A 72089-nucleotide genomic window follows, 5' to 3' on the forward strand; every position below is an offset into this window, starting at 1 on the left:
TGGGCGACAATCTCTAAGGCATACCCCTAGAAAGAGATAGGTAGTGAAGCACGACTCATCATAGAACGGACCATGTCTAACAAGGTTCGATTACGCCTTTCTGCTACACCATTCAACTGCGGTGTCCTAGGTGGCGTCAATTGTGAAACTATTCCACACTCTTTGAGATAGTCGTGGAATTCAATACTTAGGTACTCTCCTCCTCGATCGGATCGAAGCATCTTGATTTTCCTGCCCAACTGATTCTCCACTTCATGTTTGAATTCTTTGAACTTTTCAAACGTTTCTGACTTTTGCTTGATTAAGTAAATATACCCATATCTACTATAATTATTAGTGAAAGTCACATACAAGCGGTTCGCATCCTTTATGGTGGATCTAAAGGGTCCACATACATCAGTATGTATGAGGTCCAATAAACCCTCACCCCTTTCACATGTACTAGTGAAGGGTGACTTGGTCATATTTCCAAGTAAACAAGACTCGCATGTGTCATCTTCCCTAAGGTCGAATGACTCCAACACTCCATCCTTTTGGAGTTGGGCTATGCGCTTCTTGTTGACATGTCCAAGACGACAATGCCACAAGGATGCTTTATCCATACTATTGGAAGAATCCATGCATAAAACATCATTTCCTAGGTTATCTACAATCATAATAGTTTCATAAATTCCATTACATGGTATTTCTTCAAAATATAAGACACCATTTAGATAAGCACAAATAGAACCATTCTCATTATTAAAAGAAAATCTAAATCCTTGTCTAAACAAACCATGAAACGAAATGATGTTTCTTGCCATTTCTGGTGAATAGCAACAATTATTCAAATCTAAACATAAACCATTACTAAGCACTAAAGAATACACTCCAATCTTGGTCACAGGCGACGATCTTCTGTTCCCCATGATTAGATTTATTCTTCCAAGCTCCACATCCCTATTTATTCTTAGTCCCTTCAATTCAGAACAAATATGGTAACCACACCCGGTATCAAGAACCCAAGAAATATCATGAGGTGAATCATTAGATTTAATTGTATAAATACCTGCGAAAGATGGCTTGATCTTTCCTTCCTTGATAGCTTGCAGGTATTCTGGACAGCTTCTCTTCCAATGCCCTATTTTGTGGCAATGGTGGCACTCTGCCTCTTTGGGTTAGGGTTAGGCTTAGCGGGATCAACTTTAGTCCCACTAGAAGAGGAACCATCTCGGGACTTTCCCTTGTGGTGGCTCTTAGACGGAGCCTTCCTCTCCTTGCCTCTTCCTTGCCCAATGGCCAAAACAGGAGCAGCGGGTGGATTGGGAGTGGGTGCAAACAGACTTGTCCTTGAGGTTGCTCTCAGCAACCCTAAGGAGACCTTGGAGCTTACTTAGGGTGACCTCTTCCTTGTTCATGTGGTAGGTCATCCTAAATTGGTTGTAACATGGAAGCAAGGAATGAAGCACCATGTTGATTGCCAAGTCTTCCCCAAAGTCAACAGTCAACTTGCGAAGACGATTGACATACCTTTGCATCTTTTGCAGGTGCACGGTTAAAGATTCTCCATGACCCATCTTAGCGGAGATCATGTTACTGAAGATCTCATAACATTCCTGCCTCCCGTTTTGATGGTATTTCTCCAATAAGTCTTGGTGCATTTCGTACGGATACATGTCCTCATAGGACTTTTGGAATTCGGAGTTCATTGTGGCTATCATGATGCAATGAACCTTCGTTGCATCACGTTCATGAGTCTCAAAAGCAGTCATTTCAGACAGAGTAGCGATTTCTGGGTTGATCTTCTCGAGCTTTTCATCAAGGACATACTCCTTGTCCTCGTAGCAAGCAATTGTGCGAATGTATCTTATCCATTCGCTAAAGTTCGTTCCATCGAAAGTCACCTTTTGGCAAAGGCTCATCAATGTGAATGAACTCGCAGCAACGTTGTTTGTGTTTGACATCTACAAATAGAAAGGAAAAAGATAGATTAGAATTTGAATGCCTAATTATCACCCAACATGAAAAATTAGGGCTAGGATCCAACAACATTATTTACATGTTAAAAAAGGGATGCCGTAATCCAACATGCAAACAATTTGAAGGTAAGTGAATGACGATTCACTAATTCTCAACCATGAAAACCTAACTTTAAGTTCTAAATTTATTGAGAATTCCTAGGTTTCGATGAGATTCATTGAACTTTTCAATGGCATGTTTAAATCTTGATATGCCCCTCTCGTTTGTGACTGGGATACCGAGGATCACAAAGTGGGTGTGAATAACCATGCAAATGTACATAGTGCCTTCATTGAACAATCACCTATTCGATGTGCCGGTAAACCACACACGCTCCATCGAACTATGATAAACAATAAATCACCCTTTACCACCTTTGCTTAGAACCAATTAGTGTGCCGGTAAACCACGCACGCTCCACTAACTTCTTAGCAAGGGTGCAAAGTGTAATTTCATGGGATTGCATCAATTCACTTTTCCTAAAGTAACTAGGATTGGGAATTTTGAAAAACATGTAGTTACTTTGTATTCTTATATTATACTTTTAATGAGAAAATGAGGTTGCCCTATCCTACCCGTTCGGCTAACGACCCTCCACCAGTCAAGCAAGCGGTGGGTGTGAGTGTACACCCATTAAGCGCCATTTTATAGGCAGGAACCTTATACCCACCTTATAGACTGGCTTCATGAATGAGGCCTACTAACGGTAAGACTAGCATTTAATTATATATATATATATTTGTTAAGCTTGTAATAATATAATAGTATAGGGTGTATTTTAAACATTTCAAAATACTAGGGTTTTAATTAAAATTTTCAAAATTTAATACCATTTAAATTAAATTTTTTTAAATATTAAAACTCTTGATTTAATAATTATCTTAAATTAAATTATTAATTTCAAATTATCAAATCATAAGGGATGCTTTATCCATACTATTGGAAGAATCCATGCATAAAACATCATTTCCTAGGTTATCTACAATCATAATAGTTTCATAAATTCCATTACATGGTATTTCTTCAAAATATAAGACACCATTTAGATAAGCACAAATAGAACCATTCTCATTATTAAAAGAAAATCTAAATCCTTGTCTAAACAAACCATGAAACGAAATGATGTTTCTTGCCATTTCTGGTGAATAGCAACAATTATTCAAATCTAAACATAAACCATTACTAAGCACTAAAGAATACACTCAAATCTTGGTCACAGGCGACGATTTTCTGTTCCCCATGATTAGATTTATTCTTCCAAGCTCCATATTCCTATTTATTCTTAGTCCCTGCAATTCAGAACAAATATGGTAACCACACCCGGTATCAAGAACCCAAGAAATATAATGAGGTGAATCATTAGATTTAATTGTATAAATACCTGCGAAAGATGGCTTGATCTTTCCTTCCTTGATAGCTTGCAGGTATTCTGGACAGCTTCTCTTCCAATGCCCTATTTTGTGGCAATGGTGGCACTCTGCCTCTTTGGGTTAGGGTTAGGATTAGCGGGATCAACTTTGGTCCCACTAGAAGAGGAACCATCTCGGGACTTTACCTTGTGGTGGCTCTTAGACGGAGCCTTCCTCTTCTTGCCTCTTCCTTGCCCAATGGCCAAAACAGGAGCAGCGGGTGGATTGGGAGTGGGTGCAAACAGAATTGTCCTTGAGGTTGCTCTCAGCAACCCTAAGGAGACCTTGGAGCTTACTTAGGGTGACCTCTTCCTTGTTCATGTGGTAGGTCATCCTAAATTGGTTGTAACATGGAGGCAAGGAATGAAGCACCATGTTGATTGCCAAGTCTTCCCCAAAGTCAACAGTCAACTTGCGAAGACGATCGACATACCTTTGCATCTTTTGCAGGCGCATGGTTAAAGATTCTCCATGACCCATCTTAGCGGAGATCATGTTAGTGAAGATCTCATAACATTCCTACCTCGCGTTTTGATGGTATCTCTCCAAAAAGTCTTGGTGCATTTCATACGGATACATGTCCTCATAGGACTTTTGGAATTCGGAGTTCATTGTGGCTATCATGATGCAATGAACCTTCGTTGCATCACGTTCATGAGTCTCAAAAGCAGTCATTTCAGACAGAGTAGCGATTTCTGGGTTGATCTTCTCGAGCTTTTCATCAAGGACATACTCCTTGTCCTCGTAGCAAGCAATTGTGCGAATGTATCTTATCCATTCGCTAAAGTTCGTTCCATCGAAAGTCACCTTTTGGCAAAGGCTCATCAATGTGAATGAACTCGCAGCAACGTTGTTTGTGTTTGACATCTACAAATAGAAAGGAAAAAGATTGATTAGAATTTGAATCCCTAATTATCACCCAACATGAAAAATTAGGGCTAGGATCCAACAACATTATTTACATGTTAAAAAAGGGATGCCGTAATCCAACATGCAAACAATTTGAAGGTAAGTGAATGACGATTCACTAATTCTCAACCATGAAAACCTAACTTTAAGTTCTAAATGTATTGAGAATTCCTAGGTTTCGATGAGATTCATTGAACTTTTCAATGGCATGTTTAAATCTCGATATGCCCCTCTCGTTTGTGACTGGGATACCGAGGATCACAAAGTGGGTGTGAATAACCATGCAAATGTACATGGTGCCTTCATTGTAACAATCACCTATTCGATGTGCCGGTAAACCACACACGCTCCATCGAACTATGATAAACAATAAATCACCCTTTACCACCTTTGCTTAGAACCAATTAGTGTGCCGATAAACCACGCACGCTCCACTAACTTCTTAGCAAGGGTGCAAAGTGTAATTTCATGGGATTGCATCAATTCACTTTTCCTAAAGTAACTAGGATTGGGAATTTTGAAAAACATGTAGTTACTTTGTATTCTTATATTATACTTTTAATGAGAAGATGAGGTTGCCCTATCCTACCCGTTCGGCTAACGACCCTCCACCAGTCAAGCAAGCGGTGGGTGTGAGTGTACACCCATTAAGCGCCATTTTATAGGCAGGAACCTTATACCCACCTTATAGACTGGCTTCGTGAATGAGGCCTACTAACGGTAAGACTAGCATTTAATTATATATATATATATATATATATATATATATATATATATATATATATTTGTTAAGCTTGTAATAATATAATAGTATAGGGTGTATTTTAAACATTTCAAAATACTAGGGTTTTAATTAAAATTTTCAAAATTTAATACCATTTAAATTAAGTTTTTTTAAATATTAAAACTCTTGATTTAATAATTATCTTAAATTAAATTATTAATTTCAAATTATCAAATCATAAGGGATTATCTAAATCATATGGATAATTACCATTTAAACATTTAAGTTATCCTAATCCCTTAAATCCCTCTATAAATTTCGAAAATAGGGATGGGATAATTCATGATCTTTAATTACCATATTTAAATATTAAAGGATAATTACAAGATATGGGATTATCCAAATCCCTAAAATTTATGATCTTATCTTGGGAAGGAGGCTAATCTCGAAATCTAAGGGTTTGCAAACCCTAGATTTCGAAATCTTGGATTAAAGGAAAGGATTCAAAAAACCTTTCTACAATTTTCGCAAATTAGGGTTAGGAAACCCTAATCTCGAAATTTTCATGCCTCCTAGGGTTTATTGGCTATAAACCCTAATTTGTCAAGTTCATACAATTGTAAGATGCTAATTGAAAACAATTCAACTAATGGCTCTTAAACCACTGTTGGGTTTTATACAAACAATCCTATGTGTGAATGCAACCCTAGATTTGGATCTATGTTTTGCTATTAGATACACAACAGTATGAACACAAGAATAAAACCCTAAATTACAATGCTATTTTAGAAATTAATATACAAGGTTAGATTACATACCTCTTGTTGTTATATTGCAATAACAACTTAAATCTTCAAACCCTTAGTCTTGAAAGCAAGCACCACAAGTGTAGTGCCTCTAATGGCTCACAAACACCACAAGCAATTGGAGAGGCTTTAGAGAGAGAAGGGAAGAGGTGGGAATTCGTCCTTGGGACCTCTTAGGAGCATGTACACGAATTTTCAAGGCCTAGGGGTCTTTATATAGGGTTTAGATTAGGGTTTCAGTCCTTATCCTTATCCAGTTGCTTGCCCATCAAACAACCACAAGATAAGCCTTGAAAAACCCTTATCTCTTGGACCTTGGACGATTTTAAGGATATCCTTATCCTTGAATTCGTCCATCCTTTAACAAGGATAATTATTGCCCTATCTTGCAACTATCTTACAATTACAATTCAGCCCCTCTAGTTTAATTAATTACACTTGATCACGAAATTAATTCCTAATTAATTATTGACCAATATTAATTAAACAAATATGATTTTTCCTTTAATATATTATTCTTATAACATATTAATAAATCATAATAACCTCTCTCTCTCTCTATTTAATTTCTCCAGTCAAGTTGCTTTGGTGAAGGCAACCCAAAATGACCATGCACAACCGGGTCAAGTACTTACCAAATATGGTTACGGGCTTAGACACTAATCGAACACAATATGCAGTAACTCCAATGGTTCTATTACCTTAGTGTTGATTATTGAAGGATGGCTCTGCCGACTCTGTTTTCCCATTTCACACGCTGCACATAGATGTTCTTTATCGAATTTCAGAACTGACAGCCCTCGAACATGATCACCTAAAACTAATTTGTTGATGTCCTTGAAGTTTAGGTGTGAGAGTCTTCTGTGCCACAACCAGCTTTTTTCGGAGTGTTCCTTTGAGAGTAAGCAAATTGTTGGTTTACCTTTTATCGGATTGAGGTTAAGTGGATACATTTCTCCTTTTCGGTTGGATCTTAATAGAACGTTGCTTGATTTCTTCTCGATAATTTCTGAGCCTTCATCGTCGAAAGAAACTTTTAACCCTGTACCAACCACCAGCTGTGATACACTGATGAGATTATGTTGGAGCCCTTCAACGTATGCTACCTTCCTTATGGAGAATTCGCCATTAGTGATCATTCCATAGCCTTTAATAGTTCCAAACGAGTTGTTGCCATACTTTACAATGCCGCCATCTTTGAGAGAGCGAAACTCCCTTAGTTCCTCCTTCCTTCCTGTCATGTGATGCGAGCAGCCACTGTCAATGTACCATTCTTCGTCAAACTGCTCGTCACGTATAACCTGCAAAAAGTTAAGCAGATTTAGGAACCCAAAGTTTCTTGGGTCCTTGTGAGCCTTTTACAGGACATGGTATAGTTAGAGAAATATCAACCATATATGTGTGTTTAATTAAAGTGGTTTCATCGTTTCTTTTGATGGTGAAAACTTTAATTTTTGTTGACTTAGGAGTACTAGGGCTTTTGACAAAAGGACTGGGATTTAGGGATTTGGAATTAGGAGAGACGTTAGGTTCTTGGTTTTTGTGATTGGTCTTGAAGGTTAGAGGACCGAAACTTTTCTTTCAGTTGGAGTTGGACGAGGGACCGAAACTTCTCTTTCGGTTGGAGTTGGATGAGGGACCGAAACTCTCCTTTCGGTTGGAGTTGGATGAGGGACCGACAATTCTCTTTCGGTTGTAGTTGGAAGATGAAACGAAACTACCCTTTCGGTTGTTCTAGGATGTAGGACCGAAACTCTCCTTTTGGTTGTAGTTGGAAGATGAACCGAAACTACCCTTTAGGTTGTTCAAGGATGTAGGACCGAAACTCTCATTTCGGTTGTAGTTGGAAGATGAACCGAAACTACCCTTTCGGTTGTTCAAGGATGTAGGACCGAAACTCTCCTTTCGCTTGCTATCGTAACTGTGCTTCTGGTTCTTTGAGTTTTCTTCCAATTTAGACTTCCTTTCAATCCTTACAAAATCAGGATTCTGAGAGTTCCAGAATCGCTTTCTTTCGGAGAAATTCTTCTTGTATCTTACGTTTCATTGATGCTTTCGATCAGTGACCTGTTTTGGATTTCTATGAATGTCAACCTTTCTTTTAGAGGCATGAGCACAACATTCACTCTTTGTTGAAGAGGTATCACTCGTGGTTTGCATCGGTTCATCCACAGATGGTTTAGTTCCACTTGTGCTCGGAACATCGTACTTTGTAGGCTCATTTAGTGGTTCAGGTATATATCTACCTTTCACTCTCCATGAGGTTTTCTGGGAAAGACCCTTCGTCTCATCTGCATTGTCGATAGGAGCTGACCAAAAGAACTCATCACATCCACCATCATTGTCTTCTTCTACCATCGCAGTTAATTCTGCAGTTTGTTGTGGAGAGACTCCTGGCACAGTGTAGACTTGATTTGGGGTAGTGTGAACCTTTTGGTACACAACAACTTTAGCTTTGAGAACTTTGGACTTGTCGGTAGAGGAACGAGTGAACTCAACAGAATTTTCAGAAATAAGATTCTTATTGGTTTTTGGTTCATTATTGGCTAATTCAGAACAGTCTACCAAATCTTCTACAGAAATTTCACTCATATCATCATCCTCATTAAGTTCAGACGTATTTTCAACATCAATTTTGTTTTCTGAACTTAAGTTGGCATTCAATAAGTAAAATTTTTGTATAGTTTACGCTCTCAATTTCAATCTATCATTTTCATCTAGTAGATTTTTGAGCATGTCCTTGTGGTCTTTGGACTTTATATAAGATTCAATTTTCTCCAGACCTATCTTATATGCTGGGGATACTTCGTCAGAGGACACAACACTTTCACAGTTGTATGCTTCTGTATCGATTTCATCCTCCTTTAATTCAAGGAAAGGTAAAATCATACGATGAATTTTCTTCCCTATTTGACAATCAAGATGCAACTGAGTAATGTTAAAATAAAGCCTCTTAGCAATTAAACAAAAAACGTTTCTCTGTTTGAGAAGTTTAAGATTGTCTCTTTGCAACTAAATAGAATCATCTTTAGATCTAATTAATTCGTTTTCCTTTTGCTCGATCCACATTCTTCATTCCTCACTCTTTGATGAAATCCTGCTGATTTGATCAGTTAAGTTAGAATTCGTGACACGAGTTTGGGTGAGACTGCTACTTATGCTAGAGAATTTTGACTTCAAATTATTTAATTCCTTTTCATAATTATTAGCCGGTATTTTTAGAGAAGCAATAATATCTTGTACCTTTTTGATCAACTCATCGCATTCATTGATCTGAGCACTGACAGGATTGGCAGCGAAACATCTGTCCTCTCGCTCTCTTTCTTCTTCAACTCCCCCATCAGTTGTGTATCCTCTCATTTGGGACACACCCTCGGTCACTGCAAAGCATCTTCCCACTGACTGTTCTACTTTTTCCATCATTGCGTTTCCGTGAGTTGGTTTCCTAACTTCATCATCCTCCGAATCTGTAGACCAGACTTCCACACCTCCAAACTCATCACTGTTGGTTGAACCCTGCACAATCAAGGCATTCATAGTATAGTTATTAAAAGCAGACTTTCTTTTCTTTATCTCCTCCAATCTTCTTAGGAGGCTCGCTTCCTCATCATATTCGCCTGTCTTCTCTACTTTCTTTCGCAGCATGCAGTCTTTGGCAAAATGATTTTTGCCTCCACAGTAATGACAATCAAATCCTGAGTCGCCTCCAATTTTAGCTTCCTTCTTTGACTCTTCGGATTTTGATCCCACCTTCGGTTCCTCCTTGACCCGTTCGGCGCTATAACTTCCCTACCAATTTCGGTTTTTGTTGGCTGGGAATTTCTTCTTGATGAATTTTATGGGGTTTGACACCATCATTGCATATTCTTCGCCGGTTAGATCAAAATCAGCAAGATCTAATTGCTCTTCTTCTTCAATCGAACTTTTTCCTTTGGAGACAAGATCTAGAGAACCAAGACCCGAAACTACATTTGTTTCCTTCGATAAGGCATTCTCATGGGATTTTAAAATACCCACAAGTTTTGCCAAAGAGTATGACTTGAACTGTTCATGAGCTTTGACAGTTGACACAACGGCCATCCATTCAGGTCTGAGACCATTCATGAAAGTGACCTTTTGTTCAATCACCTTTCTTTCAATACCATGCTTTATCATCTTGCTCAAAAGATGATTGAAACGATCGAAGGTTTGAATAAGCTTTTCTTCATGCTTTTGCTTAAAATCACCAAACTCTGATAACAGGAGGGTTTGAATAGAGTGTTCCAGATCTTCGTTTGTGGAATACAATTCCTTCAATCTATCCCAGATCTCCTTGGCCGTAGCAAAGGAACTTACCAAACGAAATGTATCCGATTGCAATGCAAACCTTATCATCCTTAGAGCTTTGATGTTGCACTGAAACTTCTCTTTTTCATCCTGCGGAATGTCTTTGACGTCATTAACAAGCTGATTGTATTCTTTCTGCGTTTTAACAATCTTTGACGTGCTAGAATGAGCGAATGGGCCTGAAGTGATTGCTTCCCAGATTAGATATCCATTATCCTCCGATCCAATCACGTAGTCTTCAAAATGATGCGTCCAGACTTCATAGTCTTGCGTATACAAGATCGATATTCTTGTTGTAGACCCTATGCTGTTTGAGATATTTATCAGATTGGTTTGAGAATCGTCCATAGACATTGTGAATACTTTTGATTGAAAACCTGTAAAAGATCAGACTTGTAATTTTTCGATTAGGGTTAGATTAACAATTAATGAGATACGCCAATAAGGAATGACGGCTCAATAAATATCAATCAATGCGGAATAAAAACCCTATGAACTTCTTCGACAGAAGATGTGTGTATAGATTACATAGTCTCCTGCTATGATACCAGTTGATGAGTTCAAAACTCTTAGATCGTTTAGATCTTTCACAAGAATGATAAAAGAATTCAAACAGTTTAAGAACAAATTAAGAACGAACACAGAACATAATCAAATATTAGCTTATGATTCAAAACTGAGTCATGCCTCAGCAGAGCTCGGTGAAGAACTTCCGCTGTAGAGGCGAGCTAGGGTTTACAAGCTATGAAAACGAAAACAATAAAAGTGCTCTTTTCTAAGTCTGCATGCATGCATCTTATATACTAAACCCTAATAGAAGATAATGCACGGCTGGACAGGCCCAATACCGGCGTTTAATCTAGGCTATGGACCGAGCCCATGACGCAATCCACTAGACTCAACAATACTAGTTAGCATAACATACCTTTTGATGGAGCTTGAAGTCTTGGTGTATTTTCCTGAAAGAGCTTAGCCTCAATAGTGTGGAAGCCTCAAGTGGAATCACAGCACATCATCGACAAATGATGAACTTGAGAGAGAATTCCATGCACACAAAAGACACCATGAACTGCAAGAAGATACAAGTGGCGATTTTGGGCAATGAAGTATCTATTTATATGTGGGATTTCTAGGGTCATGGATATAACCCAAATCCATACCCATGGGTTTTATGATCCATGGTTCATGTAGCCCAACTCTTTATGTATCCATACATAAACTTGGTCCAACATGGATCATAAGCCCAACACATATAAATATAACTAATTATAATAATTAGTCCCCATAGATTTAATTAGTCTTTTTTGACCACTAAATTAATTCCAAATTAATTCTTGATCAATACTAATTAAAACATATGATTTCATATTAATATATTATAACTTATAATATATTAATAAACCATAAATAACCTTCTCTCAAAAGTCCATCCTAACAAATTGTCCTGATGATATGCAACCCAAATGGACCATGCTACTCTCGGGTCGAATACATACCAATAATAGTTATGGGCTTAGACACCTAATCCAACATATACTTTTAGGAGTACGAAGTCTCCCACCTGAAACTCAAGCTCGGATCGTTGCGTATCTGCATAACTCTTCTGGCGACTCTGAGTTGTCAACTACCTCTGTCTGACCTGCTGTATCTACTCAGTCGTCTGAAGCACTATCTCAATGCTACCCAACACACGCTGCCCTACCTCTCCCCAGCAAATGGGAGTCTGACATCTCCTCCCTTACAACAACTCGAAAGGAGGCATACCAATACTCGAATGGTGGCTGTTGTTATAGGAAAACTCAGCCAACGACAAGTACATGCCCCAACTTCCTCCGAAGTCCAACACACATGCTCGAAGCATGTCCTCGAGCATCTGAATCATCCGATCACTCTGTCCGTCCATCTATGGGTGGTAGGCGGTATTGAAATGCAGCCTCGTACCCAACTCCTCGTGGAACTTCTTCCAGAACCTGGAAGTGAAATGTACATCTCGATATGACACAATCGAGATCGGCAGTCCATGCCGCGATACCACCTCTCTCACATACAAATCTGCCAGCCTCTCAGCGGAAGAGCTCTCACTGATAGCAAGAAAATGAGCGCTCTTCATCAGCCGTTCGACTATCACCCAAATTGCATCGACACACCTTGTGGTGCTCGTCAATTTGGTGATAAAATCCATAGAAATATGTTCCCACTTCCACTGGGGAATCTAGTGTGGCTGCAACTTGCCATGCGGATGTTGGTGCGCGGCCTTAACCCTGCGACAGGTCAAACACCCCTCAACGAACCACATAACATCCCTCTTCATACAGGGCCACCAATAGTCTCTCTTCAGATCCAAATATATCTTAGTGGCCCCGGGATGGATCGAGAACCTCAATCTATGCGCCTCCTCCAACAATATGGTATGTACCCCACCTGCAAACGACACCTAAATCCGATCCTGAAAGGTCATTAGGCCTCGACTATCGGTAACGAACTTAGACACCTGCCCAATCACCCGCTCCCTCTTGCGGTTCTCTGGTTTCACGACTTCCACCTGGGCCTCCTAAATGGTGTCCAACACTAGAGTCATCACCGTCAACCTCATACAAACATCTCGAATCGGGGCACTCTCTCCCCTACGGCTCAGAGCATCAGCTAAAACATTATCTTTGCCCGGGTGGTACAGGATCTCACAATCGTAATCCTTTACCACATCCAACCATCTCCTCTGGCGCATATTCAGGTTGGGATGATCCATCGAATACTTCAAACTTTTGTGGTCCATGAATATGGTACACCGAACCCCATACAAATAGTGATGCCAGATCATGAGGGCGAACACCACTGCCCCCAACTCCAGTTCGTGGGTGGGATACCTCATCTCATGAGGCTTCAGCTGCCTCGATGCATACGCTATCACATGCCCTCTCTGCATAAGCACCGCACCTAACCCCGATATCGATGCGTCGCAGTACACCACAAAATCCTCCGTTCCCTCTGGAAGGGATAAGACCGGGGATTCGCACAATCTCTGTCGAAGAGTCTCAAATGAGGTCTGCTGCTCCGGACCCTACGAAAAAGCAACGCCCTTCCGGGTCAACCTGGTGAGAGGCATGGAAATCTTGGAGAAATCCTTGATAAATCTCTGATAGTAGCCGACCAACCGCAGAAAACTCCTGATCTCGGTGGGGGATCTCAGCACCTCCCAACTCATCACAACCTCAATCTTGCCGGATCGACCAATATCCCATTCTAGTTAACGAGATGCCCCAAGAACTAGACCTCCCATAACCAGAACTCGCACTTGGAGAATTTGGCATAGAGTCTCTCCGATCTCAAAACTCTGAGAATCTCTCTCAGATGCTCCTAATGCTGCTCTCTAGATCTCGAATACACCAGAATATCATCGATGAATACAATCACCGACCTATCCAACATCGGTATGCATACCCTGTTCATGAGATCCATGAACGCTGATGGTGCATTGGTGAGCCCAAAAGGCATCACCACAAACTCGTAGTGCCCATAACGAGTCCTAAACGTTCACTTCTGGATATCCTCTTCCCACACCCTCTTCTGGTGATATCCAGACCTCAAATCTATCTTGGAGAACCAAGATGCTCCCTGCAACTCATCGAACAGATCATCAATCCTCGGTAGTGGATAACGGTTCTTGACCATCAACTTGTTCAACTCCCGGTAATCAATGCACATCCAGTGTGAACCATCCTTTTTCTTGACAAAAAGGATCGGCGCTTCCCAAGGTGAGCTAGTCGGCCTGATAAATCCTTTCCCCAACAGCTCCTGAAGCTGTAAGAATAACTCCTGCATCTCTGGTGACGCAAGGCGATAGGCGCCGCTCCCGGAACCAAATCGATGCGAAAATCCACTTTCCTCTCGGGAGGCACACCCAAAAACTCCTCGGGGAAAACATCCGAGAACTCACGCGCTATCGGCACATCACTAACCGAACTCGGCCCCTCTGCGGCCACTCATGAATCCATCACATAAGCCATAAACCCGCTACAACCCTGCTGTAGGCTCCGCCTCGCTCTAACAGCCGAACAAAATGCTGACCCAGAACGGGTACCCTCGCCGTACACCATAAGTACTCCCCCACTAGGGTCTCGTATCGTCACCAACTGTCGCTCGCAGTCTATAACAGCCCCAAATCGGCTCAACCAATCCATGTCCAATATGACACACACGTCTCCCATCGCAATCGGGACCAGATCTATCAGGAACTCAACACTGAAGATCTCGAGTACACACCCTCGAATCACATACGTAGCATACACCGCTCGCTCGTCAGCTATGGAAACTCGTAGAGGTTGACTCAACGCCTCCTGCTGGATACTGATGTGTTGACTAAACGCTAAAGACACAAATGACCGACTCACACTCGAGTCAAATAGCACCAAAGCAGGTACATAACTCACAAGAAAAGTACCTACGCATATCATAATATAAACATGATATCTCAAACTCAGCATAAGTAAATGAAAGAATACATACCAGCCACGACATCGGGCGCTGCGCGGACCTCCTCCGCTGTCAACTGGAAGGCTCTCCCGTGAGCCTTCAGCGCCTCGGCCTTCACCAACCAAACCTTATTAGCTCACACGACATCAGGGGAAGATCCCTGCGGTGCTCCCTGTGCTGTCCCCCGCCATTGCGGACACTCGGCCTTCCGGTGTCCGGTTTGGTTCCAATGAAAGCAAACCATGAACCCCTTGGGGCAATCCTTGGCTATCTGCCCCTCCTTGCCACATTTGTAGCAAGCACCTAATCGACAAACCCCATCATGTCCCTTTCCTCACTTCCCACAAGTGCGGCCCTTCTGGCCTCCAGATCTCGAATCGGCGGACTTTGCCCGCTTGGCTGCCGGCTGAGACAATGCCGGCCGCCGATCCTTCCCCTGAGACTCGACCTCCTCCCGAGCTTGAGTCTCCAGCTCAATCTCCCTCTTCCAGGCATTTTCCTGGAGCTCAACAAATGTCTAGTTTGACGAGTTCGCCACGAACTCCCTGATATCCCTCCTCAAAATGCTCAAGTACCGACTCATGCGTGCCTGCTCATACGACACGTGCTCAGGGCAAAACAACGCCCTCTCATGGAACATCCGTGTGATCACAGTCACTGACTCCGTGCCCTACTTGAGGGACAAAAACTCATGTGCCAACCGTTCCCTCTCCACCGGGGAACATACCCGTCTCTGAACATGTTGGTGAACCTCTCCCAGGTCACCTCCGAAATCTCTGCAAGAGTGAAGTAAATAAAAGAATACATACCAGCCACGACATCGGGCGCTGCGCGGACCTCCTCCGCTGTCAACTGGAAGGCTCTCCCGTGAGCCTTCGGCGCCTCGGCCTTCACCGACCTAACCTTAGTAGCTCGCACGATAGCAGGGGCAGATCCCTGCGGTGCTCCCTGTGCTGTCCCCCGCCATTGCGGACACTCGGCCTTCCAGTGTCCGGTTTGGTTGCAATGAAAGCAAACCATGAACTCCTTGGGAAAATCCTTGGCTATATGCCCCTCCTTGCCACATTTGTAGCAATCACCTAATCGACAAACCCCATCATGTCCCTTTCCTCACTTCCCACAAGTGCGACCCTTCTAGCCTTTTTCTTTACCATTTGGTCAACCGAGTTGACTATGGCCGATCCCTTTCCATTGGGAAGAGAAGACTTTTCTGGACTTATAATGTTACCATTGTCAATGTCCATGGAAGTTTGGGAAGTCGATCTTCCAATCAAATTTGCTTTACCAGTGCTCCAAAGCATTGATGATTCAGCAGCATCAAACAAATTGGTAAGATCATTAAGGGTCATGTCATGGTCTGTCAGATAGTAGTCCTTAAAGAACTCACTATATGACTCAGGAAGTGATTGAAGAACCTAGTTAACAACCAACTTCCTCAAGGCTTTGACACCCAACTCTCCCAGCCTATCTATATATGACTTCATCTCCAAGATGTGAGCATACACAGATTTTGCTTGCCAATAGGGCTTAAGTGACCTTGAACTTGTGGGTTAGGGAGAATAATTGGATGAGGTGGATGAAGTTAAGTATGATTTCCATGATCCAACCATGGGACATCATCTTCATTAGGAAAGCTTGTTTCAAGAGATTTGGGAAGATCATGGTTGTCTGAACCAGACATCTACAATGAGAGAAATTCAAGTTAGTTGATTTAAGTCCTTAATATAACACCCAATATGAAATATTAAGGCTAGGACCCAACACAATATTTTATAACTTGGAAGAGGGATGTCGTAATCCAAGCTATAAAATATTTGAAGGTAGGTAAATGACGATTTACTAATTTCCACCACGAAAAACAAAAAGGAATTTTAGGTCTTAAGTGAATTGAAACGCCTAGATCCTTTGAGATTCATTGAACTATTCAGTGGCATGTTTAAATCTCGATTGTTCCCTCTCAAGTTTGTGACTAGGATGCCGAGGATCACAAACAAGGTGTGAATAACCATGCAAATTGACTTGGTACCCTTAATTTTTATCACCTAATTGATGTGCCGGTTAACCATACGTCGACAGAGATTTCGAAGGCGCATACGACTGATCCAGACACATCGACAAAAAATACCATTTCATCAGACATCGAATAGAAGAAGGACTACTCGTGGCAAAGAGGGTATCATCGGATGAGAACACGACAGATCCCCTCATGAAGGGACTGGGCAGGGTTAAGCATCTCCAGCATGCAAGGCGCATACGGCTGAAGGATGATATTAGTTTTAGTAGTTAGATAGCTTTGAAATGTGTAAAGTGTACTTGACATTTGATGATGAATAAAAGTTGTATTTATTTATGAGTAAAGTGTTGTTATCCTTTGTCAATTATTTACTATCATTTCATTTTTCATGTTTTGACTTCCAGAATAATTATGTTATGTTATTTCATATTATTCAAATTCTCCACAGTCGGTCATATGTTGGAAATAGATATGAATCAAAACTGTCATGGGTTGGCTTGTAGAGGTCTAAGATGTTGGACATAAGTGGTGCTACAACACTTATGAGTGCTCATAAGTTTTGAGTATTGGATTCAATCCACACTCATTAGTATCACTTCATGGAATTTATCTCGAGTGATCGTGAGACGGTAATATCATATAAGTCTTCAAACCTAGAGATATGACTTGTTGCCTATGAGTTGGTCATACATTGATTGTACAAAAACGCATTGGTAACTCGGTGTTATAAAACGTGCCTTTGTGTATGATTCAACAAGAAGTAGAACAAGCATATGAGTCGAAGTTTATCTATTCCATCTAGGATTAGAAGCAATATCTGGGCCCCTCGATGATTTTGTGTTGACCCATGTACCGGTCCCGGTCAGAACTAAGTTGATGTGTTCAATTAAGTTCTATGTCAAACAAATCGGAAATAGAGAAACAAACTGCTGGACAATAAGTAAGACATTGTTCCATGTATTTGTCCGGCTGATATATAGAACAGAGGGTTATATGATCACTTATCTTAAATGGCGTATCATCATCATCTCAATTCTGCGTGACCTTGAAAGAGCTACGATTGCCGATCGGTTCCTGAAGTCATTCTTGCAGTTATAGTTATTATACTTATCAAACCAGTAGACTGTTGGATTAGGTGTCTAAGTTCATAACTATTTATGGAATGTACTTGACCCGATTTGCATGGTCCATTTGGGATGTATGGCATCATGCATTTGGATAGACTAAAATGAGAGAAATAACACTTAAGGTTTATTAATATATTATAAGTTCTAATATATTAATAATATTATTTAATTAGTATTGATCAAGAATTAATTTGGAATTAATTAAGTGATCAAAAGGAGACTAATTAAATATATGGGTTGATTGTGTAAATCATCCATACTTATATAGTGGGCTAATGCTTCATGGATTATCAAGTTGGGATAAAACCCATAGGATGCTCCATGGAGGCTCCGTAGTGTTTAGAGAACCCATGGGTCATGGAAATGAAAAGTCATGACATTAGGGTTTAAATGGTGTGACCCTAATTGTAACACACTATATAAGCTCCACGTTCTTCACCAAAATTGGCCACTAAGATATACAAGTGAGGGCTAGCCGATTTCTAAGTGTTCTTCATTTCTCTCTTAGTTATTCCAAGTGCATTTGGTGTTGTGTGAGACATTTGAGGTATCACACTTGAGGTGCTAGGCTCACAAGGTTTTCAAGGAATCCAATCTACTACAAGATATGTTTTCATGCTTACTTTTATGTTTAAAAGCTCCCCATATATGCTAGATAGGATATAAACCTTGGAAAAACAAATTTTCCATGTATCATAGATAAAACATAGATCCAAGGTTTCTAGGGTTGCATGTACACCATAAGAGTGTTAGAATGCTCAAAACCCTACATAAAATGCATGCGTGATTGCCTAGCTTTGGTTGCCATTTTTCAATCTCTTTCACCCTTTACTCTTTTCTCTAGCTAATTTTAACCCTCCAAAGTCCTAATATCATCCCCGACACCCGAAGCAAGTCCCGAAGCTCCGAAGTTCTTGAGAAAATCATATTTTCAAGTCGAAACTATGCCCGCATAAGGCCGGTTTTCAACTAAAATTCCCCGTTATCATCAAAGAAAGTCATTTTTAGACACAAAGTGTTGGTCAAATTACTATTTTAACCTCTGATTATTTCATGGTGAGTTCAATATATAGGAACAATTGTATGTTATGTGTTTTTTCCGTGTTATTATTTCGTGCTGTTATGGTAGCAAAGTTGTACCTTTGGACACGTGATCAGTGAAAGGACTTAGATTCACAGTGACATTGGTATGTAGCCTCTAGTCGTGTAGAGCATGTCCCACAAGAGAATGACTTATACCGCTATGGAATTGGCAGAAGGTTAGATAGGGCTAAAATTCTGAAATCTACCAAAATTTTTAATCAGAAAATGTATGTCTTCTGTGCCGTTTGGGCCGAAGATTTATTGATGTATATCAAGTATTGAAATTGTTATGTCTTATTGATTGTGTATCTTTGAATGAAATTATGGATTGATATGGAAAGCTTGTCACATGATTCACATATGCCTTTGTTGTTCCTTGTTCCTCTTTGCTTCCGCCATATTGAACTGTGTGTGTGTGTGTGTGTATATATATATATATATATATATATGGCATAACGTTATATTGTATCTATGATTGAACTCACTAAACGTCACCACTTACCCCTCTCAGTGTTTAACAATCCCATGTAATAAGCATCTAATATAGTCATATACTGTTGGAAGATTTAGAATAGTTTATACTTTTACTTTTGTACTTGGGTTTACGTTTGTATAAAAGCTTTAATATACTGGGTAGTTATGTAATATACTAAAACTTAGTCGGTTTGTATCCAGTCTTTTGTAATCAAATTATCAATGTCAAATATTATTTTTGAATATGCATGTAGCATGTTTTGGAGTAACTTGGAGTAACAATGTATTTAGTATGAAATTTTATGGTCTTTAAGAAACGTTATGACAATTAGATTTTATAGTGTATGTGTTCCTATCCATGTGAATTTGTCAAAACCATAATCACAAGACAAGGTTAGTGACAAAACATTGCATTAATAGTAATAATTTTACATGGTTACATTACATGGTATCAAAGTAATACAAACATAATGTATAAAGTGCAGCAAGGTACTTAAGCTATCTTCATCAGCAGCTCCAGGGGATGTACCTGTCTAATTGCTGACCTGAGATTACAAGTTATTTGAAAAGCGAGTATCAGCATTTTTACAAATGCTGGTGAGTTCATAAGCATTTAGTGACATTTCATTCAAATAATTTAATAAAGTAATAGTTTAAGAGGTTTCAGTGTATTAGAGTCTTTTCCAGAAAATCGTATATTTTCTTTAAATAAAGCAGCCTTCTACCAAGACTGGTTAGTGATGAGTGGTAAAAAGTAGTTTTCCCTAAGTTGCTATCATTATCAAAATACTGAATTTCAATATTGAGGAAAGAAAACGACATCAGGGAATATCATATGCCTCAGCAGTGAGGACTGCTGACTAAGGCAAGAAACCATAGACTCCAGGAAGTTATCAATCGAATGATACGCCTGGTACAGTCTAACAAGTGGAGACACAGACCCCAGAAGGTACCAAATGCAAGGTACAACTAGTAAGGTCCAATGCAGTGAATACAAACCACATACAATTTCAAATGAAAGATACGTCTGGCAAGGTCTAAAACAGTAAACATAGTGATTACAGTGAATTCTGCGAATACAGTGGATACAGACCCCAGATAGCATCAGATGAAGGATACGTCTCTTAGGGTCAAAACAGAGTGACTCTGAAAATGAGTTACCAGCATACATTGTAAATTGCCGGAGAAATACCGTTACCTTAAGGCCATGAATTATAAGGTAACTTGGGATACTCGTAACCATACTAGCCGACACTAGAGTACCAGACGCCCTACAAGCGTCTATATAATGTGACATTTGTCACCCCTTGGCTTGGTGAGCCGTGGACTGTAGCTAGCAGTCAGGGTGCGGGGGTGTCAATCCCGTATAGGCCTATACACACAATGTCCACTCTCCCTACAGGAGACTCTGGTTACCAACTAGACGACGGAGAAGGCTGTGTCCTGAAGATGCATCCCAAATAGTGGGTTTCTAATGAAAGTGTTGAACTAGAGGTAGAGACTCTTAACTGAATTGACTGAAGTAACCCGTATGTCTAAGCTTGTATACATAGTATATAACTAATGAATCAAACGACCTTCGGATGGATATCCGATCCCACCAGACCACATCTCAACGAAGAAAAGGAAATAGGGCGGACAACCTTCCTAAGTCTTTCAACCATTATTTATAGGCGTCTACACAAGCACAGACATACATCTAACTATGCTTGAGTGGGTATCAAGTAAAAGTGATTCTCGTGAAGTAGGAGTGTCTAACAAGTGAAGTAAGAGTGGTCGCAAGTGAAGTATAAGTGTCGAATAAGTATAAGCGCATCGCGAAGTGGAGATGACCACAAGTGAAGTAAGAGTGTATCAAGTATAAGTGAAGTAAAGTCGATCTCAAGTATAAGCGCATCGCGAAGTGGAGATGACAACAAGTGAAGTAAGAGCGTATCAAGTATAAGTGAAGTAGACTCGTATCACTAAGTAAGAGGGTGAATAAGTATAAGAGTCATCAGGTATAAGTGACTTCAGGTATAAGCGAAAGCATTACAGAGTAGGAGTATAAAATAAGTATAGGCGAAGCAGCAGTAACTAACGATTAAAAGTATTCATGAAAACCTTTGAAAACTTTATTACTCAGGAAAATCGCATTTGTATTATTGGATAAAATAGGTGTGAAAACCTTTAGAAATCTTTGGGAATCTTTTATAAGTCAGTTTGAAAATGAATCTTTGATAAGCTATAAAAGTAAGAACTTGAACAATTTAAAAACCCTTTTTGAAAACCATTTACAGTGTCCTACTCGGTAAAACAGTGTACAGTGGTAAAATCTTGTGCATGCGGGTTATCAATCACATGTGATTGACATGATAACTGGCATGTTTAACTTGTAATCCCTCCTATGAAAACATTTAAAAGCATTTAAAAGGTTCATTCAGGGGTATGAACTCACCTGGTGTAAGTAGGTCCGACGGAAGTGCCGTTTGGGCGTTCGGTGTCACGCAAGGACTTGAACACACACTATGACCTATTTAACATATCATAACATATGTTCACATACAATTAGCATATAATATACTAATTAAACAATTATACACACTCAAAGGAGCGGAAAACACTTTTGGTTGAGTGTTTGGGGTCCCGGGTAGCGTTTAAGGGTGCTAAGGGTCTCCTATCAGTTGTGGAACTTTGCTAAACTCAAATATCAAGTGTGTGAATGGGTTTAAAGCATTAACATGGACCAATATTGGAGTTTACGGCCCAACCTAAGGGAGTTTATGGCCGTAAACTCCCAAGGTCATATTCCTTGGTGTTTTATGCTTCTAGCTTGCTCATTGATTTATTCTAAGCACTTTTCCCAAAAGGCATGAGTGGATTTGAGGCTCCTAAGGGCACGTTATAGGAGTTTACGGCCTAGGAACTCTCCCAAGGGAGTTTACGTCCATAAACTCTCACCCTTAGTGATTTGTGAAGTTTAAAGTCCCTATTGTCTTTCTAGAATTTTCTTATGAAGTTTGATGCTATTTTGGGTGATTAAAACCAACATTTGAGGGGGTTTTGGGGAGTTTATGGCCTAGATAAATGCTTGGGCCGTAAACTCCAAGTAATCCCTCATTTCCTTGAGTTTAAGTCCTTAAATCCCCTCCTAGTATTTTATGGTAAGTGTATAAGGCCATTTGGGGGACAAAACAATTATTTTGGGCATGTTTAAGGGTGTTTACGACCTTGACCCTTGTCTGGGCCGTAAAGTCCTTTCATTAAATCATTTTGAAGTGTTTCAAGGGTCTAAACTCAAGAGGATAAGTCCCTAAATTATGTAATAAGCCCTAGGATGAGTTTGGGAGTGTTTTGGGGCACTTTTGACATGATTTTGAGGAGTTTACGGCCTAAGCTTGTGCTTGGGCTGTAAACTCTCCTTTGTCCTCTAAATCCATGAGTTTTTATGTTAAAACACCCCTAGCCTAATTCCCTTAATAGTTTCTAAGCTTATGGTCAAGATTAAAGGCATGTTTGGCACCATTTTAGGGGTTTACGGCCCTAGAATGTTCCTGGGCCGTAAACTCCTTATACCATGCCTTCTTGGATGATTTTTGGGCTATAAACATAAATCAATACGTTTAGAATACGCTAGGGTAAGTAGACTTACAATTTGGAAGCGTTTGGTTGCGGATTCAGGGCGAAAACGGGTCTAGAGAGAGATTTTAGAGAGAGAGAGAGAGTGTAAAAAGTCTCCAATGGAATCCACTCACCCTTATATGGGTTTCACAGTCGGGGCTCAGTGGAATTTTACCCGATACTGCCGTTAAACGGGGCTTTTGGTCGCACCCACTTTAGTGGTCGTAATAATAAAACTTGACATTTTCCCCAAATAAGTGGAAATGTGTGTCCTGTGTTTTTATTTCCTTTTATCACGACTTAACGGCATGTTAAAGGTAATTAAATGGAAATGCTTATTAAATTGACGCCCTCTAACTAACGGAACTTTTATATAGTGTAATATTCCGTTAACGGTAACGGGGAAATGTAACGGGACAACTTGGGTTGTCACATCATCCCCCCGTTAGAGGGAATTTCGTCCCGAAATTCAGGTCTAGGCAAGGAAGTAGGTATGAATGGCCAAGTAGAGGTAAGGGAGTACTTCCTATACGGTTGCCCTCGCATTCCCAAGTGATTTCTAGTCTATGTTTGTCATTCTCACAGACCTTCACATACGGGATGCGCATTCCGTCTAGTGTAGCTAGCGGGTTCCGACTGGTGTATCTATGAAGTCAGGGTTCTCGATGGATTCTATCAAGATAAGTGAGGCACGAAGAGTGTTGTCGGGAAATCACATATCAAGTCTAAGAAGTGGATCGATCGGGTGTGAATCTTGTGGCATATCCGAAGGTAGTAGCGTCCTGAAATGGGTTGGACCATGTCTCCATGAATATTCTTGGATGGTCCTACGCTCTCGGAAGGGTAGAGCCTTTCAGTACTTAGAACATAGTGTACTTCTATGGCAAGATCATCACTGGCGTGATCTGCATTCCGAAGTTCCTAACGTTCTCTCTCGTACTGGTAGTGTAGTCCTTCGGGTTGGTTCTTAGGAATCTCAAGTGGTCTTCAGTTTCGTGTTTTCTGCCAACTGGCTGATAGAGACTTCCTAGATCGTCAAGTGGGTTGCGCGACTATGGTCATCGGTTTGCTATAGAGTGTCTATCCCAAGCTTGTGCAAAATGGACCTGCACTAACGACGCTTGAGATACGGAAACCCTGAGAATCGGGGGGATAGGGTTTCACCAGACGAGTTTTGGACTACTTCGGGAGGTGGTTCTACTATCTCTACGTGAGATAGTATTCGTGGAACACCTATTAGTCCAAGGAATCTCTAAGACTGTGATTTATTCTAGCATGGAAAGTGCATGCTCCTACATAATCCCTCGACTAACACCAAAGCTGGTGTCGAGTCCATAATCTCTTCGGGATCAGGGTTACGAGGCTTAACGCAACCACGTTCGCACTTTACCAAGTATTCTTGGCTGCGAAGGTTATCCTGTGGTTCTCGGTATCCTAGTGTTTACTTCGGAGAATGAAGTCTATCGTCTATAGGGCGACGACGATTTCCTCCTTGCGAAAGGGTGAAGGAGGATAGGCACTACCTGCCTATAACTGGGTGGACGAGGTGCATGAGTAGTGCGAGCATCTACTGTAACTACTCTCCCGAAGGTTCTGAGTTTTCTCGGTCTAGGTCAAATCTAGTGGGTACAGGGTCTTCATCACTCGGGACTTTACTAGTTCATCCCGCAGTGGTTCTCTTGACTCCAGCTCCTATGTTATGAAATAGGGTGAAAGCGTTTTGCGAAGAGGTTCATGGTAGAGCTCATGCTTGGCTTAACCGCCAATACTTAATGGATGCCAACAGTATACCTGGTTATAGTGGTCAACCTCATGAGTTCTATTCTCTAGGTTCACGAACCTGATGTGCGAGGTGAGAAGGGTCTCTCGGAGGAATCTACGGAGTATGCTTCGGTTGGTTGTCGTCTTCTAGAGTATCTGCAGTGCCTTTCGCTTCGGTGTTCATCCGACTACGAGGGGTCGGTCGACGGCGCGCGGTATCCTCACTTAGGTACTTCGGATGGTTTGAGATAAGAGGGACGATTGACGGATCGCATTAGGTTTGTTTATCTGTGTTAGGTTCAGGTTCGGAAGAACCTTTATTTGCCGATATGGCTATGGAGAAAGCTCACAGCACTAAGAATGTACACATGGTTGCACGAAGTCAAACCATGATCAATAGAGTCGTCGAAGTTGGCACACTTCGACATGATATAAAGTGAAGATCGATAGAGTCATGTGCCGAACAGGCACACAAGTTCTAGGCGTCTCGGGGTTTCGTCCTATGTATCACTACCGCGGATACTTGGACCGATTAGAATCGACGCGGAACCATAGAGAGTTCTAAGTGCTTCCGAATAGAGTATCTTTTCTTGAATGGATTCTCACAAGGCATTTCTATAATCGCCTCACATATACTAGTCAAGTATATTTAAGGTGGGGAGGACTGTTGACTGAGCAACCCCGCCCTAAATCCACAACCAAACGAGGAACAGGAAATGAGGCGGCATTCGCTCACTCTAGGTCTGTCCATCTTAAATATACATGGCCGTAACGTATATGTTTAGCCATTATAGTTTTACCTAATGAATTTAAATTTTATAACAGTGCTGTGACTTTCGCCTTACTGGAAAGAATTTATATTTGAATTAGTCTTTTATTGTTCTTAGTTTAGTCATCCAAGATCGAGAAACGTACCAAAATCTAACGAGTTTCCTTGCTGTTTCTCCCTAAGCAGTAGTGTCAGGCTCCTTCTGTGTCTTTGTCTTTCTCTTCTGTTGGGCAGTCCCTCTTAAAGTGTCCCATTTTACCACATAGGTGGAAAACTGTACTGGTAGCCACATTGGTGGTTGATGTAATGAGCTCAACCGGGGTTCTGCAGACGCGAGCAGTATGCCCCAGCAGGTGGCACCTAGCACAATAGAGTTCCCGACAGGCACCAGGATGATGGTAGCTGCACTTGCTGCAGTGGGGAAGGTCTCCTAGGTATGGTCTTCTTGAGGTCGAGAGGGAAGGATTGACAGGTGGATAGACTGCCTCAACTCGTTTCCCTTCGGAAGGTCCTGGAGCCGAGGTACTTCCCTCCTCTATCTTGAGTTTTCTCTGTAGTGGGTTCAGTGGAGGTTCTCGGGTGGCTAAGTGTGGAAGTGTTGGTTGTTGCTGTCCATTGCTAGGATTGGAAATCCCGACAGGGCCCTTGCTAACATTGGCGTTGTTAGCATTCAGGTGAGCCATGACAGCTGCTACGGCTGCTGAGACTGCAGCTTGGAACGTAGCTTCATCGAATAAGAGGGCAGATTTCTTGCTTGCGGACTGGTTACGCTTCTTCGGTGGCATGGTTTTTCCTACACGGAAAGGAATACAAGGTAATGAGAGACGATGGTTAACCCTGGACATTTCTGTCCTGAACGTATTAGGCATAAACTTTTCCCGTGCCTCGGGTACTGGTTGTCTGAGTGTCGACCTACATCCCTATGATGTAGTCCTGGAAATCAAGGTAAGAGTATGAGTATCGGAAAAAGGCCATAAGATGCGAGTCGTTCCTACTAAGTTACCTTTATACTGGGAAAGGTTTCACTCTCTGGCCTGGAGAGAATTGAGAACGGTTCGGAACGAAATCGTGGAAAGGGAGGCTCACAAGGGCAGATAGCTAAAATTCTCTCAATAGAGATGCGAGAATCCGCCTTAATCGTGTATCTGGCAACGGGAAACGACGATTTACCTAACACATAGCGTGAGTAGTGTAACCACTAACTCACTAAATTGCATTATTTTAAGGGTGAATTATCGTGACGAACACGAGGAAAAGACAATTCTCGGGTTCCATGTGCTAGCTCCCTCGGTCTGCCTCGTATCTTTGACTGGAATGGGCTTTGGCTTCCTTCGGGTAGTTTCCTAGGGTTCTCTTCTTGCATGGACATATCGAATTTCTACTCCGCCTTCCTTCTGACTCTAGCTGTGGGTGTCATCACTTCATGATGGATGACTGGGAATCTCCGAAGTTTAGGCGAATCTCTCACCACTGTCCCTAAAATAATATGGGCACTTGGTGCATTCAATAGTCATCAACCCAGTTCATTTATTTCCGGATAGGAAATACTCTCAATGAATCTCCTCGGGGTCGGAATCAACTCTTCTGTCAAGCACTGAAGTGGGTAGGGTTTTCTATAGGTTTCGCACGAGAATGGAAATGTCTAAAGAATCCTAAGGGATTATTAACATTTCACTGTATGATCCATATCGAGTCCTGCTACGATTACACAGGGTATACAAATCATATATAGCATAGATCCGATAGGCCTTCGAATATGTGATATTACTCCAGAACCACATCCCAACGAGGAAAAGGAAACATAGCGAAACCACACATTCTTAGCCTATGGGATCCTTATTATATAAAATCTTGGAAGTATACCCTCTGTAGTTGTAGGTATATCAATAGGGATCTTTCTAGTTATTCACGCAAGGTTGCTTATGTTTCCTAAAACACCCATCTGGTATTTTAACTCTTGTTTGTTTTCTTATCTTCTCAATTTCATTATGGGATTTGTGTAGATCTTTTAGCGTTCTAGAATACTCCCATAGTATTTTAACTTTATGTTTGGCTCTAGAATTCCTATTTGGTAAGTTTCAGACCTGCTGCACACCACTATCACTCCCGAGCACACGTTCATCGCATCTAGGATAAATGAAGTTGATCAGGTTACATTTATCCCAACTTACGATTACATAACTGCCCAGGTTTGACTGTAGTGCTCAACATCCGAAGACTTTTATTATTGTTCTTCTTGTGATACTTTTGTTTGAGTGTTTAGATTCTGGATGTTATTATACTTTGGTAAAATACGGTTATATTTTAAAGTATAATTCTTGGTCAGAGTGTTTTATCCCATTGTATTTATAGGCTGTATATCTTTTATGAATTGATATACTTAGCTCACTATAAACTATGCTCTGATACCAATCTGTCACACCCCAAAACCGGAACGGCGGAAACGTTCTGGGGTGGATGACATCATGTCAAGTATCACAACACATGCATATAGTAATCAAAGTACAACAAAACATTGCATTAATAGTAATAATTTTACATGGTTACATTACATGGTATCAAAGTAATACAAACATAATATATAAAGTGCAGCAAGGTACTTAAGCTATCTTCATCAGCAGCTCCAGGGGATGTACCTGTCTAATTGCTGACCTGAGATTACAAGTTATTTGAAAAGCGAGTATCAGCATTTTTACAAATGCTGGTGAGTTCGTAAGCATTTAGTGACATTTCATTCAAATAACTTAATAAAGTAATAGTTTAAGAGGTTTCAGTGTATTAGAGTCTTTTCCAGAAAATCCTATATTTTCTTTAAATAAAGCAGCCTTCTACCAAGACTGGTCAGTGATGAGTGGTAAAAAGTAGTTTACCCTAAGTTGCTATCATTATCAAAATACTGAATTTGAATATTGAGGAAAGAAAACGACATCAGGGAATATCATATGCCTCAGCAGTGAGGACTGCTGACTAAGGCAAGAAACCATAGACTCCGGGAAGTTATCAATCGAATGATACGCCTGGTACAGTCTAACAAGTGGAGACACAGACCCCAGAAGGTACCAAATGCAAGGTACAACTAGTAAGGTCCAATGCAGTGAATACAGACCACATACAATATCAAATGAAAGATACGTCTGGCAAGGTCTAAAATAGTGAACACAGTGAATACAGTGAATTCTGCGAATACAGTGGATACAGACCCCAGATAGCATCAGATGAAGGATACGTCTCTTAGGGTCAAAACAGAGTGACTCTGAAAATGAGTTACCAGCATACATTGTAAATTGCCGGAGAAATACCGTTACCTTAAGGCCATGAATTATAAGGTAACTTGGGATACTCGTAACCATACTAGCCGACACTAGAGTACCAGACGCCCTACAAGCGTCTATATAATGTGACATTTGTCACCTCTTGGCTTGGTGAGCCGTGGACTGTAGCTAGCAGTCAGGGTGCGGGGGTGTCAATCCCGTATAGGCCTATACACACAATGTCCGCTCTCCCTACAGGAGACTCTGGTTACCAACTAGACGACGGAGAAGGCTGTGTCCTGAAGATGCATCCCAAATAGTGGGTTTCTAATGAAAGTGTTGAACTAGAGGTAGAGACTCTTAACTGAATTGACTGAAGTAACCCGTATGTCTAAGCTTGTATACATAGTATATAACTAATGAATCAAACGACCTTCGGATGGATATCCGATCCCACCAGACCACATCTCAACGAAGAAAAGGAAATAGGGCGGACAACCTTCCTAAGTCTTTCAACCATTATTTATAGGCGTCTACACAAGCACAGACATACATCTAACTATGCTTGAGTGGGTATCAAGTAAAAGTGATTCTCGTGAAGTAGGAGTGTCTAACAAGTGAAGTAAGAGTGGTCGCAAGTGAAGTATAAGTGTCGAATAAGTATAAGCGCATCGCGAAGTGGAGATGACCACAAGTGAAGTAAGAGCGTATCAAGTATAAGTGAAGTAAAGTCGATCTCAAGTATAAGCGCATCGCGAAGTGGAGATGACAACAAGTGAAGTAAGAGCGTATCAAGTATAAGTGAAGTAGACTCGTATCACTAAGTAAGAGGGTGAATAAGTATAAGCGTCATCAGGTATAAGTGACTTCAGGTATAAGCGAAAGCATTACAGAGTAGGAGTATAAAATAAGTATAGGCGAAGCAGCAATAACTAACGATTAAAAGTATTCATGAAAACCTTTGAAAACTTTATTACTCAGGAAAATCGCATTTGTATTATTGGATAAAATAGGTGTGAAAACCTTTAGAAATCTTTGGGAATCTTTTATAAGTCAGTTTGAAAATGAATCTTTGATAAGCTATAAAAGTAAGAACTTGAACAATTTAAAAACCCTTTTTGAAAACCATTTACAGTGTCCTACTCGGTAAAACAGTGTACAGTGGTAAAATCTTGTGCATGCGGGTTATCAATCACATGTGATTGACATGATAACTGGCATGTTTAACTTGTAATCCCTCCTATGAAAACATTTAAAAGCATTTAAAAGGTTCATTCAGGGGTATGAACTCACCTGGTGTAAGTAGGTCCGACGGAAGTGCCGTTTGGGCGTTCGGTGTCACGCAAGGACTTGAACACACACCATCTCCTATTTAACATATGATAACATATGTTCACATACAATTAGCATATAATATACTAATTAAACAATTATACACACTCAAAGGAGCGGAAAACACTTTTGGTTGAGTGTTTGGGGTCCCGGGTAGCGTTTAAGGGTGCTAAGGGTCTCCTATCAGTTGTGGAACTTTGCTAAACTCAAATATCAAGTGTGTGAATGGGTTTACAGCATTAACATGGACCAATATTGGGGTTTACGGCCCAACCTAAGGGAGTTTATGGCCGTAAACTCCCAAGGTCATATTCCTTGGTGTTTTATGCTTCTAGCTTGCTCATTGATTTATTCTAAGCACTTTTCCCAAAAGGCATGAGTGGATTTGAGGCTCCTAAGGGCACTTTATAGGAGTTTACGGCCTAGGAACTCTCCCAAGGGAGTTTACATCCGTAAACTCTCACCCTTAGTGATTTGTGAAGTTTAAAGTCCCTATTGTCTTTCTAGAATTTTCTTATGAAGTTTGATGCTATTTTGGGTGATTAAAACCAACATTTGAGGGGGTTTTGGGGAGTTTACGGCCTAGATAAATGCTTGGGCCGTAAAATCCAAGTAATCCCTCATTTTCTTGAGTTTAAGTCCTTAAATCCCCTCCTAGTATTTTATGGTAAGTGTATAAGGCCATTTGGGGGACAAAACAATTATTTTGGGCATGTTTAAGGGTGTTTACGGCCTTGACCCTTGTCTGGGCCGTAAAGTCCTTTCATTAAATCATTTTGAAGTGTTTCAAGGGTCTAAACTCAAGAGGATAAGTCCCTAAATTATGTAATAAGCCCTAGGATGAGTTTGGGAGTGTTTTGGGGCACTTTTGACATGATTTTGAGGAGTTTACGGCCTAAGCTTGTGCTTGGGCTGTAAACTCTCCTTTGTCCTCTAAATCCATGAGTTTTTATGTTAAAACACCCCTAGCCTAATTCCCTTAATAGTTTCTAAGCTTATGGTCAAGATTAAAGGCATGTTTGGCACCATTTTAGGGGTTTACGGCCCTAGAATGTTCCTGGGCCGTAAACTCCTTATACCATGCCTTCTTGGATGATTTTTGGGCTATAAACATAAATCAATACGTTTAGAATATGCTAGGGTAAGTAGACTTACAATTTGGAAGCGTTTGGTTGCGGATTCAGGGCGAAAACGAGTCTAGAGAGAGAGTTTAGAGAGAGAGAGAGTGTAAAAAGTCTCCAATGGAATCCACTCACCCTTATATGGGTTTCACAGTCGGGGCTCAGTGGAATTTTACCCGATACTGCCGTTAAACGGGGCTTTTGGTCGCACCCGCTTTAGTGGTCGTAATAATAAAACTTGACATTTTCCCCAAATAAATGGAAATGTGTGTCCTGTGTTTTTATTTCCTTTTATCACGACTTAACGGCATGTTAAAGGTAATCAAATGGAAATGCTTATTAAATTGACGCCGTCTAACTAACGGAACTTTTATATAGTGGAATATTCCGTTAACGGTAACGGGGAAATGTAACGGGACAACTTGGGTTGTCACAATAGAGCTCACATGCATAGTCAACTTTTAACTGGAATGGGCATAGAAACAAGAATATGTCTACATGAAAGGTTACAAACCTTAAGTCGTGTGCTAGTGATAAACAACAGGTTTTATTCTTGAATAGTTCTTGAAAATTTTCAAAACCTTTAAGACTCGCACTGACCTCTTGACATATAAGATTCTCTTGTCAAGAGTCATTCCTTGACAAAACAAATATTCAAGAGTTAGTGCAGATACTTATCAAGATAATCACTTCACACACTTGGTCTTAGTTGGTCTTTGTTTTATCCAAAACATCACAACTTACCAATTTCAAATGTACAAGAGTAAGAAAACATTTTACTCTACATTTGACAAGTGTTATAAAACTTCTTAATATTATATCACTCAAGTTACAATCTTGGAGTATCACTCTAAGACTCAATTTTGGAACGAAGTATGATTTATCTTTTTGATTTAACCAATTCAACAATTCACAATTCCTCTTCTTAGTCAAACAAATGCACTAAGATGTCCTTAGAGAATCAATTGTGATATGGTTTCATAATCACTAAGACATTCATAAAACAAGATACTTAAGTACTCTCCTATCTTTTCAGATTGGAGAAACTTTTATCTTTCTGCCTAATTTGATTATTCTAATTCGTTCTGCCATACATTCAAACTTTTCGAATGTTTCATAATTACACTTAAACTTGTAAATATAACCATATTCACTAAACTTTAGTAAATCATGACGAATAGCCTTATCGATCTTTGTGGTGGACCTGAACAGCGCACAACCAAGTGTACCTGATCCTATAGTCCTTCACTTGACTCACACGAACATGTGAACAAGGAATTAGTATTAATTTTCCAAAAATGAAAAATTCTCATTCATCATACAATGTAAGTTGCATGATTGCAAGTTTCTATCCAACTAAAACTTGGGCGATGAGAATCTTTCCTTATTTGGTAAAATATAACACTACCACAAACGAAAGAATCAAATCTATTTTCCAATATTGCTATCAACAACAATTTTTCACAAATGCCATCGTAAGGATATTTTAAATAAATAAAATTTAAACTTTTTTTTTATTTTAAAACTTGCCGAAAAAACTTATCCCTACAATGCAAATGCATATGAAAACAATGTTGTTATTTATTCCTAGGCAATCTATCACAACTCTTAAGCAACAGCTCAAAATTCTGATCACTGAACCATGCGATCGAAATCCATCTTCGCGATCAGAATCAACATATTCTTCCTTTAAGATTCCTCTCTTTTCTTTGATTCTTAAAACATCATAATGCGACCTAGTCACATCATGTAATAAGAATCTCAAAATAGGAACTTAATAGAGTTAGATAGTGGACTTTACCCGAAGTAGAGTCAAACTTTTTGACTTTACCATCCTTATGATCTTTCAGGTAAATAGGGTAGCTTTGCAACCAATGCCCCTTCATTTGGCAATAGAAACATATGGACTCTTTAGGAATGGTACACGGGACTATCTCAGACTTAGCCTTTCTCTTTACCATTTAGTCAACCGAGTGGACTATGGCCGATCCCTTTCCATTGGGAAGAGAAGACTTTTCTGGACTTATAATGTTACCATTGTCAATGTCCATGGAAGTTTGGGAAGTCGATCTTCCAATCAAATTTGCTTTACCAGTGCTCCAAAGCATTGATGATTCAACAGCATCAAACAAATAGGTAAGATCATTCAGGGTCATGTCATGGTCTGTCAGATAGTAGTCCTTAAAGAACTCACTATATGACTCCGGAAGTGATTGAAGAACCTAGTTAACAACCAACTTCCTCAAGACTTTGACACCCAACTCTCCCAGCCTGTCTATATATGACTTCATCTCCAAGATGTGAGCATACACAGATTTTGCTTGCCAATAGGGCTTAAGTGACCTTGAGCTTGTGGGTTAGGGAGAACAATTGCATGAGGTGGATGAAGTTAAGTATGATTTCCATGATCCAACCATGGGACATCATCTTCATTAGGAAAGCTTGTTTCAAGAGATTTGGGAAGATCATGGTTGTCTGAACCAGACATCTACAATGGGAGAAATTCAAGTTAGTTGATTTAAGTCCTTAATATAACACCCAATATGAAATATTAAGGCTAGGACCCAACACAATATTTTATAACTTGGAAGAGGGATGTCGTAATCCAAGCTATAAAATATTTGAAAGTAGGTAAATGACGATTTACCAATTTCCACCGCGAAAAAAAAAGAATTTTAGGTCTTAAGTGAATTGAAACTCCTAGATCCTTTGAGATTCATTGAACTATTCAATGGCTTGTTTAAATCTCGATTGTGCCCTCTCAAGTTTGTGACTAGGACGCCGAAGATCACAAACAAGGTGTGAATAACCATGCAAATTGACTTGGTACCCTTAATTTTTATCACCTAATCGATGTGCCGGTTAACCACTCTTACTAGTCCATGTTAGTGTGCCGATTAACCACACATGCTCTACCAACGACTTGGTAAGGTAAAAAGTGTAATATCATGGGTTAGCACCAAATTCGCATTTTCCTAAGTAACTAAGATTGAGAATTTATAAGTGTTTAATTACTTAGTATTTATCATTATACTTTTAATGAATGGATAATTATAGTCCTGTCCTACCCGTTCGACTAACGAACATCTACCAGTTAAGGAAGCGGTGGGTGAGAGTGGACACCCATTAAAATGCTATTTTATAGACAGTAACCTTATACCCCTTTTATAGACCGGCTTCGTGAGTGAGGCCTACTGACGGTAAGACTGACTTTGTTCTTATATATATATATATATATATATATATATATATATATATATATTAACTATTATTATTATAATAGTATAAGGGTTGAACTTTAATCTATTTAAAATTCTAAGGGCTTGGAATTAAAGTATACATGGGGGGGGGGGTAACTTTACAAATTCCAAAACTTGAGGGCAAGTTCTGAACAATTCAAAAAACTTTTGGAATCTATAACATATGAGTTTAATATGGCTTTTAATGACAAGACTCTTGAAAATCCATAGCTTTAGGACAAGTTATGGATGTCATAAAACAATTTATGGGAAAAGACTCTTCAAATACATAACTCATGAATTTTAAAGACTCATTAACAAGAAAGACTTTTGGTTTTCCATAACTTGATGAAAAGTTATGGAATCCATTAAAGGCCATTTAGATCATCTAATAAACTAATAAACATGTCAAGAAAAACTATGATCTAGATTAAACTCATATGAACAAGACAATTCAAATCAAACAATTTTCATGTAATTAGCCTAACCATTAAACTAATACAAAACATGAATCTATTGATAATTATCTTTTGAATTGGGTTAGAATGATCATTATGCCATCAAAAATAGGTTTATAGGTTCAAAAACAACTTACGGTAATGATTCTAGTCCAATTCCAGCCTTAAAAGTCGAAAATCTGCACTCTGGGTCTCCTACTCGTCGAGTGTATGAACCTACTCGACGAGTATGATGAATTTCTTCATGGACTCGGCGAGTCCATTAGTGGAGTCGGCAAGCCCACAGTCCAGACAACCAGAAAATCGATTTTTTCAGCAATTTGCATCAAGTATAACTGAAAACAAGCCTTCGCTCTGATACCACTGATGGGTTTTATATACTACAACATCCTATGGTGCATATACAACCCTAAATACCTTGGATCTATGTTTTCACAAATTATACACGCAAATGGTTTCCAAGGCATTAAACCTATAACTACCATGAATTTGACATAAACCATATAAGATACTAGTTAGGGTGACATACCTTTTATGTAGTTTGAAGTCTTGATGTATTTGGCCTTAAACGCTTAGCCCCAATAGTGTGGAAGCCTCAAATGAAGTCACAACACATCATGGACAAAGGTAGACATTTGAGAGAGAATTCCTTCCACACCAAAATCAACTCCATGAGCTCTAAGAACTAGAAGTTGAGATTTTGGCTATGTAGTGACCTATTTATATGTAGGATTCCAATGGCCATGGGTATAACCCAAATCCATACCCATGGGTATGATGATCCATGGTTCATGTGGCCCAACTCTTTATGTATTGATACATAAACTTGGTCCAACATGGATCATAAGCCCAACACATATAAATATAACTAATTACCATAATTAGTGCCCATAGATTTAATTAGTCTCTTTTGATCACTCAATTAATTCCAAATTAATTCTTGATCATTACTAATTAAAACATATAATTTCATATTAATATATTAGAACTTATTGTTGGATAAGGTGTCTAAGTCCATAACTATTTCGGGCTTGTACTTGACCCGACCCGGCATGGTCCATTTGGGTTGCATGGCACCATGCAATTGGTTAGACTAAATGAGAGAAATAACACTTGGAGATTATTAATATATTATAAGTTCTAATATATTAATAATATTATTTGATTAGTTGATCAAAGAATTAATTTGGAATTAATTAAGTGATCAAAGGATAACTAATTAAATATATGGGTTGATTATGTAAATCATCCATATCTTGTATAGTGGGCTAAGAGGCTCCATGGATTATCAAGTTGGGTTCTACCCATAGGATGCTCCATGGATGCTCCATGGGAGTTACAAACCCATGGGTCATGGAAATGAAGAGTCATGACACATTAGGGTTTACATGGTGTAACCCTAGATGTGTCAACACTATATAAGAGTCCCATTCTCCACAAAATTGGCTACACAAGTTACACACTAAGAAACTAGAGGGCTTGGCCGATTTTGAGAAGTGTGTGTTATCTCAAGAGTCTTTCCAAGAGCATTTGGTGTTGTGTGAAGCATTTGAGGCATCACACTTGGGGTGCTAGGCTCACAAGGTTTCAAGGAACACAAGCAACAACAAGGTAAGTTATTCTATCTATGATTCAAGTTAAAATTGTTCCCCATGTATGCTAGATAGGAATATAACCTTAGAATTCAACTTTGCATGATAATTAGACAAACATAGATCCAAGGTTATTAGGGTTGCATGTACACTTAGGACGTGTTAGAATGCTCAAAACCCATCAGTGGTATCAGAGCCTAGGCTTGTTTGTTTGTTATTTGTGCTTAAAAGTTGAAGAAAGTCGAAAATTCTGCTGTCTGACTAATGGACTTGGCGAGTCCATGGGGAGGACTCGTCGAGTTCATGTGTATCTTCAACCTACTCGGCGAGTAGGTTTATGCACTCGGCGAGTAGGGTCGACAGAGTGCAGAATTTCGACTTGAATTGCTGGAAATGGGTTAGAATCATTACCCTAAAATGTTTTGGTACTTGAAACTTGTTTTAGAAGGTGTAATGTCTTTTCTAACTCATTTACAACAACTAGTTATCAAAATTACAAAGATTAAATGTGATTTTGATTCTTGAAAGTGTTCATATTCATATTCTTGTTCTTATGATGCTTAGATGATCATAGGAATTATTTGTAACCTATGTGGTAGATTAATTCATGATCATAATGTGTTTTAATGGAGTCCATAACTTGTCCTCAAGTTATGGAAAACCAAAAGTCTCTTGGATTAAAAACCATTAAAAGAACACAAGAGTTAGGAAAAATGAAAAGTCCTCATTTTATTACTCTATTAAACTCATAAGTTACAAGAAATGAAAAGTTTTGAAAGTTTACAAAACTTTCCCTCAAGTTTTGGAACAAGTAAAGTTAAGTTAAAACTTTAGTTCCAACCCCTAGAATTTTAAAAGTTAAAATTCAACCCTTATACTTATATTATTATGATTTAATAATTATATATATATATATATATATATATATATATATATATATATATATATATGTATAAGAACAAAGTCGTCTTACCGCTAGTACGCCTCATTCACGAAGCCGGTCTATAAGGTGGGTATAAGGTTGTTGCCTATAAAATGGTGACTTAATGGGTGTCCACTCTCACCCACCGCTTGCTTGATCGGTGGAGGGTCGTTAGCCGAACGGGTAAGACAAGGACTTATTAATTCTCATTCAAAGTATGATGAATATTATAAAGTAACTAAATGTTTTATTAAATTCCCAATCTTAGTTACTTTAGGAAAAATGTGAATAAGGTGCTATTCCATGAAATTACACTTTACACTTTGATTAAGTCGTTGGTGGAGCGTGTGTGGTTAACAGGCACACTAACTTGGACTTAACAAGGTAGGTAAAGGGTGACTTAGGGTTTATTATAGTATCGATGGAGCGTGTGTGGTTAACCGGCACATCGATTGAGTGATAAACTTTAAGGGTACCAAGTGATTTGCATGGTTACTTCACACCTCGTTTTGTGATCCTCGGTATCCCAGTCACAAAACTTGGAGAGCACACTCGAGATTGAAACATGCCTTTGAAAAGTTCATTGAATCTCAATGAATCTAGGAATTTCTAAGAACCATTCAAAAACCTAATACTAAAATATTGCGGTTTTCGTGGTGGAAATTGGTGAATCGTCATTCACTTACCTTTGAAATATGATATAGCTTAGATTACGGCATACCTCTTCTAAGTTATATTATATTGTGATTGGATCCTAGCCTTAATATTACATTTGGGTGTTTTATTAAGGACTCTCTTATATCTAAACTAATCTTGTTCTCTTTTCTTCAGATGTCTTTCAACAATGCTTCTGGCTCTAATCCTAATGGCTCCTTTACCCTTATGAACTTGTGTGGAAAAGTCACCTTTGATGGATCCAACTTCAATGAGTGGATCAGAAACATCAGGATGATTACCCGCTACGAGGACAAAGAATATGTCCTTGACAAGGAGCTTAAGGAGATTGATGAGTCTACTGCAACTCCTCAGGAGATCGCTGAATTTCGGGCACATGAAAGGGATGCTACGAAAGTGGCTTGCATCATGATGGCCACGATGACAGCGGAACTCCAAAAGTCTTATGAGGATTTCTACCCTTATGAAATGCACCAAGATTTGATGGAAAGATACCATCAAAGTGCACGACAAGAGAGGTATGAAATCATCTGCTCCATGATAACAACCATGATGAAGGACGGGGAATCCGCCACGAGCCACATGCAGAAAATGCAAAGGTATGTGGATCGTTTGCTGAAGCTTAATGTGAACTTCCCGGAGGATCTTGCAATAGATATTATTTTGCATTCCTTGCCATCGTGCTATGATCAATTCCGCATGACATATCACATGAACAAGGAAGAAGTCACCCTTAGCAAACTTCAGGGACTTCTCAAGACCGCAGAATCAGGTCTTAAGGGGAAGTCGGTTGCTATCACTCCTACTCAAAACTCTACTCCGGTTTTGGCAATCGGGAAAAGTCGAGGGAGGAAGAGAAAGAGCTCTTCTAAGGGTACCAAGGTTCGGACCCTTGATGGCTCTTCTTCAAGTGGAACCAAGAAAGGTTTCATTACTCCTTCTTCTGACCTAAAGGAGGCTGAATGCTTCTATTGCCATGAAAAATCTCATTGGAAGCGGAACTGCCCAAAATACCAGCAAGATGTGAAGGATGGGAAAGTTAAACCCAACCATGCAGGTATTTACACTATCATTTCTAATAACTCACCCCATTCTAATTCTTGGGTCCTTGATACCAGGTGTGGTATTCATATTTGTTGTGACTTGCAGGGACTAAGAAGAAGTGAGGATGTGGAGCAAGGAAGGATAAACTTGATCATGGGGAATAGGAAAGCTATACCTGTTACCAAGATTGGAGTTTATACTTTATCGCTAAGTAGTGGGTTTATTTTAGATTTGAATAAATGTTGTTACTCGCTAGGAATGGCAAGAAATATTATTTCCTTTCATGCTTTGTACAAACAAGGGTTTACCTTTTCATTTAATAATGAAGTTGGTTCTATTGATGCTTTCTTTAATAATGTTCTTTATTTTAAAGCATTACCTTGTGATGGTGTGTATGAAGCTATATCTGTTGTAGATAACTTAGGAAATAATGTTTTGTGTATTGATTCTACTAATAATAACTTGGATAAGGCATCTTTATGGCATTGTCGTCTTGGACATATAAGCAAGAAACGCATAGGCCAACTCCAAAAGGATGGAGTCTTGGAGTCATTTGACCTAAAGTCAGATGATAGTTGCGAATCATGCTTACTTGGAAAAATGACAAAGTCACCCTTCACAGGTTCGTGTGAGAGGGGTGAAGGTTTGTTGGACCTTGTACACACGGATGTGTGTGGACCATTCAAACATGCCACAAGGGATGCTAATCGTTATTATTTGACTTTTACTGATGATTACAGTAGATATGGATATGTCTACTTAATCAAGCATAAGTCAGAGACTTTCGAAAGGTTTAAGGAATTTAAACAGGAAGTCGAGAATCAATTGGGCAGGAACATTAAGATGCTTCAATCCGATCATGGTGGTGAGTATCTTAGTTCAGAGTTCCTCGACTATCTAAGGGAATGTGGGATAGTCTCACAATTGACACCTCCCAGGACACCACGGTTGAATGGTGTGGCTGAGAGGCGTAATCGAACCTTGTTAGATATGGTTCGTTCCATGATGAGTCGAGCTTCGCTACCAATCTCATTCTGGGGGTATGCCTTAGAGGCTGCCGCCCATATTCTTAATCTTGTCCCTACAAAGAAAGTTGCCAAAACTCCTCACGAGATGTGGACTGGTAAAGTACCTAAACTAGAGCACATCAAGATTTGGGGTTGCGAGGCTTTCGTGAGACGCGAGACTCATGATAAGCTCAAACCTCGAAGCGAGAGGTGTATTTTCATCGGTTACCCACAGCGATCCTTTGGTTACCTCTTCTACAGACCTAGTGACAATGTGGTCTTTGTAGCAAGAAGAGGAGTCTTTCGAGAAAGAGAGTTTATAAGCCAAGGAGACAGTGGGAGGAAAATTGATCTTGAAGAAATTCAAGAATCAAGCGGTGAAGGAACTTCAAACTCTAGCCCTCAACTTGAGGAGGAAACTCTTGTTGAGCGAATTGACAAATTTGTACCTCTGAGACGTTCCACGAGAGTTAGGAGTGCACCTGAGCATTACTATGGATTCCATATTACTGCAGAAGGTGAGACACTTATTAGTGATGGGACACTAGTAAGTCAAGATGACCCTAACAGCTACGAGGAAGCCATGGAAGGCCCCGAGTCTGCTAAATGGAAAGAGGCTATGGATAGCGAGATACAATCCATGTATGACAATCAAGTTTGGAACTTGGTTGAAAATGTACCAGGTCGTAAGACAGTAGGGTGCAAATGGGTCTTCAAGAAGAAGACCGACATAGATGGTAAAGTACACACTTATAAGGCTAGACTGGTTGCAAAGGGCTTCTCTCAAATTCCTGGAGTGGATTATGATGAGACCTTTTCTCCAGTAGCCAAGATTAAGTCTATTCGGGTTCTGTTAGCCATAGCTGCATTTCATGATTATGAAATATGGCAGATGGATGTCAAAACCGCTTTCCTTAATGGAAAGTTGGCTGAAGATGTTTACATGAGTCAGCCAGAGGGTTTTGTCAGCAACGAGTACCCTAATAGAGTGTGTAAGCTTGAGAAATCCATTTATGGATTGAAGCAAGCACCTCGCAGATGGAATCTTTGCTTTGATGAAAAGGTCAAGGAATTTGGCTTTTCTAGGAGTGAAGATGAATCTTGTGTGTATGTCAAGGCTAGTGGGAGTATAGTTAGCTTTTTGGTATTGTATGTGGATGACATACTACTCATAGGAAACGACATTCCAACCCTGCAGGAAGTAAAGTCCTGGCTTGGGAAGTGTTTCGCTATGAAGGACCTTGGTGAAGCTGCCTATATTTTAGGGATAAGGATCTTGAGAGATCGGAGTAAAAGACTAATTGGACTTAGTCAGAGTACCTACTTGGATAAGGTGCTGAAGAGATTCAGCATGCAGGATTCCAAGAAAGGAGAGTTACCCATCCAGAGTAACACCAGATTGAGTAAGACACAAAGCCCTAGCACTGAGGCTGAGATAGCAGAAATGAGTCGAACACCTTATGCTTCGGCTGTAGGATCGATCATGTATGCTATGACGTGTACTCGACCCGATGTAGCTTTTGCCTTGAGCATGGTTAGCAGGTATCAGGCGAACCCTGGCAAGGCACACTGGACTGCGGTAAAGAATATCCTCAAGTACCTACGGAGGACTAAGGACTGGGTTCTTACCCTCGGTGGGAGTGATGACTTGAGAGTTGTAGGGTATAGCGATGCTAGCTTCCAGACTGATAGGGATAATTTCCGCTCTCAGTCGGGCTGGGTCTTTACCCTAAACGGAGGGGCAATTTCTTGGAAGAGTTCCAAGCAAGAGACAGTGGCAGATTCTACTTGTGAATCAGAGTATATTGCAGCTAGCGAGGCAGCAAAGGAGGCGATATGGCTGAAGAACTTCATTGGAGACCTTGGAGTTGTATCAGCTATTAAAGAGCCAATGGAAATTTTCTGTGATAGTGAAAGTGCTGTTGCCTTAGCCAAGGAACCAAGGGAACATGGGAGATCCAGACACATCGACAGAAAATACCATTTCATTAGACATCGGATCGAAGAAGGACACCTCGTGGCAAAGAGGGTATCATCAGATGAGAATCCGGCAGATCCCCTCACAAAGGGACTGACTCGGGTTAAGCATCTTCAGCATGCTCGGAGCATAGGGCTGAAGGATGATATTAGATTTAGTAGTTAGATAATCTCGAAATTTGTAAAGTGTAATTGACATTTGATGATGAATAAAAGTGTTTTATTTATGAGTAAAGTGTTGCTATCTCTTGTCGATCGTTTACTATATTTCTTTTGCATGTTTTGACTTCCAGAATAATTTTTGTTTGGTATAACATATTATTCAAACCTCCACAGTCGGTCATATGTTGGAAGTAGATATGAATCAAGACTGTCATGTTTGGTTGTAGAGGTCTTGGACAAGGCTACAACAATCATGAGTGCTCATAAGTTCTGAGTATTGGACTCAACCCACGCTCACTGGAATCACTTCATGGAATTCTATCTCGAGTGATCGTGAGACGGTAATATCATATAAGTCTTCAAACCTAGAGATATGATTTGTTACTTACAAGTTGGTTATGCATTGACTGTACGAAACCGCATTGGTAACTCGATGTTATAAAACGTACTTTTGTGTGTAATTCAATGAGTGGTAGAACAAACATATGAGTCGAAGTTTATCTGTTCCTTCTTGGATTAGAAGCTGATATCTGGGCCCCTCGATGATTTTGTTTTGACCCATGTACCGGGCCCGGTCAGAACTAAGTTGATGTGTTCAATTAAGTTCTATGTCAAACAAATCGGAAATCGGGAAACAAATGTTGGACAATAAGCAAGACAATGTTCCATGTATTTGTCCGGCTGATATCTAGAACGGAGGATTATATGATCACTTATCTTAAATGGCGTACCATCATCTTCTCAGTTCCGAGAGACCTTGAAAGAGCTATGATTGCCGGTCGGTTCCTGAAGTACTAGAGATATAGTTATTAGACTTATCCAAGTGGGAGACTGTTGGATAAGGTGTCTAAGTCCATAACTATTTCGGGCTTGTACTTGACCCGACCCGGCATGGTCCATTTGGGTTGCATGGCACCATGCAATTGGTTAGACTAAATGAGAGAAATAACACTTGGAGATTATTAATATATTATAAGTTCTAATATATTAATAATATTATTTGATTAGTTGATCAAAGAATTAATTTGGAATTAATTAAGTGATCAAAGGATAACTAATAAAATATATGGGTTGATTATGTAAATCATCCATATCTTGTATAGTGGGCTAAGAGGCTCCATGGATTATCAAGTTGGGTTCTACCCATAGGATGCTCCATGGATGCTCCATGGGAGTTACAAACCCATGGGTCATGGAAATGAAGAGTCATGACACATTAGGGTTTACATGGTGTAACCCTAGATGTGTCAACACTAAATAAGAGTCCCATTCTCCACAAAATTGGCTACACAAGTTACACACTAAGAAACTAGAGGGCTTGGCCGATTTTGAGAAGTGTGTGTTATCTCAAGAGTCTTTCCAAGAGCATTTGGTGTTGTGTGAAGCATTTGAGGCATCACACTTGGGGTGCTAGGCTCACAAGGTTTCAAGGAACACAAGCCACAACAAGGTAAGTTATTCTATCTATGATTCAAGTTAAAATTGTTCCCCATGTATGCTAGATAGGAATATAACCTTGGAATTCAACTTTGCATGATAATTAGACAAACATAGATCCAAGGTTATTAGGGTTGCATGTACACTTAGGAAGTGTTAGAATGCTCAAAACCCATCACTTATAACATATTAATAAATCATATATGATCTTCTCTCAAAAGTCCATCCTAACAAATTGTCCTGATGATATGCAACCCAAATGGACCATGCTACTCTCGGATCGAGTACATACCAATAATAGTTATGGGCTTAGACATCTAATCCAACATCTTTATACAAGGCCACCAGAACGATACTGTTAAAACTGCCATCATACACGATTTAAACAAATAAAAATATAAAATGAACTGCTTTATTGCACTAACTGGTAGTATAGGTAAGCAGGCTCGGATCCTCATTGGACACGTCCTAATGTTTACACCTCTTTGCGTAAGGTGTGATATAATTCTTGATGAATGCAATAAACATAAAAAGGGGGGTTTATTTCTGAAAATTAAACTAATAGAAATTAAAAATGACAAGAAAATGACTAAAATTAAATTGATGAAAATTCAATTAAGAGAAAGCAGTTCCAGTTTCGCGGTGACTCCCCTAATCATATAATTAACCTTCAACACAATATTTGACTATGCACTTGTTTAAACTGGTACTAAAGTTCATTAACAAGCTCTAATGACCTTTATTACAAAAATCATTTAATCAAAATAAGTTCTTCAAGTTAAATCTAACTTTTTACTAAATTAACCAAACAAGCTCTGGATTAACAAAGAAAAGTTGCATTAGACACAATGTAATTCCCAGTAAATTTCAATACCCCTCATAAGCTCGGAGGCGTTAAAACTTGTTTGATCATTTCATATTAGAGTTAACCCTAAACTCATAATTAATCTAATACTTGTCACTTTTTACTAATTAATCTAGACAATTATGGATCTAAATAATTAGATGATTAGAATGATTCACAAACAATTTAAGTGGCCAACAGAAATTGAAATCAAAATCAAACACTCAATTTAACACAAAATTGATCAAACTAAACAGCAATCATAGTCAAACATAGTGCCTAATGATTAATCATATGAAAAGGTTACGTCTTGCGAAACTGAAATCTGAGTTTTTAGCCTGACATGGCTAAAAACGGATTACAAATAGTGGAAATAGAATCTAAACGATATATCTTACTAAACTACAAATAGGAATTGAATCGTCTCCTTTAGATCTGCGTTCTTCACTTGAAAACCTCTGAAAATCGCCTCTAAATCGCCAGGAATCGTCAAATAGGGTTACTGGAAGAGTAGCAGGCTGTATTTATATGTCTAGCTGTCAAAATGTCGTACCTGCGATCGTAAAGGGAATACCTGCAATCGCATGTATCACCCAAAACGTGTCACGAGATTTTTTTTAATGAAGTACGTTGCCATTTCGACGCTAATTGACCAACCTACGATCGCAAGGGCACAACCTGCGATCGCATGTTTCTTTTTTTTTCTAAGATGATGAACTTTTTGGCTCGACAAAACCTCGAAAGCAACCTGCGATCGCAAAGGGGAACCTGCGATCGCAAGGAGACAAGGTGCGATTGCATGTTACTTTTTTTGGCTCTTTTGATAGTCGTTCCTCCTTCCAAGCAGTTCTTGATCATTTCTCGACATCCTTCCTTGGTCTAGACTCCAATTAAGCTCCTAAGCATCAACAAACGGATCCCGAACTTGCACAATCATCCATGTGCTCCAAATGGGCCTGAAAAGTCATAACAAACATGAGCAGTACGGGCATTCTTCAAAATAATCATGAAACACGAAATACATAAGAATAATCGGGAACTAGTTAGCTTTTTATAATGAAATACGTAGGAAATTGTGCTAAAAGATGCATATAAAATGCATCTAACAAACCTCCCCAAGATTAGACCTTACTTGCCCTCGAGTAAGGAAACAATAACTTTGGAAACGAAATTGGGGCTAAAGGCAATAACGGGACAACCAAGACACACGTCAACTAAAAAAAACAAAAACCTAAATAATAAGAACTACCAAAGCTAAATATAAAACATGCATGCAAAGATAAAGAAAATGAACAATGAATTAAATTAATATACAAATAAGAAACAAACAACTAAAATGAAACATGCTTTTCCTTTTTGTGTTTACTTTATATATATATATATATATATATATATATATATATATATATATATATATATATATATATATATATATATATATATATAACGATCAGACTTTACATCGATAATGGGCTCCAATGAATAACACCAATGCAACCATCCTACTATCTTTCATGTATCACAGACTCCCAAAATAAGGAAGACTACAAAACGGTGTAACCCAATAATCCAACTCTAGTTTTATTTAAACTTTGTACCTTAATTAGCTTTATGAGCGAAAACAACATAGTCCGGATCTCACGTCCTTAAGACTAGATGACTAGATGACCAAGAATCAGAATCGACGCATCCTTAAGAACCCGCACGACCAAATCAACTTTCGCCGAAGCAACAAGGGCCAACCCCTGTAGGAGCCCGAGCTCTATGCTTTCACTTTTTCGAGAGCCACAAGTGTGACAACTCGAAATTTCTATCTCGTACAATAGATCAATTTAATCAAAGTTAGACTCGTTTTGCTATCTTTTAACACTGTTTAGGGTCTATTTGAGTGTTCTAAACCTAGTACAATCAAGGTAGGAGCCTAGAAATGGGATAACACGATGCATATCAAGCACACTCGGGCCAAACACTCCAACACATGGAGTGTGCGGCCGCACACTTGAGTGTACGACCACACACAGGTGTCTGCGGCCGTAAACCCATTCCAGCCACACACTCCCACCTATAAATATGACCCTTAGTCATTTTTGAACACTTTTAACACTCCTTCAAAGCTGGAACTCGTTTTCTCTCAAGTATCATCCACATTTCTCTTCAAATCTTCAAATCAAGTAAGTATTGCTTCCTTGATTCATTAATACACGACCTCAACTAGCCCTCCCCTTACTTTGATCCTTGAAAACATCCATTTTTAGTCAAGAACACCAAGAACACACACTAGTTTTGGACCCTAATCACCCTTTCAAGCCTCTATAACGTTTATACACTTATCATAACTTGTTATATGCCAAGAACATTTGAAGATATGCATGAAAAAACGCCAAATATCATGATCTTCATGTGTGTATGGCCACACACACCATGTGTACGGCCGTACACACCATGTTCAACCATACACACCCTTTTTAGGTGCTAAAATGGCAATGAACTCCATATAAGGCTAGAGCATGAAGTAAGAAACCTTTCTAGATGAGTCCTAAGGCCTTAAAATACCTTTTGACACACTTCATGGGGAGTGTGCGGTCGCACACACACCATGGCTGCACACCCTGGCCGCACACACACACATGGTGTATTTTGATCATACACTCCCTTATATAGCAATATACCCCTTATATACAATCATATATGGTCGTAACACTTCAATATAAGTGTCTACTAGTCCCTAAGGTGGCACCAATTCAATAATTAATTGTTACAAGCACTAATTGTAGACATATATATATATATATATATATATATATATATATATGTCATTATATGGTTAATAGGATTCGTTTGTGCTCAAGTCCGCAATTGACACTCAACTTCCTAAACCGATCTTACAGTCGCATCACTCACTACGGGAGAGTTCATACCCCTTAATCAACCTTTTAAATGTTTTTAAATGCTTTTATGGGGGGGGGATACAGGTTGAATCACTATAGTTATAATATCAATCACATGTGATTCATAACTATCAAACAAATGGATTTACTATACTTTTAACTGTTTTGTCAACATACCTACTTTAAAATGATTATCAAACTCTTTTACATATTAAGAATCTTTATTAAAACCTAATCTTAGTTACCAAACCTTTACTTTCAATTCTTTAAACTTATATATTGTCAAAACCATGTCCAGTACATATATAGTTATGTAAGTAAGGCTTGAAGGACTTAGGACTGTTAACTCGCTTTAATTCATGTTCCTTGTTTGGCTATGGACTTAGAGTACTCGGTTGTTTGTCCGAATGTCATTTGATCCTTCGTTATGTATTATGTATATGTGTGGATATAAAGTTTTTACATCAGTTCCAGCATCTTTGGGTAGCAAAGGTCTATAAGCTTTCTAAGTCATTCAAACAATAGTTCTAGTAAACTATAACAGGTATAGTTTAGGGATATACTACTTACTAATTTCTAGTATAATGAAACATACAAAGAGTCAGTTCATATATGAGTCGATGCATACTATTCATAGACACTATATACTATACAAAAGAACATACTATGATGAGAATCAGAGAGGAAATTCACTATACACTCTATAATATAAATGTGAGGCACTACTTTGGGGCATGGCATCTCTGTCATGGCTCGTCTTGTAACCAAAGTCTTCTGAAGAGAGAGCGTGAACTCGTGTATAGATCTATAATGGACTGATCGTCCTACACCTTGCTGCTAGCTACAGTGGGACCTACAGGTCTTCGGGTGATGAGTGTCATACCATTTCAACGTCTTCGAGTGTTGTGTTTTACTAGGTCGATCAAGTATGGTTACAATTATATCACATTATACCTTAATTATCAATTGGTTTAAGGTAGTTAGTACAATAGTAGTTACTATAACATAAAACTACAGTACTTCATTATTTTCCCCATTACATCTACTTTGTGATCTTCACATAAACAATAATGTACATCTATATTTTATTAAATGATAGTCATATTTGGGAGGAATACTCACTTTTACAATGAACAAGCATACAACACACTTGATGCCTTGGTAGAAGGCTACTTTTAGTAGAAAATATAGGATTTTCTAGGAGATACAAACAGCTACTACAAACATTTACAAACTCATACGTTTAAACACTTACAAACATTTTTCATACAAACAATGACACTAAAATACTTATGAACTCACCAACTTTAAAGCTGATAAACTCCTTCAAAATAACTTGTATTCTCAGGTCATCATTAGACAGGTACCGAGGCCAGCTTTTGAGAAGAAGGAGCCCTTTCAAGACTCATCTTTTATTTTGATTCATATTTTGGTGTCTTATAAACTATACAGAACACAATTGTATTAAAATACATTATTAATGCAATGGATGATGTTGTTTGCTTGTTTACTATTATTCTGTGTTGTGATACTGTACATGACGTCCTCCGCCCAGAATGTTTCCGCCATTCCGGTTTTGCGATGTGACAGATTGGTATCAGAGCATTGTTTATAGTGAATTGAGTATATCAACTCATAAAAGATATACTAACTATAAATAGAATGGGATTAAAATACTCTGACCAAGAGTTTATACTTTTAAATAATAAAATATTTAACTAAGTATACAAACCTGCATTCATACTAAAATCAGTGTCACTAGGACATAACAAAAGTATTACGAAGGTTGAATATCACAAGTAGGCTCGGGGATGTATGGTCAGTTCTGGGAGTGGCATAGCCTGATCAACTGTGCTGGTCCGAGAAGTAATTAGCATATGCCCAAGAATGGTTGTGGTATGACAACAAGTCTAAAAACTTACCAACACTACTATAATGATAACATTAAAACAGAACATAAACCTAAAATACTATAGGAGTATTTTGTGTCACTATAGTTACTTGTTTGAGAACTAAAAAGGTCCTTACTAAGTAGGTCAATAGTTGCTAAGTCGATACGCTAAGGTTATATGAGGTTAAGCTGTCCTAGACTTAGAATCGGTGATCTTTGCTTTACTTCCTGTTCCTTGTTTGGTTGTGGATTCGGAGTTAGGGTCACTTGTTCGGAGGTCTATCCTGTTTCGATTTCATATAAATGGTATGCACAATCCAAGTATTGAAGTAACTGGTAAGGATAATATTATAATTATCTTAAGTAGTACGTCTATTGAAGATTCTCATACCCTTTTCTCGCGTAGATATCATGGCTAGCTTCCATCCTCCTGGCGACCCGTACTTCCCAAATCAAGGCAATGCTGGATGGCTTGAAGATGAGCCAGAAGATGATCACCCAATCCCTTTGGAGTATCATCATCTTGTGTGTGTGTGTGTGTATATATATATATATATATATATATATTTTATGCAAATGCAAAATGCAACAAAATAAAAATATTTTAGAAAAAACTAGGAAGAAATAAAATGACCAATAAAAACATAAATGAAAAATATTTTTGGATTTTTTAAAACTTTTCTATCTTTTTTTTTTAAAATCTTTTAATTTTTTTGGATTTTTTAAATAAAAATGACAAAATAAAAACTTTTTACAAAAAGATAGGAAACCCCCTCCCCAAGCTTAAAATTAAGCGTTGCCCTCAATGCTTAGGGATGAGTGGAAGACGACTACTCAGACGAGGGTGTAAAGCGACAGAAGAAATCATCGCGAAAGTCGGTGAAATTATCGCGCAAACCTAATAGCTCGTCACAATAGTCGGTAACCTGAGAGCTATATACTTGATATTCAAGGCAAAGACCAGTCATAGTTTGCTGAAAGGAAGCAATATCCTGACAGAGGTCAAGATAATGCTGGTGTGTAAAGAGGGAGTTGGGGTCAAGGTGAGATGGATGGGTGGGTGGGGGCTGATCCTAAAAGATAGTCTGCATAAGATCAGGTTGGCTAAAGGATATAGGTGTGGCATCTTCGTATTCTAGGTGTTGAGTGGATGAAGATGGTCGATCAGACTGTGGACGCCGAACCTGTTGTGCCCTACGTAGGTGAGGAGGTGGTCAGATGTTCGAAGGAAGCACCCATACAGTCTTGCTAATGGGGTCAGTGAGAGCGATGACATCAGGTCCAGTGACCTTGAAATACGTGGAGCGACCCTGCATCCAAACACACCCACTTAGGGCAGTACGAAGCATGTGCATTGCCCGAAGGTTCTGCAGCGTCAAACGAAAGGTGTCACCTGTAAAGAAGGTGTATCCCGGGTCATGTTGCGCCGCGAGGGCATGAGCAATGACAGAAATCAAACCACCACAGCGAATTGCACCGCCGGTTCGAAGGGCTATAACTCTCTGGAACCGTCTGATGATAATATCACCAAAATGCGGGCGGTGAGACCCGGTGATCATGCACCACAAAAGAAAAAGCTCGACTTTGTCGGCTTTCGTAGTCCCAATCTGGCATAAATAATATTGCATATAATTTTCAATGCAGTTTTGAGAACAGGGTGCACAATATTGGTCTGGACGGACTGGGCATAATCATAAAACTTCGAACCGGTAATGGAGTATCAAAACGCACGTACATCAAAATCAGGGGCGGGCTGGGATAAACTGGTTATAGGGGTATGGAAGAAAGTACATAACTGGTCGACATGAATAGTGTAAGGGGTGCTAAAAATATGAAAAGCTATGTTTCCCTCATGATTTACCTCACCAAGCGTGACTAAAAACTCTCGGGTCAATAGGGGACAAGTGTCAAAATCTGCAGATAATAGGCGTCCCAGCCAATATTGGCAAAAAGAACTTGAACACCATCATAAATATGGAGTTCCTGCATTAATGTGCGGCTAGGGGCCAAACGTGTGGCAAAATATCGCGGTCAAGAAGTCGCTGGTAACAGTCGAGTGCGGCTTGTGAACCTAAATCCACAGTGACATTGTCCACCTGGACAGTGTATGACGAGTCTGAGGTGTCAACCTGTCTGCGTGAACGGGAAGGTCTAGGGGCATTTTGCAAGGTAAATTGGGATAAGGTAGGTACAATTTCCAGGTAAAAATAATAATAATAATAATAATAATAATAATAATAATAAGAATAATAATAATAATAATAATAATAATAATAATAATAATAATAATAATAAAGCAAAAATAAGTATTCCTAACTACTCCCAAACGACCGTAGAAATATATAACAAAAATAAAAATTCAGTTTTAGAACGAAAATACCTGACTATGCGCTGAGCAGCAGTATATTTTTCGTGACGATGAATCTCTTCTGAATTGTGTCTTGAGCAAACGTTTCTAATTTCCGTAGCCTGCGGATGACTAACGGAACGTAGATCTAAAAAAGAAACTCACAAAAATTCAAATTTCAAAATGAACAAAATGAGATTTTTGGAGAATTTCAACCGTGAAAACATGATTTCGTTACCATATAGATGTTTAGAAGTAAAATAGAAGAGATTGATACCTTGTTTGCTTGATTTGGAAGAAAAATGAGCGATTTAGGTGTTGGTTGGTGAAAGAACTCGAAATATAGTGGATTTCAGAGAGGATTTTTGGAGTGTGGTGGTTACAAATGAGGCCTGCGATCGGTATTTATAGTAAAAACACAACCTGTGACCGCAAGGGGGTAACCTGCGATCGCAGGTTTCTAAAATATGACCGTTTGGCGCTTTTCTCGAGGCAAGTAACGGTAAGTTGCACAAATTTGATACATGCGATCGTAGTTAGGGAGCCTGCGATCGCCGGTTTGGAAAAATGACCTTTAATTGATTATTTAACGTTCAAATGTGAACCAGGAACAGAAACGAGATACAAGCGATCGCAGGTATAGAACTTGCGATCCCAGGTTTGCTTAAATGTACTTCAATCGCTTTTAAAATTGTTCAAAAGTGTTCCAGGATCTAAAAAATGATACATGCGATCGCATGTATTGGACCTGCGATCGCAGGTTTGCGATTTTCGTGAAAACAGTTCTAAAAAATACTCGATGACTACTTGTGATCCCAAAATGTATAACCTGCGATTACAAAGACTAGGCATGCGGTCGCAGGTTCCACCAAAACTATATTTTTCAAATTTTTTCAAGTTCTCTTTGTTCCTTCTTATTTTAAAAACACGATTCAATTAAAAAGAGACGACCTAAGTAGCTAAAAACACACAGAAAATAAAAAGAAGTTGCAAAAACGAAACCAAAACAACCACCTGGGCTGCCTCACGGAAATCGGACCGTTTTTATTGTTGTTAGCTCGACATTGTTACATGGTTTTCTCAATTGCGGTAAGTCAGGACCGTGACTACCTCCACTTCTTCATTTGTAACTTGAAACCCTTCGTAAAATGGTTTGAGACGGTGACCATTTACCTTAAAAATCTTTCCTGATTGTTCACTCTTAATTTCTATAGCACCATGATCAAACACGTTAGTAACAACAAAAAGTTCCACCCAATGAGACCTCAATTTACTGGAAATAAGTTTGAAACGAGAGTGATAGAAGAGTACCTTTTAAACGGTAGTGAATACCTTTCGCGATATCATCTTTTCGTGAAACGCTTTCGTCTTTTCCTTATAAATTGCTTCGTTCTCGTAAGCATCATTCCTAATTTCTTCTAACTCTTGGATATCCAATCTTCTTTTCTTGCCAGCTTCATCCATGCTCATATTAAGCTTTTTGATAGCCCAATATGCTGGATGCTCCAATTCAACTACTAATCGACAAGGTTTGCCAAAAACAATTCTATATGGTGACATACCAATAGAAGTTTTGTATGTTGTCCGGTGAGCCCATAAAACATCATCCAATCGAATGCTCCAATCTTTCTTGATTCGATTGATGGTTTTCTCTATAATGCCCTTGATCTGTCTATTTGAAGCTTCAGCCTACTCGTTGGTTTGCGGGTGATATGCTGTGGATACCAGATATGTGACACCATATTTCTTGAGGACTGCTTCAAGGGTGTGGTTGCAGAAATGCGTGCCCCGATCACTAATAATAACCTTTGGTGTCCCAAACCTAGAAAATATATTTTTCTTGACAAAATCAACCACAACTTTGGCATTGTCTATTTGTGTAGCTTTTGCCTCGACCCATTTAGACACGTAATCCACAGCAAGTAAGATGTACACAAACGCGCCATCCGTTCTGAACCAGAGTTGGAACCAGCTCTCCTTCTTTGTTCTCTACCACTCTCACTCCAGCCTTCTTGGGAACAACTTGAATTGGGCTGACCCACTTGCTGCTAAAAATTAGGTATATCATCCCAACATCCAGTAACTTCATAACTTCTTTTTTAACAACCTCCATCATTGGTGGGTTTAATCTGCGTTGGGCTTCTCACGATGGCTTATAATCTTCTTCCATCAAAATTTTGTGCATGCATAGAGATGGACTGGGTCCTTTGATTTCTGCAATATTCCACCCAATTGCACTTTTATACTCCATTTCTGTGGAGCACTAATTCTAGTGACTCACGGTTAGCAATCTCAAAATATTCTACAGATAATGGTTCAATTACATCAACGAAATTAAGGGCTGAAACATCATTAGGGTAACGCATGGCATCATAAATATTGAAGTTGATAACTTCACCATCAAATTCCATTGAAAAGGTACCATCATAAACATCTATTTTGGTTCTGGCAGTTTTTTTAAAATGGGCTCCCCAAAAGAATGGAACCTGAATTTGGTGAGTGGTCATCTCCCATATCCAAAACATAGAAATCAGCTGGAAATATGAGTTCATTCACTTGAACCAAAACGTTTTCCAGCACACCTGTTGGGTGCACCAGAGAACAATCAGCTAACTGAATGATGACTCCTGTTCTTTTTAATGGCCTTACCCTAATAGTTTTAAAGAGTGAATATGGCAAAACATTTATAGAAGTTCCAAAGTCCAACATAGCTCTTGGAACTGAAAGGTTCCCCAACTTGAAAGGAACAGTAAATACTCCTGGATCCTTACAATTTGGGGGTAGCCTTTTTTGTAAAATAGCTTAAACATTTTCGCTTACTTTAACTGTTTTGTTTCCTTTTAATTTTCTTTTTGAAGGACATAACTATTTTAAAATTTTAGCATATCGAGGTAGTTGTTTAATTGCATCAAGAAGGGGAATATTTACCTCAACCTTTCTGAAGAAATCCATAATCTCTTTATCTTCCTTTTCTTTTTTCGTGTTTTTTAGTCTTGAGGGAAAAGGAGGAGGGGTAATTTTCACTTCAGCTTCAGCAGGTCCATCTTTTTTTTTTGCACCTCTTCAGTTGCCTCAGATTCTTGCTCAACCACGATCTCTTCTTCCTCATCTTCTTGATGATCTGGTCCTTTTGTAGTTTTTACCACTTCTGAGGGTGAGAGCACAAACATCGTGCTTCGGTTTGTGCTTCTAGTTTGCTCATGGAGTTCAGTCTGAGATGCATATTTTCCTTGGGTTTGTGCTTCTAGTTTGCTTATGGAGTTCATGAGTTGTGATACCTGCTGCTCCAGATTTTTGATGTTGGACTTTGTTTCATTCTGGAAACTTGGGTACTGGTAGCAAGACTTTTAACTATGTCTTCCAAAGACATGCTGGAACTACTAGCTTGTGACTGAACAGGTGGTTGCTGAAAATTGCTCTGGTGCTGATTTTGCTGAAAAGATTGTTGAAACCCGGGTGGAGCTTGATATTGGTTTCTTTTGAAAGTTATGTTGAGGTCTTGGCTGGAAATTGTTATTTTGAGGCCCTCCCCAAGCCTGGTTGTTGCGATGTTGATCAAATGGCTTTTGCTGAAATCCTCCCATAACTTGCACATATTCATTATCTTCTTGAAGTATTGGGCATATATCAGTTGGGTGCCCGGTTTTGTAGCAGATCCTACAAGGTTTGACCTTTGGCTCTATACCTCTTTCTTTTGTCAACAAAAGGGCAACTTTAGTCAATTCTGAAATCTGGGATTCTAGGTGGGCGTTGCTCATCTCCTTGACTCCTCTTGGATGGTCTAGGTACCACTCTTCCTCAGTTGTTGAATGTTTTGATTCATTGGCCAACTTCTCTATTAATGCCCTGATCCATAGGTATCAATCCTTCGCAGAAACACTGATATAACTGATAATCACTAATGCCATGTTGTGGGCATCAAACTAACAACTTCTTGAATCGCTCCCAATAAGTGTGGAAAGCTTCTCTTTTGCCTTGCTTTATACCCAAAATCTCTCTGCATAGATTTGACACTTTCGCATTGGGAAAATATTTTTCTAGGAAGAGTTTGGCGATTTCATTCCAGCTTGTTATTGAACAGAATGGAAGGTCATATAACCACTCCTTTGCTGCATCTTGGACTGAGAAGGGGAATGCCCTGAGTTTGATCTGGTCTTCAGTAACTCCATGAGGTTTCATTCCAGAGCAGACAACATGGAATTCCTTGAGAAATTTATGAGGATCTTCATTCTCAAGGTCTCGAAATGGGGGCAGCAGATGGATTAAACCGAATTTGAGCTCAAAAATGAGCTTCTAGGAAGGTGATACACAAGGGCTGCTGGGTAACCTCTTGTGTTACCCACTCACGAGGAGTTTTTTCAGCTTCATCTCCATTTTCGCTCATGATGAATTCTGATTCAGTTTGAGAAGAATCTGTGAGTTCGGGATTGTCTGAAGATGATGATGAGTATGTTTTGAACAGGCTGTTAACGGGTGAGGTAGCTGGTGCTTTTGGAAAAGGTTGAAATGAGTGTTCAGGTTCGTTCCACAATGGAGTGCCTTGTGGCATGGGTGAGGTTCAGGTTCCTGTTTGTTGCTTTCGAAGTTTTGCCTCCTTCTTTAGCTTCCTAGCAGTCTTCTCAATCCCTGGATCAAAAATCAGATTACCTGTACGTGAAGATCTTGGCATAAAACTATTAGTGTTTTATCGTGTCCCCGAAAACGACGCCAATTTGTTAAAACCATTGTTGTACACTATTTAAACAAATAAAAATATAAAATAAACTGCTTTATTGCACTAACAGGTAGTACAGGTAAGCAGGGTCGGATCCTCAGGGACACATCCTAATGTTTACACCTCTTTGCGTAAGGTGTGATCTAATTCTTGATGAATGCAATAAACATAAAAAGGAGGGTTTATTTCTGAAAATTAAACTAATAGAAATTGAAAATGACAAGAAAATGATTAAAATTAAAGTGATGAAAATCCAATTAAGAGAAAGCAATTCCATTTTCGCGATGACTCCCCTAATCATATAATTAACCTTCAACACAATATTTGACTATGCACTTGTTTAAACGGGTACTAAAGTTCATTAACAAGCTCTAACGACCTTTATTAAAAAAATCATTTAATCAAAATAAGTTCTTTGAGTTAAATCTAACTTTTTACTAAACTAACCTAACAAGCTCTTTATTAATAAAGAACAGTTGCATTTGACATAGTGTAATTCCCAATAAAGTTCAATACATCTCATAAGCTCGGAGGCGTTAAAATTTGTTTGGTCATTTCATATTAGAGTTAACCCTAAACTCAGAATTAATCTAATACTTGTCACTTTTTACTAATTAATCTACACAATTACGGATCTAAACAATTAAATGACTAGAATGATTAACAAACAATTTAAGTGGCAAACATAAATTGAAATCAAAATCAAACACTCAATTTAACACATAATTGATCAAACTAAACATTAATCATAGTCAAACATAGTGCCTAATGATTAATCATATGAAAAGGTTACGTCTTGCGAAAGTGAAATCTAAGTTTTTAGCCTGACATGGCTAAAAACGGATTACAAATAGTGGAAATAGAATCTAAACGATATATCTTACTAAACTACAAATAGGAATTGAATCGTGTCCTTTAGATCTACGTTCTTCACTTGAAAACCTCTGAAAATTGCCTCTGAATCGCCAGGAATCGCCAAATAGGGTTACTGGAAGAGTATCAGGTTGTATTTATACGTCTAGCTGTCAAAATGTCGTACCTGCGATCGCAAGGGGAATACCTGCGATCGCATGTATCACCCAAAACATGTCACGGGATTCTTTTTTAATGAAGTATGTTGCCATTTCGACGCAAATTGACCAACCTGCGCTCGCAAGGGCACAACCTGCGATCGCATGTTTCTTTTTTTTTCTAAGCTGATGAACATTTTTTCGCTCGACAAAACCTCGAAAGCAACCTGCGACCCAACCTGCGATCGTAAAGGGGAACCTACGATCGCAAGGAAACAAGGTGCGATCGCATGTTACTTTTTTTGGCTCTTTTGATTGTCGTTCCTCCTGCCAAGTAGTTCTTGATCATTTCCCGACTTCCCTCCTTGGTCTAGACTCCAATTAAGCTCCTAAGCATCCACAAACGCATCCCGAACTTGCGCAATCATCCATGTGCTCCAAATGGCCCTGAAAAGTCGTAACAAATGTGAGCAGTACGGGCATTCTTCAAAATAATCATGAAACACAAAATACATAAGAATAATCGGGAACTAGGTAACTTTTTAAAATGAAATACATAGGAAATTTTGCTACAAGATGCATATAAAATGCATCTAACAGATACATTGTTGTTATGAGCCTGAAACCTCATCACTTGCCTGACCTTCACAATAGTAGAACCATCTTGGAGTACAGACATGAAAGCTAAATCCTGGACCCTCCGGTTGATGCCTTGGAAATATAAATTTCTTAACCCAGATTGATCTGGATACAGACCTTGCACGGATACACTTGTGATTCCCGACGCGAGTTTCCACCAAAATCCCACTTGAAAATGGCTACTCATAATGCCTTCTCGCAGAACCTTCCCTAAACTGATGAGTATCCATTTGAATCTACCCCCAGTCCCTAACTGGGGCACTACTACAACCATGCAGAATGATCCTCGAAACACACCGACCGCGGACTTAAACCAAAACCAAACCATATGATGAACCAAAATCTTAACAACCCTTAACTCTTTGCTATGCCATTACCAACCACTGCTTCGACGAGAAATGATGATCAAACCATGAATTTTCGTGATAAATCCAACCCTTATCGGCTCCGGTGCACCCCCACCTGGGCATCCACTTGATAGAATCACCAAGAACTTTATGACTTACGACTGCATAAGCAATTTCCAACTTGTGAATCGCTAATCTAACAACAACTTGCGAGCAATTTGAATTATAATGCATACAACCTGCCGAGACTTTCTGTCACCTGACTAATACTTCCCTCAATCCTTACTGCTTCCCTTATCCAACCAACCGATTTATGACTAGCTCGACCCCCATCAACGTGTCAACACTGAAAGCACTACAAGCAAAAGAAATGAACCATCATTATCACTAGGCCCACAACCTATGACTGGAATAGCCATACAAGGTCCTCATCATAGGTCTAGATTTCCTCTGAGACCACAAAACTGCTACCAAGCAATACCTTACAAAACATGGTCGCACTCTTGGTCCAATTCGAAGACTATAACCCAAAAAGGACCATGCACATAATTTCAGCCAAGTGCTCCAATGCTATCTTGCCCAACTCATAAGAAATACCCCCATGCACATACTTTGGGAAACCATAATCCCATCCAAAGAGAGAAGAAACACTAGAGATAATTGAAATAACACCTCAAACAATAACAAGAAACATCCTCATGATCAATTGAAATAAGATCCCATCCTTGATTAAGAGTGAGCGACCTCCACCACTACGCAACGAGCTCGAACTGACTTCCAAGGTGACCTCGAAGGTTACCAAAACCTGAGTCTGCTATAAACCAAGTTCTCCCTCCACCATTGAGGGTAACCATACCCGAAGACCAAAGGGACATAGAACCTACTGAACTTGATGATAGATTGGGTCGACCACTGAATCTCAGCTGACGAAGTTAAACTTTCAAGAGAACCTCCGCTGATTGATGAGCCCCAACAACAGATCACCCCACAAATAATCTCTGATTGTAGATCCGCTATAATCCATGTGCCATCAGATACCGCGAAGACAACCCATCAACATCTTGCCCTACTAATCCGAAAACCGAAATCTAAACAAAGAACTGGAAAATCTCTCAACATCAAAAAAATACTCAATCCAAGAATATCGGTTCTCCGCCACTTAGGGACTGACTAGACATAAATAAAACCAGTGTAAGCAGGTACTACCCTTCCCAACTCTGGGAATTATGAGCATGCTTACTTTTTCTCCGAACTTGGAAAACTTGAAGGACATAACCCTTGTCACGGATAACAACATTCTTATCCATAAATCAACCCTAATATCATTATAGAATTGGGGATCAAATTTCATACTTTAGATTTCTTGTGGATCGACTTTAACCTCATGAGGAATGATGAATGTCGGAACCTGGACTCCCTCTGTCCCTAAAGCAGGACAGCGGGTGCGAAAATGACCCGGCTGCAAGGCTGCGATCACCGCGGGTGCGGAACCTGGACTCCCCCAGTAACCATCCCATTAGCACCACCGCCCACAGACTGCAAGGCTGCGATCTGCGATATGCTCCTCGTGCCTGGAAACAACCCTGTCCGTGCTCCAATCAACAACACTGGGTAATTCTTCTTGCAAGATCTGAAAACGCTCCATGGAAATCACGTCTCACATCTAACCAACAGACAACACCGGCCCATCCTGGCCACTAGCTCCTGATACTGATCTGGATCCTGCCTCCAATCGTCTCGTCATCACCATGCTGAACATAACCAGGGAGATATCAGATAATACACACATCAAAACAAGGAAACCAATTCCCAAAAAGGCCCTAGGGGTTGTGACTTCCTTGCCACATGTACAGGTCCTATGCTTTTAGTAGTACGAGCCCATACTACCTTCCACACCTACCCGTATTTGTCTCAAGGATCATCACAACACCCTAACAATACCCATAAGCATAACCATACACTCAATCCTCACTCCTTAGAGGAAAGCTAAACATATCACAACTGGTCGGCTGACCCCACACAACTCATCCTACCACTAACTGCCACAAGACCCTCCATTGGTTCTAGATAACTACTGCATGAATACAATCACATGCCGCACAACTTAAACAATCTTAGACTAAAAGATTTAATCCTACAATGGTTTGACTCAGACAAGAGCTGCACAGCAGGACCAAAAGCCTTAACCTAAGATCATTTAACCCATGTAGCATGTGACCTAGCGTATTCACTCAATAGTCCGTTCATACACGAAAGAGGCATACAACAATCAATCAAGTGCTCTACAAAATCTAAGGCATTATATATAAGGCAATCATATCATGCAATTCCTAAACATCCCCATCCTGCTACTAGCATGTTGTTCTAACATATCTCAATATCAGATAACAATATGGTGTTTTGGGGTCTACTTACTGGCTCCTACTAATCGTACACATCGCATACTCCTTGAGTGTTTTTGAAAACCCTTTGAGAAATCATTTTGAAAATTCTTTTTCCTTAGTTTGAGACTGGATTCACACGAGTGTTCCTGTAATTCACTCAAACCAAGGCTTTAATACCAACTTGCAACATCCATAAAACTCTTGAAAAAATTAAACTTTTAAGTTAAAGTAAAAATCACAATTATTTACTATTAGTTTTCAAAACAAGTTCAATATCAGAGTAATCCCAAAATCATGTAACAAAACATGAGGAGGTGCATGATCATGCGTTCTCCTTCCCGCGATCCTCTAGAGTAACTGAAACATAATCCAAAACTATAAGCCCAAAGCTTAGTGACTTCCCCCAAAATACCAATACTTAACAAATAGTACAAATACAATAATTGTTGGATTAGGTGTCTAAGCCCTTAACTATAATTGGTATGTACTTGATTTGATAATAGCATGGTCCTTTTGGGTTGCCTTCACTCTAGCAACTTGACAAGATGACTTTTGGAGTGAGAGGTTGAATTATTATTTGGAATAATAAATTGATTTATTAATGTATTATGAAAATAATATATTAATTGGAAATAATGTTATTTAATTATTATTTAATCAGAAATTAATTTGGAATTAATTTTGGGATTAAAGGAACTGATTAAAGGAACAAGGGTTGTTTTGCAAATCATTAATAGTTGTGAAACTAGGCTATTGGACTCTTTAAATGGGAGTGAACGAAAAATATAGGGAGGCCTTATAGGTTTCGTCCAACGCCTCTAGATGAGGAGTCCATGGGCTGCTTAATCCTTAAGTAGGAAATTAGGGTTTCCACCAGAAAACCTTAGCAGCCCACAACTATATAAAGACCCCACCACCTTTGGATTTTCGGCCAACGCTTGAATCTCAAGAACCCTAGCCAGAATTCTAAAGTATTCCCTCCTCTCTCCTCTCATACTTTTGATAGTGATGTTTGTAAGCCATTAGAGGTATCACATGTGAGGCATAAAGCTTTTAAGAGTCAAGGATCTCAAAGGTGTTCTTGTTATTGCTACATAACAAGTAAGGTAAACATCAAAACCCTTTTATTGTGTAATTTTCAAAAATTATATGCTAGATCTAGGCTTTTGCTTTGGTATTCAATTTGTGTAACAACCCGTTATTTCAAGTCCATGTAAGTTAAACTTGTTCAAATAAAAATCTAAGCTACAACCTTGTACAAGTGAATTAACATTATAACAATAATACAATAAGAACCTTAGATACCAGGAATACTTACTTATATATGTTAATATATATACACACTTTGAAAACATACTTATATATAAGTTATAAACACTTGTATATATTGAAAACTATGCATATATACAAGTCAATAAAAGTCAAACCAATGTCAAATAATTAAAATTATTTAATTTAATATAAGGGAAATAACTTTACTATATATGTGTTTTGATTTTTAGAATTAAATCACCTAAAGATAAGTTCATGCGAAGACCGAAATCCGCACCGAAAACCTTCGTAGATCCTACCCTTTCTCGGACCGAAATCGGGTTCTCGGTCAGGACCGCAAACATCCTCGGACCGCAAACCCTCCTCGGTGGGTATCTTGTGAAACCGAGAACGTGCACCGAAATCATCTCCTTTCTCGGCCGAAATCTCCAAACTGCCTACCTTCTTCCTTCATACTTAAGCAACAAAATGGATCATTTAAACACTTCAAGTAGATATTTTTCACCTCATTTCTCTCTCAATTTCGAACCTCTTTTCTTTCTAAGAGTTTGATTCTTCCAAATAATTACAAGTTTTGGTAAGTATCATATATTACTTAGTGTTAATATAACACTTTATTAATCATTCATCACTAATTTTAAATACAATATTGTGTGTATAATATTATTAGGATACGTTTGTTAAAACTTGTTTTAACCTAGGAATCATCACAAACACATCGTAACCAACCAAGAACACGCAACCGAGGTGAGTTCATATCCCTACGTTTTCATGATTTTTCACTGTTTTAGGTAGGGGGGTACAAGTGTAACACAAGAAATTTTGTGTTAATATCTAAATGTTTTCAACATTTTGTCAATCGTTGCCGTTATTAAACACACACACACACACATATATATATATATATATATATATATATATATATATATATATATATATATATTATAATTAAGGTTCAACAGGCTTAGAATTGATAATTTTGCTCCATTTCCTGTTCCTTGCTTGGTTGTCGGCTTGTGGTAGAATTATTTATTCGACTAGTTATTTAATCATAATTATATAAATATTATATTCATATAATTATAATACCATTTATATCTTGTTAAACAAAAATATAAATTTACAATCGATTTTAGTACTATTTGGACATGAATGTTGAATTTCAGGGAACAACCGTATCACGGATTTTACAACTTAAACTTGCCGAATTATTAACAATACAAAGATTTTCGTTTCAGTAGAACACATACATATAAACTATAATAGGTATAGTTTATGGAACTTGCATATTACTTTTCAAAATTCAGAATACAATACGGAAAAGAAACAAATAAACTATAACATGTATAGTTTATGGATCATATGCACTACTTTACATATTCATAATACATTATGGAAAACAAAAATATAAACTATAATAAATATAGTTTATGAGATATATTTACAGTTTATCCATTACAAAGTTACTTTTCATTATTCTACACGTAACCGTCAATCTAGCATTTGTGAGAAACATTTCACATACTTATCTATGTACCAACCAAGTCTTGAAATTATAACCAGAGTCTCCTGGAGGGAGAGAGAGTGACACTTGTGTATAGATCTATACGAGACTGACAATCCCACACCTTAACCGTTCGCTAGAGTTAGGCCGGAAGGCATGGGGTGACAAATGTCGTACCGACTGCGACGCTTGAAGAACGTCATGTTCAGGCCATCTTAGGTCATCAAGCATGATTATGATAACTCACAGTTTGGTATTGAATAAGACGATTAGTGTATGAATAAGTAAACAACTTCACATAGTTTTATTAAATAATAAAACTATAATACAATATTTTACAAGTACAACTAGTGAATCCAGACACTTACAATTACACAGTTTTTATACAAGTACAAATGCAAAATACTATTCCAGTACAGAGAAAACATACTTTTCATAGTTTTATGTTAATTAAAACTACAATACACTATTTTAGAGTACAATAACATTTACATGTTTTGGTCTTAGGGTATTAAGACTACAACACATTACAACAGAAAATATTGGATTTTATGAAAAACATACTTACATTTTCAAGGAACATATAATAAATTTCAGTTACAAACATGTTTATGAACTCGCCAACTTAATTGTTGACACTCTTTTCAAAACTACTTGTATTATCAGGAAATCAGTAAACAGGTATCCACAGGGTTTGAGAAGACGGAGCTTCATAGACTCATGTCTTTTAGTTTTTGCTATACATTTTGGTGTCAAGTATACATTGATTTGAACACGAATGTAAAACTACACTTTATCAATGTAATGGTTGTTGTGATTTGATTACTATTATGCAATTGTTGTGATACTATACATGACGTCATCCGCCCCTTAACGTTTCCGTCGTTCCGGTTTGGGGGTGTGATAGATTGTTATCAGAGCATTGTTTATCGTGAACTAAGTATATCAAACCACAAAAGATATACAACTATAAATACAATGAGGCTGAAACGCTCTAACTAAAAGTATACTTTTAAAATCTAAGTATTTTATAAGAAGTATACTAACATGCATACATACAAGAAACAATATCACAATGAGAACTACATAAAAGTATTTAGATGTTGAACACTGTAGTTAAACCTTGACAGTTATGTAATTATATATGGGATAAATATAGCCCGATCAACAATATTTATTTGAGATACAACCAACACGTGTTTGGGAGTGATCGTGGTGTTGCAACAAGTCTAAAACTCACCAAATCTATATACCAGAAAAACTCTAGAACCAAACATAAAGTTAAAATACTATAGGAGTATTTTATGTCACTATAACACTGGAACAACAATATTTAAGAAGGTTTTTCTTACTAGAAACAATCATGTGAAAACAAAAGACTCTTACTAGTAGATCCATAATTAAAAAGTGTATACATACGAGTTATATATAATTAAGATTTTATAGACTTAGAATTGGTAATTTATCTTTACTTCATGTTCCTTGTTTGGTTGTGGACTTAGAGTAGAATCACTTACTCGAAGGTCTACTTGGTTTTGGTTATATATAATTTGTATGCACTATGTGATTATAGGGGGACCCAGTATGAGTCATTCTATACGAATTCCTTAGAAGTGTTGCTATAAATTTCATAAATTGCGATTGTTTACTTATATTAGTAAACTTCTTTAGTAAATCGCAGAACACTATGAAAGTCAGGATATAATACGTTTAGAACTAAGATATATCTTGTTCAATATCACCTGACTCGTAACTTTTATAGAGGACTTATCATCATTTCCTCTCTAAATTTTATAGGAAAAGATGCTGCCACGTAAATCAAATAGGCATTTCAATAACAATCCACCGAATCCACCACCTCCACAGTATGAACCTGCTGTATTCGAAGCAGCAGTAACAGCCTTCATGGCTGCTGCTATGATGAAAATTAATGCCAATGGTACTAGCAGAGCCAGTAGTGGTGCTCACATATCTAATCACGGGGAAAGTCTTAGGCACCCAAGGGAGTGTTCTTATAAAGACTTCATGAACACAAAACCCAAATGCTTTGATGGCACTAGAGGTGTCGTTACTCTAATATGTTGGTTTGAGAAAACCAAATCGGTGTTTGGAATTTGTGCGTGCCTTGAAGCTAGCAAAATGATGTTTAAAGCATGCACTTTCTTGGATAGAGCCCTCTCTTGGTGGAACGGCTATGTCAAGTCATTATCTCTCCCAGTAGCCAATGCTATGAGTTAGGAAGACTTAAAAGTTCCGATGCTGGCAGAATATTGTCCCAAAGTCGAGATACAAAAGTTAGAGTAGGAACTCTGTAGTCTGATGATGAAGGACTTCGATATTGCTGCTTATAATGCCAGATTCTGTGACTTGGCTCTTCTGTCCCGGGATGGTCACCCCGGAGAGTAAGAAAGTAGAAAGATACATATGGGGGTTAACTCCCTCGACTCAAGGAAACGTTATAGCTGCCAATCCCCATACTTTCGATAGTGCCATGCGTCTGGCACAGACACTCGTAGATCATGGAGTTCACCAAGGATCCATGTCAGCCGTTTCTAAAAAACCCAAAGTAGGAGGCAACAAAAAGAAGTTCTAGAACAAACAAAAGGGGCAATCATTGCAAGAGCCTTCTAAAAAGCAACAAACTGTGGCAGTACACATTGCTATTGTTCCCGTTGTTGTTCCTGATTTTATTCCTACCACTATTTATGTTACTCTAGAACCCTCGATTCGATATGCTGGAACTTTGCCAAAGTGTAATAAGTGCACCTTCCATCACATGGGAGTTTGCAGGGAAATGCACTGCAAAAACTACAAAAGGAAGGGGCACACCACCCATTTCTATAAAGCGCCAGCACAACCCATTTCTCAAGTCCCCACTGCGAGAGTTAGTCAAGCTTGTTATGAGTTTGGTGAAACCAAACACTTCAAGAGAGACTGCCCAAAGATAAGGAATGATGGCAGTGTAGGAAGAATTTTGGCAATTGGCGACGAAGAAGCGATGACAGATCCTACCGTGGTTACCGGTACGTTTCTTCTCAACAATTCTTACGCATGCATTCTTTTTGATAGTGGTGCGGAGAAAAGCTTCTTGAGCCATAAATTCAAACATATACTAAAGAAAATCCCTAAACATTAAAAGATACATTTATCGCAGAGATGGCAAATGGAAAGACCGAGAGTACAAACGACATATACATAGGATGCACGCTTACTCTAAACAACCATTATTTTCAAATTGACCTTATGTCGGTCTCAATTAAAAGCTTCGACATTATCATCGACATGGATTGATTAAGTCTTCACTGTGCGAATATCCTATGTTATGAAAAAGCCATTCGTCTTAATCTGCCAAGTAACGAATCTCTCGTTATCTGTGATGACAAACCCGATACGTATCTTCAAATCATTTCTTGCGTCAAATAGAAGTATATTCACTAAAATTAATGTGCCTTCTTTTCTCATGTGGTAGATAAGACACAAGAAGTGTAAAACATCAAGGATATCCCTGAATTTTGTGATTTCCCCGATGTTTTCCCTGAAGATCTTCCAGGAGTTCCTCCTGAACGCTTAGTTGAATTCCGAATCGACTTGATTTTCGGAGCTACCGCGTAGCTAAATCCCTGTACCATTTAGCACCATCAAAGATGCAGGAACTATCCAACTAGTTGAACGAACTTCTAAGCAAAAGACTCATAAGACCAAGCTTCTCTCCCTGGGGAGCACCGGTCCTGTTCGTGAAAAAGAAGGATGGATCATTCCGCATGTGCATAGACTACCGATAATTAAATATACTCACTGTTAAAAACTGATATCCTCTGCCATGAATAGATGACCACTCGATCAACTTCTAGGAGCCAATTTCTTCTCCAAGATTGACCTGAGATCAGGATACCATCAACTACGAGTCCAGGAGGATGATATTCCAAAGACTGCTTTTAGAACTCGCTACGGTCACTAAGAATTTGTAGTGATGCCCTTGTTGGATTAGGTGTCTAAGCTCATAACTATAATTGGTATGTACTTGACCTGAGAGTAGCATGGTCCATTCGGGTTGCATATCATCAGGACAATTTGATAGGATGGATACTTGAGTAAGAGGTTACTTATGATTTATTAATATATTATAAGTTCTAATATATTAATATGAAATCATATTATTTAATTAGTATTGATCAAGAATTAATTTTGTGATCAAAAGAGACTAATTAAATATATGGGGATTGATTAGGTAAATCAATGATTCTTATAGTGTGGGCCAATGGTTATTTAGGATGTGCTAAATCAATATGGTAGTCCACGGATAGTCCATGGAGGTTTAACCCATGGACCCTAAGTAATATGAAAGGTCATGGGTATTAGGGTTTGCATGAATGTAACCTTAGACCTTGCCACACTATAAAAGGAACCCATTAGTCACCAAAATCGGCCCCCATGCATTCCAAGAAGAGTGGTAGCTGGTTTTTATGCAAGTAGCCTCTCTCTCAAGTTCTCCTTTGTCCTAGGTGTGTTGTGAACCGTTTGAGGTGCAACATTTGGGGCACTAAGTTCTTAAAGGCCAAAACTATAACCTACAACAAAGGGGTAACTCTATAACTGAATTCTATGTTGTTTATATCAATTGTATTTTAGTTGTAGGCTTAAAGCTTTGGAAACAATATTGCATGTATAATTAGAGAAAACATAGATCCAAAGATTTTAGGGTTGTATGTGCACCATAGGATGTTGAAGTATAGTAAAAGCCAAAGGTGGTATCAGATCCATGGGTTGTTTTCTGTTATATTGATGCTTGGTTAATTTGTTCAATGCAAGAAAAATCATTTTTTTTGGAATGTGCCTGATCACCACGAGGTGGTGACTGTTCAGTGGGAAAAAATTTCAGTTTTCTGGCCTGTTTTGGATTAGGATCATTACCACAAAATGTTTTTGTTCATAAAATTTGATTTTGTTGCTATGGTAATGATTATCCACATCCAAATAAAAGATAATTGTCATAGTTTCAAAATTTGTATTAGTTTATATGATAGGCTAATTTCTTGCAAATGGTTGATATCAATTATCTTGACTTATGAGTTTCATTAGATCATAGATATATTATTTGATAATTTATCTTAGTTAAAAAAAATATGATCTAAATGCCCTTTATGAACTCCATAACTTTTCCTCAAGTTATGGAAAATGAAAATTTTTTCTTTTTAAATGTTTTTAAAGTCTTCCATAACTTGTCCTCAAGTTATGGAACTTGAAACGTTTTTTCATAAAAACCATATTAAACTCATAAGTTATGGAAACCAAAAGTTTTGAAAAGTTTCAAAACTTACCCTTAAGTTTTGGAATTTTTAATGTTTCACTTATGAATACTTTAATTCCAAATTAAACCCTAGAGTTTTAAAAGTTAAAATTCAACCCCTTATACTATTATATTACTACAAGTTTAATAATTATATATATATATATATGTGTGTGTGTGTGTATATATATATATATATATATATATAAGATAAGTCAGTCTTACCGTTAGTAGGCCTCATTCACAAAGTCGGTCTATAAGGGGGGTGTATAAGTTTACTGCCTATAAAATGGTAGTTTAATGGGTGCCACACTCTCACCCACCGCTTCCTTGACTGGTGGAGGGTCGTTAGCCGAACGGGTAGGATAGGACATTAATTCTCATTATAAGTATAATGATAATTATAAAGTAACTAAACTTTTATTAATTTCCCAATCTTAGTTACTTTAGGAAAATGTGAATATGGTGCTATCCCATGAAATTGCACTTTGCACCTTGTTAAGTCGTTAGTGGAGCGTGTGTGGTTAACCGACACACTAATCTGGGACTGACAGTATGCGATAAAGGGTAGTTTGATGTTAATCAGAGATCAATGGAGCATGTGTGGTTAACTGACACATTAATTAGGCGGTTGTAACATTGGGTGTACCAAGTTAATTTGCATGGTTATTCACACCTTGTTTGTGATCCTCGACATCCCAGTCACAAACTTGAAGGGCATAATCGAGATTTAAACATGCCATTGAAAAGTTCAATGAATCTCAAAGGATCTAGGAATTTCATACCAATTAAAACTTAATATTCAATTTTTTTTTCATGGTGGATATTGGCAAATCGTCATTTACCTACCTTCAAATACTTTACAATTGGATTACGACATCCCTCTTCCGAATTGTAAAATATTGTGTTGGGTCCTAGCCTTAGTATGTCATTTGGGTGTTATATTAAGGACTTAAATCTACTAACTTGAATTTCTCCCTTGTAGATGTCTAGTACATACAACTATGGTCTACCCAAATCTTTTGGAATAAGGTTTCCTCATGAAGATGATGTTCCACGATTGGATCGTGGAAATGGAAATCATGCTTCACTTCCTCCACCTCCTCCAATTATTCTCCCTAACCCAGAAGCTCAAAGAGTTGAAAAAGTTCAAGGTCACTCAATCCCTACTTGCAATGAAACATCAAGATGTAAGGTATGTGTGTACTCACGTCTTGGAGATGAAGTCACATATAGACATGTTGAGTGTATTGGGTGTTGTTGTCTTAAGGAAGTTGGCTGTTGACTGGGTTCTTCAATCACTTCCTGAGTCATATAGTGAGTTCGTTAAGGACTACTATGTGACAGACCACGACATGACCCTTATTGATCTTATTTATTTTCTTGTTGCTGCTGAATCAGCAATGATTTGGCGCACTTAAAAAGCAAATTTGATTGGAAGATCTACTTCTCAAACTTCCATGGAGATTGACAATGGAAACATTGGAAGTACAGAAAAGATTTCTCTTACCAATGGAAAGGGATCGGCCATAGTCAACCCGGTTGACCAAATAGTAAAGAGAAAGGCTAAGTCTAAGATAGTCTCGTTTACCATTCCCAAAGAGTCCATATGTTTCTATTGTCATGAGAAGGGGCATTGGTTGCGAAGCTGGACAATTTACCTAAAAGATCATAAGGATGGTAAAAGTCAAAATATTTGACTCTACTTCAAGTAAGTCCACTATCTAACTCTATTAAGTTCCTAATTGTTGATTCTTAATACGTGATGTGACAAGGTTGCATTTTGAAGTTTTGTAGGAGCATGCACAAGGAAGGAAGCTTAAAAGTAAGAGCATGATGAATCTGATCGCGAAGAGATGGATTTCGATCGCAAGGTTCGAAGATCGGATTTTTGAGCTGCTGCTTAGGAGTTATGATAGATTGCTTAGAAATATGTAATAACATAGTTTTCATTTATATTTACATTGTAAGGACAAGTTTTCCACAAATTTTCATAATTAAAGAAAAGTTTTTTATTTTATTTTAAGTATCCTTACAATGGAATTTGTGAAAAAAGTTACTTATATGTTTCCACTGATAGCAATATTGGATAATGGATTTGATTCTTTCGTTTGTGGTAGTGTCAAAATTTACCAAATAAGGAAAGATTCTCATCATCCAAGTTTCAATTGGACAAAAACTTGAAATCATGCAACTTATATTGCGTGATGAATGAGAACCTTCATCTTTGGGAAATTAAGACTAATTCCTTGTTCACATGTATATGTGAGTCAAGTGAAGGAGTTGGAGATTGGGTACACTTGGTTGTGCGCTGGTCTGGTCAACCACAAAGAACTATAAAACTGTTCGTCATGATTTACTAAAGTTTAATAAATATGGTTATGCTTACAAGATTAAGTATAATTCTGAATCATTGATAAATTTTCAATGTATGGCAGAAAAAATGAGAAGAATCAAATTAGGTAGAAAGATAAAAGTTTCTCCAATCTGAAAAGATGAGAGTGTATTTAGTATCGTGTTTTATGATCATCTTAATGATTATGAAAAATCATATCACAATTGATCCTCTAAGGTTATCTTACTGCATTTCTATGGCTGAGAAGAGGAATCGTGAATTGCTGAAATTGTTAAATCAAGAAGATGAGTCATACTTTGTTCCAAAGACAAGTCTTGGAGTCATACTCTAAGATTGTTACCTTGAGTGACATAATCTTAAGGAAGGTTTAAAACACTCATCAAATGTAGAGTAAAATGTTTCTTACTCTTGTACATTAGAAATTGGTAAGTTGTGATGTCTTGGATAAGACAAAGACAAACTAAGACCAATTGTGTGAAGTGTATGTCTCGATAAGAATCCGCACTAACTCTTGAATATTTGTTTGTCAAGGAATGGTTCATGACAACAGAATCTTATATATCAAGAGGTCAGTGGGAGTCTTAATGATCTTGACTAGTTTCAAGAACTAATCAAGAATAAACCTATTGTTAATCACTAGCACACGACTTGAGGTTGTAACCTATCGTCCTGACATATTCTTATTTTTATGCTTATTCCAGTTAAAAGTTGACTATGCATGTGAGTTCTATGAGTTCTCAATTGTTTGAATAAGGCAAAGCACCTGGATCAATGAAAGTTTCATTGATCAGTATGAGTGAGCTGCTTAACAACTTGGAAGACATGGTAGGCCCTTGTGTTACCAAGTGGCAAGAAATTAAAATTGAACAAGTTCAGTCCATATGAGTTTGGATTTTTCACTAACCTTGTCTTATGATTA

This window comes from Lactuca sativa, chromosome 5 (assembly GCF_002870075.4).
Source record: "Lactuca sativa cultivar Salinas chromosome 5, Lsat_Salinas_v11, whole genome shotgun sequence".
NCBI classification, from domain to species: Eukaryota; Viridiplantae; Streptophyta; class Magnoliopsida; order Asterales; family Asteraceae; genus Lactuca; species Lactuca sativa.